At 50.8% G+C, this 71,081-nt stretch overlaps 1 protein-coding gene and 1 pseudogene across 1 annotated transcript in view; one reads left to right on the forward strand and one right to left on the reverse strand.

Moving 5' to 3' along the window:
- Positions 1-565: 565 nt before the first annotated feature.
- LOC122702036 lies at positions 566-40,612 on the reverse strand (annotated as a pseudogene).
- A 25,740-nt stretch (positions 40,613-66,352) lies between these two features.
- Positions 66,353-71,081, forward strand: part of KPNA7 (karyopherin subunit alpha 7) — a 21,848-nt gene continuing 17,119 nt past the window's right edge. The window contains exons 1-4 of the mRNA XM_043915552.1: positions 66,353-66,385; positions 66,626-66,751; positions 70,506-70,588; positions 71,010-71,081. The exon at positions 71,010-71,081 is cut by the window's right edge and continues 197 nt beyond it. Coding sequence (XP_043771487.1) covers positions 66,353-66,385; positions 66,626-66,751; positions 70,506-70,588; positions 71,010-71,081 — 314 coding nt within the window. The remainder of the gene's footprint in view (positions 66,386-66,625; positions 66,752-70,505; positions 70,589-71,009) is intronic.

Here is a 71,081-nt window from a genome sequence, read left to right on the forward strand (position 1 = left end):
CCCTAAGCAAACAGTAAGAAAAGACTTATCCTGAATCCAAGAGAAGTCAGAAAGAGCAAAGTAGAGCAGGTGAACTTGGAGCGTGGAGTCCACACCTACCAGCTATGTGCCCCTCACTCCTTGTTCTGGTTAAATGTGCATTGTTTTTGCTTGTACCCAGACATCCTAAGAGTCCAGTCATTCTGTAAGGCTCATTAGGAGACACAGCAGTCCTGGGTCAGGGGCACGCTCCAGGTCACCACAGACACCCACCTTCAGTGCTTTGAAGGTTTTGGGCTTTGACGTCCATGTTTCTAAATGAAATGTGCTCTGTGTGGTTTTAGGCATTAGCTCTTGGTGCCCTGCTGTGGAAGCTGTGACTTGGGCACTTTCTCTGGGCCCTGTCCCTCATTTCCCATCCCCTCATCTTCCCAGTGGAGCCATAGTGTCATTTTAAGTAGAACCATATTTCCTGTAAGCCTGACCTTCAGTGAGGCTTTTGGGAAGGGTGGCGGGTGCCCGGGTGCCTGACGGAGTCAGCGTGGTGGGCCCAGAACGGGCAGTGAATGGCAGCAGAGCCAAACCTCTACGTCCAAACCTCTATGTCCTGAGGGGCCGGGGACTTGCCGCCCTGCTCCTCCTCCAGCTGCTCCTCCAGCAGGTCCAGGTCACGCTTGGTGTTGGCGAGACTCACCACGGCCACGCTGCGGGCCTGTGGGGGCCACCAGCCTGTCAGAGCCCCCTGGTCTCTGTGGCACCTGGGGCCAACTCTTAAAGACGTGATGTTGATCAACAGTACTGCAAGAGGCGAAGACATAGGAGTCTACAACCCAAACCGCCGAGGTTTAATTTTCCTTGATTTCTCCCCATTGCCGTCCACAAGGATACATAATTTCTTTCATTTAATTAGCCTCGTGCACCCGCAGGCATGCTCTAGCTTTGTAGTTAACTTTTTTACTCGCTGTGGAATCAGATAATTTTCACTTTCCTTCTGCATCTTCATAACACACGACTTTCTTCAAGGAGGCAGTGTCGCCCCCAACCTCACCGCTAAGCCAACCTCAGACTCTTCATCCAGCTACCGCTTGTAATCGTCCACCTGCGATGTCAGAGATGTCTTTATCCACAGGATCTGGTTGAGCCAGCTCTGGGATTCTTCGTACTCCCAGGTCAGCTCACCGTTTTCAGTGGGTGAGAAGGGAACAGAAGTGTGGAGCCAGATCCTAAGCCTGGCTCTCAAAGAACCTATCAATATGGCAGCTTGTCCAGCAGAGCTGGGATGGGGAGCATGGTGACCCCCACCTCAGCTGCCCAAATTAAGTGGGCCCAGGAGGGGCGCAATTGCCCAAGGGTCCCCACCGTCCAGGTGATGTGCGTGGGATAAGTGGCTTCAGATAATGAGGCTCCCAGGCCCTGGCAGGGGATACACAAAGAAGTTTGGAGACAACAGTGAGGTCAAGAATGTTTACGTTGAAAAATCCATTCGTCTCAGCCCCTGAACCCACACTCCTGTCATCTGAGGACTGATTTCCAGAGCCAGAGGCCAGGAGGGGGTGCGTGCACCAGAGGACCAGCGAGGGTTTCCAGCTCTGCCCTATTTGTCTTAAGTTTTGTGACCAAGTCACCCCAACCTCACTGTTCCACTCTTCTTATCCATCCAGTGGGGAAATTGATTTTAAAAAGTATTGAGGATGCGGGCAGTAAGGCCAAATGATGCCTCGGGTTCTCTGGTGTCTGCGCTCCAGAGCCGTGTCTCACTGGCACGCCTGAGGAGTGTGAACCTCTCCAGGGAACTACACTTTTGCTTGACCCAACTGTTAACCCCTGTCTAGGGCCCAGACTCTGTGAAGTTAGATGTTAACTTGCATATGGATGAGTCGCAAATCGTTTTTGACCTAGAGATGTAAAGAATTTCTTCTGGTAGAAAAAAAAACAAATCAAACCCAGAGGTTGCAGTGTTATTGCCCTGTTGGACAGGAACCAGTTTTGTACCTAACTTGTCAGAGTTACTGAAGCATTCCTTTCCTAAACCTTGGCCTCTCGGATGCTTTTCAAAGGTGGCTCTAACATCTTTCCCGTTCCCTCATTAGTGACCCATGTTTGCTTTACGTTTGTAGGCAGATCATGTTTTAAAATGCTTGAAAATTGTGTTATGTAAGTAGTACTGCTCCTCCTGCTGATCTCACAGAGAGATGGAGAGAACCGACAAGAATATGTTTTGGGTAGTGTTCCCTGTTTTACGCTGTAAAGATGTTACTTTGATTAGTCCCTCAGCGGGTGGAAGAAAATCTCCTTGTCTCATCACAGGGGATGTGGGTTTTCCAAGGTCAGGGAGGCTTCGGGAGGGGACCCAGGTCCTCTTTCAGATTCCTTGAGGATCCCCATTCTGTCCTCAGGAAGCTGTGGGGAGGGGCGAGCTCACCCTGGAGGCAGCTCCGACTGGCGTTGATTTCCACCTGGTTCCGCTCCAGCTCGGCCACCTTCGCGTCAGCCTCTGCCAGGTTGTCCTCCAGCTTTCAGATGTGGGCCTCAGCGTTCATCTGCTCAGCGAGAATGGACCCAGTGGGGGAATGAGCAGGCCCAGGCCAGGCCCACCCTGCTTCCCAGCTGGGCTGCCCTCTTGCAGCCTCCCAGGCCACCTGCCTCATCCTTTTAGAACACCCTCATCTCAGCAGCTCACCATTTTCCATCAACATAAACCCAGAGCCTTTGGGTTGGCACACAGCCCCTCACTTGTGAGCCCGGCTCACACAGTAAGAAAATGCTGCATTAGAGCAGGAGTCTCAGGTAAGACAGGCACTACAGTGGTTCCTCGGGAGTGTCTGCAGTTTGGAGAAACCTGTTGGCTGGGACCTGGGCCCCCGAAGCCTCTTCCCTGCTCACCTCTGGAGCCCCCCACTTCCCTGGAGCCCCTCACTTCCCTCACGTCACACAAAGACTCTTCCTGTGGCAGGCACTGGGTAAATGCATGTTGAGTGACTGACTTCATTTTCTTTCCTGCCATGCATCACTTTTTCAGCATGGTTGTGACTGCACTTGTCTCTCCTATGTCTCCAGCTCCTCGAGGATACAGTCCTCCTAATGTCATGGTGATCCTAGTAGCTCATGTTTGCGGAGCTTTTCCTTATGTGCCAGGGACTGTTGTAGCCCTAGTGAGCACTGTGAGATGGGGATTATCTTTATCCCCGTTTTATGGATGGGGAAGCCGAGGCACGGTTGGGTGTTGGCCAAGGTTATATCCCCAGCGTGTGGGGTCTGTGATGGGTCTGTCTCGGTTCCCTTCACAGCATCTAGATTGTGCCTCAGGCCTGTCAGGGGGCTCGGGGGATATTATTTGAGAAGGCTCTGCGGGGATCCCCCTCACCTTGGACTTCTGCGTGGTCTCCACACTGGCGTTGATCTCGGCCTTCATGCCCTGCTTGTCCTTCTCCAGCTTGGACATCACCCTCTGCAGGTTCTCCACGTGCTCGATTAGCTCGGCCATGGAGTCCGTGTGCTTCCTGTGCAGTCTGGAGGGCGCCGCGGCACTCTGCAGGGCCGCCGCCTCCGGCCCCCCTGAGGCGTTCAGTCTCAGCTCTGCTTGTACCCACTGAACTGAGCAGCCCAGAGCAAAGTGGATGGAACCAGCCCCCTCTTGCCTGTTCTCTATCAATTGGTTTCTCCTCTAGGTAGCCCCGGGAATTCAGCAAGAACTAACCAGTCTTTCTCCCCTTGCTCATCGTCCAGTAGGCAAGCGGGAACAGGGGTCCTGGGGCCCCTGAGGATGGTACCTGAGCAGAGGTGGCTCCCCTAGCCTCTTCCAGCCTGTCACTTAAGCCTTCCAGGTCTCGGGACAGGTTGCTGTGTTGTTTCTCCACCCGGGGGAGGTGAACGACGCTGACCCTGATTGTCCAAGAGCCCCTCTTTCCTCTAGTAAAGACTGGGATGACCCAGTGGCATCTGTGAGGCCAGGGGCCTGCGCTTGCAGGGGGTCTTTCCTCTGCCCCCCGCCCCCACCCTCAGCAAAGGGAGCTGTCTGGGGCACCTTAGTGCCCATCCTGCCCCCCAGTCCCACCGGGCTGAAGCTGGAGTGTGTGTGTTTGGGTTCATCTCCCTGCAGGATCCCTCCCCACAAGCCTCCCTGCACTCCTGGCTCTCCCCTCCACACCTCTACCTGCGCATGCAGGTGTTATCTGATCCCCTTTGCCTGGAACCTCCTCCCTGCCTTGGCCAGTTGAATTCAGTCTTCAGGCGCCCAGGCTACTGCTGCCGCCTCCGCTTGGACCGCAGCACAGAGCATCCGTGGGTCTTTTGTCGTCATCAGTATGCACGTGTAGCACGTGCCGGGCACACAGGAGGCGCTCAAGAAACTAACAAGGCCCTTCCAGCTGCAACCCTGTCCTCCTCCTGTTGGCTTCCCGAGGAGTTTCTGCACCCGGTTGGACTGTGGCTTCCCTGGGTCTTTTGACTCCAGGAAGGGTGGGCGTGTTTCACTCACCTTGGCTCATCGCCCTCTCAGCCTCCAGCTCTTCTTGCTCCAGCTCCTCGATTCATGCCTAGCAGGCAAATAAGCAGACAGAGCAATTTCTCTCTCCTGCCTGAGGTTAGAGACCTACCAATCGGCCTTGTGGGATGGAAATGAGAGAAGGCAGCTTAAGCCCATGCGGGATGCTGTCAAAAGCAGAAGGAAGCAGGGCGCAGACAGTGTGCGATGACCCTGAGGCAGGAGGGAGGCTGGGGTGTGCACAACCGCGCCAGGGGCCCGGCCTGGCTGGCCTGGACAGAGTGGTGGGGGACGGTGGGGGACGAGCTAGGGAGGGAGCAGCGCTAGATCGTGGAGCGCCCTGCGGCCACCGTGAGGACTTGGAACTGAAGCCGGCGTGAGGCGGCCTTGAGTCCGTCTCCGAAGACTCTGTGGCAGCAGCCGGTCAGCAGCCAGGGGCCGAGGCCCAGGCCAGTGAATTTCAGGAGGGGAGCCGGGTCTCCTCCACCCCGGACAGACCTGGCGTTCCTTTAGTTTCTGCTGCAATGTGGAATTCAGAGACTGCTAGTCCTCATGCTTAGAGTTGACAGAATTGATTTCCATTTCCCTCCTGCTGGAGGAGGTTTGCCCTCCTGAGGAAAAGCTCTGAGGCTGGGCTAGTGAGCTGGCGTGGGAGTGGAGCTGGGGGAGACCTTGACCCTGCTGAGACCCCCTCACCCCGATTCCTGGCCTTCTCACCCTATAGATGAGTCACCCCACCGAGCCCTAGACTCTGTCCCACTGGCTTCTCACCCACCCACCCATTCATTCACTCACTCGTGCATTTATTATTTTGCCTCTTACTTATTGAGTCCCTCCTGGTGCCAGACATCGCCTGGGATTCCAGGGACTCTTCAGTGAACAAAACGGACAGAAGTCACTGCTCTGGTGCAGCTTATAGTCTGCAGACCCCAGAATCGCACAAAACACTTGTCGTTTTTAGGGAAAACATTCCTCCAAAAACTTGCCACCAAAGGCTGTCTCCTCCTGATACATGAGTCCCACGTGTCAGGAGCCACGTGTGAGAACTAAGGCCAGAGACCAAGCAGCTGGATGGGGAAGATGGGCCAGGGTCCCACCTGCACCTTCTGGGTGTGCCTCCAGAGAGGCTGAGAGGATTTGGCTGCGCACGCCCTCTGAGCAGCCAGTGGTGCTCAGTAGACCTGCCTTAGGCAGAATGTGCTTCAAGGACACAATGCAGCTTCTGCCCCACAGCGGCCCTCCTTACCTGCCTCCTCCTCTCCCTTCTCCCTGGCCTCTGACTCGGTTCTGGTTTCTGCTTGGACTGTTGCAGTAGCCTCCCAGTTGTCTTCCTGCTGCCAGCTTTTCTCACCCCACCTGTCCTCCGCGTTATCCCCAGGATGACACTGATAACATACCCCCTCCTCTCCTCGTGATCTTGGACAGCTCGGATTGTAGGCTTCTGTGCAGACTCCCTCCCTCCGGGGTGGCCGCTTTGCTCACTATCAGCTTCTTGTCCAGCGTCCATGGCCCTGTGTGCGGCTGGGAGCTCCTTGAGCACAGGGAGCACCTACTCCTGCCTCCTTGATCCTCCGTGCCGGGCACCGTGCCTGGCACGGAGTGGGTGCTGGGGAAGTGCGTTTAGTACACAAGGCCCTGAGCACCGCACTGTCCAGGAAGTGCTCGGCGTTGCTGACACTGCTGTGGGCGAAAGGAAAGACTGCGTGCTTTCCCACCACCTCCTGGAGGTGGATAGCTCCATCTCATGGAGGTGGTCGGTGGTAATCTGCAGGTCACTCTCAGCTTTTCGGCGAGCCTTTTCCTCTTCCGCCCAAATTATCTTTTCCTGTTTCCAGTTATCCTGCAGCTGCGGAGACAAAAAATACAAGAGAAAGTAGAGCTGTGTGTGTGGTGGGGGAGGGGGATGTCTGAGGCCAGAATGCAATAAAGAACCAGACTGGGCCAGGTTCCTTAGCTGTGGCATCAGAAAGACCCTCACTTCCTGGTTCCCAGAATGGACAGACCTGGCCATCAGGGTGTAGAATCAGGCCCAGGGACGGGGCATTACCTTGTGGATCTGGGGGGTGAGCTTGCTGTTGGTCTTGGTCAGGTGGTTCACCTTGTACTCCTCAGCTTGCAGGTCACCAAGGATTTCCTGGAAAGACACACGCATGTGTCCCATGAGGCGGGTGGGAGCAACTGAACAGAGCTAGTTCTCTGCCATCGCTTCCGGGCCGAGTTGATGATGTCAGTGATCAGTTACAGAGCACATGCTCCTGAGTGATGCGTGAGGCCAGGGCACACTGATCTCCCGTCAGCCGCACGTGGACCCCAGGGGCAGCTGGGAGCTCTGGTTCTCCAAGGGGCATATAGGAAGTCTGCAGGGGTGTGGCTTCTGGTTGTCTTAATGTTTGGGGTCCTCACTATGTGGGTGAGGTTTTGCTGAATGTCTGGTTTTGCTCTGGACCATGGGTCATGAAGAATAATTCTGCAGTCCAGCCAGGCATTCAGGTAAGTAAACAACTATTTATGCCCTTCTGAACCTAGAACTCAGCACCTCTTCACGTTTAACTCAAAATTTTTCTTTCATTTAGTATACACTACATTTTAAAAGAATGATCTACCATGAAAACTGAGAGAGGATTTTACTTGTTATTGAAACTTCCCTGAGAATTATTCTCTGTTCTGTAAAATCTCATCACTGGCGGCACCCACACTTGGCTACCTGAGTCACCAAACCCCCTCCAGTGCCCATCTGCAGCCGTCAGAGACGGGCTCGGGCAGGCTGCACTCTCAGATCCGCCTGAGCTTTCGCACTTTGACAGCCTCATTATTTATTATGAATTAATGTCACTCATTTCTCCATTTATATGGAAGGGCACCCAATTGATTTTCCTGAAGATATGTATTAGTTACATTATCGTTGTCTTCAATTCAGGATAGTAAGAGGGCCTTCCAAAATACAGTTGATCCTCATTGTCTGTGAGTTATCTATTTGCCAATTGACCTACTCGCTAAAGTTTATTTGTAATCCCCAGATCAATACTCATGGTGCTTTTGTGGGTCATTCGCAGACACGCCGAGCAGCGAAAATGTCAAGCCGCCTGAGGAGCACATTCCCAGCTGAGGTTGGATAAATGATGCTCTATCATCTCGGTTCAGCTCCTACTGCAAACAAGTGTCCTTTTCCTGCTCTGTTTAGTGCCTCTTTTTTTACATCGGTGCTTCTATTTTGGTGATTTCACTGCTTACGATGCCACCAAGCTGCCTGGTGTTCCTGACACAAGAAGGCTCTGCAGTGCTTTGCAGAGAAAGTCTGTGTCAGATGAGCTTTGTTCAGGCCTGAGATACGGTGACGGTTGCCCGTGAGTTCAATGTCAAGGAATCAACAATATGTACTAAACACTGTGTGTTTTTCAACAGAAACACACATAAAACAGGATAATGTATTCATTGAAATCATATGTATGATGTATTAATGGGTTGAGAAAAACGCTGACCAAAGGTTTGCAGGAAACTAACCCTGTATTTCCCTGAGAGCAGAGGTTCAGGCTTTGCTAATTCAGTGACTTCACCACCTTGAATAATGAGAACTGAGTGTGTTTGTTATAAAAGGGGGCCCTGGGTTTGATATGATGGAGAGTCAGAGTCTAAGGGGAGGTGTTGCCGGAGGCAGCAGAGAGAGGCGCTCTGGGGACACAGTTAGATCCATGATGTCAGCAAACACAGGGATGCGGGTCCGCTGAGTCTGGTTCGGGGCCTCAACTTGCTCTTGGAGCCTTTGTCTGGGCTCGGAGGTGTTCCGTGCCACCGCTGGCACTGACGGGTGGTCAGAGCTGGCTCCGCAGTCAGAGCCCTGTGAGCTCAAGAGCTCACATCTGTGTTGCTGCGATGAATCGAGGTTTGCTGGTGCTTTAGAGCTCCAGGGCACTTCCATGGGCCCACTTTGTCCTTACAATGCTAGGAGCATCCCTCCCTGGTGCCTGGACCATTCTGACCCACACCTGCTGCCCCCTTTCACTCTGAACCTGTTCTAGTTTGGGTGATAAATGCCACGATCACCCCACCACAGCAAACCTGGAAGGGAGGCTGCCAGTGCCCGTGCCTGCTTGATGGACGAAGGCACTGTGATTCAGGGAGACTCAGTGACTTCCCAGGGCCCCCAGCTGAGGGGTGGCAAAGCTGGGATTTGAACAGGGGTCTCCTGTCTCCGAGCTCCACCTGCTCCTTCAAGGGGAGAGGCAGGTAGTAGCCACCTGATGCAGCTCCTGCAGCGCCCTCTTCTCCTTCTGGAGCTTGGCGATGGAGGCTTCTCGAAGGGAGAGGTCCCCAATCAGCGAACGGACTTTGTGATCCAGGGCCGGGAGGTGGGGTGGGGGACTTTAAGGCTGGGAAGATCCTTGGGGGCAGAGGGGCGGGGGCACATGCTTCGAGAGGAGGTCCTCAGCATGGCTGCACCCCAGGGTCACTTGGGGGCCCGGGAGATGCCAATGCCCAGCCAAGTCAGGATCTCGGGGTGAGGGGGCAGTGAGGACACCATCAGGCCTCGGCTCCTCAACGGCTGGTGCTCGGACAGCAGCCACAGCATCGCCGGGACTGTTGGGAACACAGCCCCTCAGCCACACCAGACCTGCCGGCCCAGAGTCTGCATCTTATCGAGGTCCTGGTGGTTCGTGTGCACCTCAGCGCTGGAGATACCCCGGTCCACCTTCCCTTGCTGGGGGGTCCCATCCATGTGAGATTGGAAGGGGGCCTGGGGCTAAGGGCCAGCCAGGCAGTACCAGGAGCCGGGGAGCTGCTTGCCGGGGAAACAACTGCTTGATTGGGCAGAAACTGAGCAACTAAAGGTGACTCCGCCTTACAACAGGGTTGCTTCTTCTGGGAAGGGGGGTTGCAGATATGGTTCGTGGTGCAGAGGGATGTTCTGTGAAGGGCTCCAGGGATGCTGAGGCTGAGTGGGCAGTGGGCCAGGCAGACACCCGGGAACCCAGGCACAAGGAGACCCAGCCAGGCCCAGGTGTCCCCATGAGGGGGATGTCTGTCTGACATCGTAGCACGGGCTGTGCGTGGCTACTGAGCCCTCGAAATGCAGCCAGGTTGACCGAGGAGCCGCCTTTGAAATTGTGCTGAGTTAAGTTAAAATAGCTGCATCTGGCTGGCGGCTCGGGTCCCAGGCAGCACTGCTGGGGGGCTCTGGGTGTGGCTCCTGCAGGGTGAGTGGACTAGGAGTTCCCTGGCCCTGGGAGGACTAGAATCAGGCCTGGGGCCTCCCCGCCTGCTTCTCCTTCTCCGTCTTGGCCAGCATGGTCTCCCCGGCCCTCCAGGTCCCGCCTGAGGTCGCTCAGCTCCCCCTCCAGCTTGCGCTTGTCGGCGCTTAACGGGGCTGACAGGCCTTCCTGCTCCTCCAGCTGCTCTCGCGTTTGGAGATCAGGCTCTCCAGCCCTATCTTGGCCTTCATCATTGGGGTCAGGCGCTCCTCCACATCCAGCAGGTTCTCTTGCTCCTGGTGGAGGAAAGAGCGTTGGTCAAAGGCAGGGTCCCAGCACCTGCAGGGGACAATGACTGCAAACTGGCCTGGGGCTGGTGGGCCCCAAGCAAACGTGTCCTGGGGGTTGGACGGGGGCTAGGCCATCTCCAAGTTCCTTGACAGTGTGCGGGACCAGGGGTCATCCAGGACCATGATCCCCAGACCAGCAGCAGCAGCATCACCAGGAAGCCGATTAGGATGCGACATCTGAGGCCGCACCTATGACCTGTTCACCTGAATCTGCATCTTAACGAGATCCCAGGTGATCAGATGCACCTCGAGGTGTTAGGAGAGTGGTCGAGGAGAAGTCCAGGCTCTGCCATCTGGTCCGCTGACCCCGGGTATGACTGTGCTTCCATCCACCCATGGGGAGGGGCCTCTCCACCCAAATAACTCCCAGCATTGGTTTAGCACTTTTGTGTTAACAATCCGGTTCCATAGTCCACAGTTCATCCTTAGAACAATGCTGAGAAGCAAGCCAGGCAGGTGTTGAGAGAACCGACATGCAGAGAGGGGTGGAGTTGTCAGAAGGCACACAGGCAGTAAGTAGGGGTGTCCCCTGGGGTCTCCCTGAGATGAGGTCAGTAGCCATGTAGGTAGAAGACCAGACCAGCCAGATGACTTTCAGTTTGTGGCATAAATTTATGGAAATTCAATTCTTTGCAAAATAAGGGAAAGGGTCATCATGAAGGTGCTTCTATAAGTGGATTATCCTTTTATCCCTGTGGTCTCACTTGGTCTTAGCCTCCCAAACACCAAATGAGGGTCCCAGCCAGAGCAACTTCTCCGGACTGTGGAGGGGCTGTGGAGGAACGATGTTAGAGACAGCTTAGGGAAGGTGGGTGGACGATGCAAGTGCTGACACCATGCTGGCCAAGGAGACATGGCCATGACAGCAGGGAGGGTCGAGATGGCACTGGGCCCCTCCCGGTCACGGGTCAAGGGTCTTCTACTGATAGCCTTGAGACCGTGATCTAGTCTCCAAAGTTCAGTCAAGTGGACTTCTCTACCCTGAAGATACACGTGAGAACTGGGTGTCTTAAGAGGTGGTTGTGACGGTCAAATCAGAGAAGGACCTCTGTACACTAGCAGGGTCATGGCAGGGAACCCACTCATCGTGTTGGGAGTCCGGCTTCCCACGGAAACTAGGTCATTTGTTCTCCCTACTGTGTTTGCACTTGATGGGGGAGGAAAAGGAGTCAGAGAAAAGAGGGCAAGGTCCCAAGGTCCTCAGGGGAGCCAGGGGTGCTCCTCCCACCATCTTGTGACCGCCCCCCCCCCCCAATGTCTGGAGAATACCCCAGACCCAGCATGTGCTGTATGTGTGTGTGCCCAGCCTGCTGCTGTGGGCAAACAGGAATGTGATGGAGATTTTTGGTAGTTGGGTCAGGGTGACGTGGCAATGAAGGAAAGGTAAGACTGGGAATTCCCCGTGGCCTGGATGGACAAGGCTTCTTGGAAGGTGACCCTCCTTTCCCTTTCTGGGTCTGACTCGTGCCAAGGCCCCCAGCTCGTGCCACTTTGCCCAAGGCCCCACGTACTGCCTGCAGCTGGCCGGTGAGGTCGTACTCCCAGTTGAGCATGGCCGTCTTCTCCTCCAGTTCCGCGACCTTGCCTAGCAGCTCCTGCTGCGCCTTGGCCATGGCACTCCTCAGCTCCTCCTCCTTGACCTTCATCTCCTCCTCTTGCCGGGCCATGTTCAGGAGTGGCTTTATCTGGGCAGTGAGCAACACCATAGAGGGTTAGGGGGTGGGCTTTGCCAGGTGGCATGGGGGCTCTGCCTCCGATGGGCCCTCATACCCGCTCTGGCGTGGAAAGAAGCTCTCGCTGCAGCTGTGCATCCCTGATCACCCACCACAGGTCCATCCTTGCTCAGGACCCGCCCTCAGGTCGCTCTGGGAGCCGAGAGACACATTTAGGCGCAGTCTTGCCGTGCCCTGTGGTTATGTCTGATCTCTAAGTGCTCAGGAGCGCTGGCTGAATTTACAGCTCAGGTTTCCCTTGTCTTTCTGCCTACTCAGAGTCCTCTGTCACTCTCTTGCACTCTGTCTTTCTCTGTGTCTGTCTTTCTGTCTCTCTCACTCTCTCTCTTTTGCATCTTTCATCTTCTCCCCAGCATGACGGTCCAATTCCCCAAGTGCCGTTCCAGGTCTCCCACGATGTAGCTGGCTCACTCCTGCTCCCACTCAGCTGGCGTGTTCTGCCTCTGGCCTCTACCCCCCTCCCTCCCATCGCCCTGTGGCTGGGCCTACTTTGCCTTCGTCCGGAAGCAGCGGCTCCTGTACGGTCTGGACCTCTCTGTGGTTTGGACACATTCCTCGAGAGGGCCTGGGCCCATCCGCTCCTCTGCCGGACTAGACAAGGATCCCCGCCAGACCAGGAGCCCCGCCCCGCCCCTTCCCAGGTCCATCCTGCCCTCAGAGCACCAAGCAGAGTAGGCGGGATAGGCCCTCGGGGATAGTTCCTGATCAGTGGATACAGTTTTCTGGAGGGCAAACACCAGGATAGATTAGGAAATGGAAATGGATTAGGGTGGAGGCATTGCCTCATTTTGAGGATTTCAGATAAACTTGTCCTCACCAGCCTGGTCTGTGGGAATCTGGGAATCCTGCTGTGCATAACAAGTTTGCATAACAAGGTGATGGTAAGCATCACTTGCAACTAAGTAACACTTTTTATCCCAGCAAAAGCTCCCCCAGAGTGCTGCTTTTTCCACTGAATCATCCTATCCGGCTTAGTTAAATCAGATTAGAGTTTAGTTAACATACTAAGAATGAAGGATTTTGAGTTAATTTTACATTTTTACTCCTTGGAACAGGAACTTGCTCTGCTATGTTTAATTAGTGAGTTTCCCTTCCTGGTAAAGAGGCAGAAAAGTTTTCAGGCTCTGTCCCCTTGTCATCTGTGGTCACGTATGTCTAGCTTGGAAGGAATCTTAAAGGTTGTTGGTCTGGGGCTTCCCGAAGGGTAATTCATAAATTGAGCGGGGCGGGCGAGATGGATTCCACCATCGCATGGTAACCTTTGGGTTTTCACTGGGGGAGACCAGGGTAGGGAAGGGGGGTGGGAGGTGGGGGAAGAAGGAATGAATTGGGAGATGGGAATTGACATATATAAACCATTGATACTATGTATGAAGTAGCTAATTAATGAGGACCTACTGTATAGCACAGGGAACTCTTCAGTGCTCTGTGCTGACTTGAACAGCAGGAAATCCAAAAAAGAGTGGATACATGTGTACATGTAGCTGATTCACTTGGCTCTGTAGCAGACACTAACACAACATGGTAAATGAGCTACAATAAAAATTTTTTAAGGTTTGAAAAGTAATGGTTTAATAAATGATTTTGAAAAAAAAATTTTTTTTTGAACATGGAAAAGAACTTGTTAAATCTACAGGGTTTTTGTTTTGTTTTGTTTTGTTGTTTTAGGCCATGCATGATCTTAGCTCCTCGAAAAAAGATTGAACCCATGCCCCCTGCATTGGGAGCATGGAGATTTTAACCACTGGACCACCAGGGAAGTCCTAAATCTTCAGTTTTTATGGATAACTTGCTGGGGATGAGACAGGTAAGGATGCGAAGTTTCCTTTTAAAATAAAAATTTCAAAGTAAAACAGGGAGTTGATTTAAGGAAAGAAGGTCAGACATAGAGCAGGCGGGGAGAGTACCATGATGTCCAAATTTGAGAAATTCTTACTTAGCTCCCTTTGCAATCTCAAGCCCTCCAGCAGGCTGGCCTGTGCAGGGCTTCCTCTGGCCATGCAGAATTTACTATCCGCGCCCCTCACCACCACCCAACCTTTCTACTTGTGGTCAGCACCAATTGTTAGAAAGTCCTTTCCTACAGGAGGGGAAAGAAGCTTCTGCGTGAGCTGTGGGGGGCTCCGGGCCCCCAGAGATGACCTGTGGCCTATCCAGCCCTCCTCGTAGCTGCCCTGAACACCTCACCCCTCAAGACAACCCCGTCTTCCGGCCTCCACACAGCAGCCCTGCCCCCGGTGTCCAGTGGCGTGCTTCCTCATAACGGGGTCCCCGGGCGGGATGCCAGGCCCCAAGATGACCCGACCCGCATGGAGTAGGTGGCTCGTGGACTCCTGCATTGGTTGAGAGTGGCCTGGTTGCTTGGGCACCTGCAGCCCCACCACCGGGCTGACTCACTCACCCTCACTGCCTCAGAACAGCCTGGGAAAGGAGAGACGGGATCCCATGGTTTCCTAAAGCTGAGAACTTCACTGAAGGAGTTGAAGGGGCTTCAGCATGCCCAGAGGTGAGGCACTGAGCGCCAGGCCCACATTTCAGCGGGGGGCGGGGTGTGCGCTCTGCATCCTCAGAGGGCTTTATTTTGAGGGATAAGTTGAAAGTTGGGAGGACACACCGTCATTTTTCTCAGGGGGAGTCAACCCCTGTCTGAAAGGAGGCTGCACTCTTCCTCCAAGGCGCCCTCATTTCCAGGCTGTCCCTGCAGCCTCCCTAGTCCCTAAGAGGCCTCCCACCCCCAAGAGGCCCCTGTGTCCGGAACGACCGAGGCCCCGAGGCCCGCACCTTGTTGTGGAGCTTCCACCAGCCCCAGAAACGCAGCTGCGGGAACTTGCGTGTGTTCCTCTGGATGACCTTCAGGCCTATTCTGCAAAAAAGAATCCAGGGTCGCAGTGGTTAAAATGCAGGTATGGGGGGAGGGTGATAGGGGACCGGGCTCCCCAGTGGAACCAGCTCCTTTCAGACATTTCCTCCTGTATTGCCCCTCCTTCCACTCCCTCACCGGAATGGTCCATTCAGCCTTCAGATCCCATCGTCTGCAGCCTCTGGAATCAGCCCTCCTGGCCCCTAACAGCTTCTTTCAGCTGTCATCCAGTGGGGGGCTCCTGGACACTGAGTCCCACCACTTAGCCCCTGACTTATGTCCCTGCCTTTGCCCGGATCACAGGGGGCCTGCTGGTGGCTTTCTGGACTTCACTACTGTTATTACTTCTTCACTACTGTTTTAATTACTTATACTGTGACCACAGAGGGCCAGAGTCCACCACAGGGCCTCCAGAGCTTTTTTTCCGATTCCCATTTTAGGGAGATGGCTGAAAAACACAATTCTGAGGGCAGGCATTTGGAATGAAGACTTCTGGGTTCTGATCGTGACTCTCTCTGGCCCAGTACCTTAACCACCCTCTTGATCTCAGTTTCCACATCTGTAAAATGGGGTTGCTGGCCCCACCACACCCCTCTCTCAGCATCATCATCTGGATCAAGTAAGAAGACTGTGAGTGACTTGTCGATTGTAAAGAGAAAGGTTTGTGTTAGGTGGTCCCTGTCAGGAGTTGAGCTGTGTCCCCTCCTAAAAGATATGCTGGAGTCCTGCCTCCCAGAACCTGTGACTGTGACCGTATTCGGAAATAGAGTCTTTGAGGATGAAATTACTGAGGTTAAGATGAGGTCAGACTGGAGAGTGTGTGTCTGTGTGTGCTAAGTCACTTCAGTCGTGTCCGACTCTGTGTGACCCCATGGACTCCAGGCTCCTCTGTCCATGGGATTCTCCAGGCAAGAATACTGGAGTGGGTTGTCATTTCCTCCTCCAGGGGATTTTCCCGACTCAGGGATCGAAACTGCGTCTCTTACATCTCTTGCTTTGGCAGGCAGGGTCTTTACCACTAGTGCCACCTGGGAAGCCCCCATCCTGGAGTGCGGGGGTGGCTGACCTCAGATGACTGGTGTCCTTATAGAAAGAAGGGAGACCATGTGAGGACAGAGGCAGAGACTGGAGTGGGGCAGCCACAGGCCAAGGAGGGCCTGGCCCACCAGGACTGCAAGAGGCAGGAGAGGCTCCTCTGCAGGCCTTGGAGGGAGCCTGCCTGCCAAAACCTTAATTTCAGACTCCTGGGTTCCAGAACTGTGGGAAAATAAATTCCTGCTGAGGGTCCTTCGGGCCGGCAGAGACGCTGTCAGCCTCCCTCCACACTGCCCACTGTCACTGGTGGAGCTGACCGCCGTGTGTGTGGAGGGGTTCCCAGCTGCTCCATGTGAATGGTGAGGCTTCAGTGGGTGAGGCTTCAAGCCCACCCCCTTGGTGCTACCTTCGTTCCAGCATCTTCTTGAATTCGACCCTCACGAGGAAACCGCGGAGCCGCCACTGCAGCATGGTCATGGTCTTGGCAGGGCATTCATCCCTCATGTCCTCGAGCCTGGCAGGATGCCAGCTCGGAAGAACACCTGGGGGAAAGACACGGTGATCTGGGAATAGCCCGGCTCACCAATGGCAGATGCTTCGGAGTGGGGGTGGGGGTGGCAGTTCAAAAGCAAAGAGCAGTATTTCAGAGGGGTCCTTCAGCGTTTGGAGACCCTGGTGCCGACGTCTGAGGCCCCCGGGAAACTGCTGGTGTCGGCCTGGACACCTGCCCGGCAGAGCACCCCAGTCCCGGCGTCTGTCTCCTCTTGCTTCTTGTGGACCTTCCTGTGGCCTCCAGCCTGGCCTGGCGCTTACTAGCTGGGTCACCTCGGACATATCTTCTCACATCTCAGGGCCTCAGTGCCTCATCTGGGAAATGGTGGTGTCGATCCCTCCCCTAGAGGGTTACTATAAAAATGAAATAATGGGAGGGAAGTGATTCTGCAGACTGTGAAGCTCTGAGTAAACTGTGACAGATTATCAGGATCCTCACTGCTATATAAGGTGACTGCTCGGCAGCAGGATGCCAAGGGGCCTTCCTTCTTTGTTGTTCAGTCGCTCAGTCGTGTCTGACTGTTTGCCACCTCATGGACTGCAGCACGCCAGGTGATGGGAGTCTATCACCAACTCCCGGAGCTTGCTCAGACTCATATCTATCGAGTCGGTAATGCCATCCAACCACCTCAGCTTCTCTCGTCCCCTTTTCCTCCCGCCTTCGATCTTCCCAGTATCACGGTCTTTTCCAATGAGTCGGCTCTAAGCATCAGGTGGCCAAAGTATTGGAGCTTTAGCATCCGTCCTTCCAATGAATATTCAGGACTGATTTCCTTTAGGATGGACTGGTTTTATCTTGCTGTCCAGGGGACTCTCAAGAGTCTTCTCCAGCCCCAAACTCAAAAGCATCAATTCTTCCTTCTTTACTACCTCACAAAGCAGGCTTGGGACAGTCATGGTCCCACGGATATGGGGTTGGAACCCCCTCAGATGAATCCTCTATGTGGTTGACTGAGAGGAAAAAGGTGGAAAAGGATGCTTCTTCCCCCTGCCCTCTTTCCACCAAAACCCCAAAGAGTAGCCGTCATGGGGTAGAGACATTGGGCTTGATATTTCCAAGTTGCATGTGGTTGAGGTTTGGTCTCTGAGGAGCAGTGAGGCGAGCATGTGGCTGGTGGGGCAGAGCCCACGTGCGTCACAGGCGGGGACACTGCATACAGGCAGAGTCATTCTGTCCCTTGTTCTGCCCCTGCCGCCAGAGCCTGCCTGGCCCCCAGGGAGCGGAGCTGTCCCCAGCAGCCCCGGGCCTTTACCTGGACCTGAGGTGCCCAATACAACCCTTGGACTAAGCAAGGTGCAGTCTGCCTGCCCAGAGACAGCTGTGTCAGATACAGGCGATGTCAGCCCCGGCCTCCCTGATCACAGGACTACGGCCGGGGAGCCCTGAGGCCTGATCTGTCCCACCTAGTTCTGTGAAATTGGGCATGTGACTTCTACACCTTCTCCAGGCTTTCCTAAGTTTCCCACCCATCAAAGGTGGGGTAGGAGAAGGAGCTAGACTCAGAGGTTCTTTCTGGCTCAGGTATTCATCAGTTCTGTGACCAAGTTCCCATAAGTCAATTTAGCTCAATGGTGCAGGAGGCCAAAGCTAATGGTGCTGGCAGATTTGAGAGTGGTGTTGGAATCCCGCTAACACCGCTGGCTACAGAGCAAGCTGCAGGAAGTTAGGGACTCTGTTCTGTCCACCTGCATATCCCTAAGCCTGGAACCATGCCTGGCACACAGGAGGTGCTCCGTCGGTGTTGGAGGCACATGCAACCTGGAACTTCCCCGGGCTTCCAGCCACCCCAGGCCAGCGGAGAAGCTGCGCCTGCCTGGGCCCCCACGAGACCTGGCCGGGCAGGCGACCCACTCAGGGCTGCTTGGTGGCCCGCGCTGAGCCTGATGCAAAGCCAGTGCCCTTCCCACATCGCCCTGGCTGTCACGTCGGGGTGCAGGCTGGTTGGGCAGCTGTCGAGGGACACCTCCCACCCTCAGCCTTGCCCTTCCAATCCCGACAGGATTCTGCAGGGCCAGGAAGTGGCGCAGACACAGGCCCTGTGAGTCAGGGCCGGGCATTCGCTCAGTCTGAGTCAACCCCAACTCACCTGCCAGCTCAGGGCCAGAGCTCGCAGTGTGGGTGGGCTGGGCTTGGGCACTTCACCCCCAGAGCTCGCTGTACACGTACCATGGTGCTCTGGTCCAATCCAGGATCTTGATTCAGGTCGTCTCCTTTTATTCTTAGAAATCTGGGGCCCATGCAGTCCTAAGAAAAGTTCTCCTGTTCAGTGAACAGCACTCTGTCTGAACTGAGTTCTCACGCACGCTAATCTTAGTCCTCTGGCTTTATCAGCCCCAATTTTTCTGAAGAGGAAACAGAGGCTCTCAGCATCTTGACCCAACTGGTCCACAGCTGAACTGGAATTCACATGTTGACACCCACCTTCCTGGGACAAGGCTGAGGGAGAAGACCCTACCTTGGTGTGTCCGATCTTGTATTCATTGACATCCAGGTTGATGGACCCCTGAAGCAGCTCTGAGGCCTTCTTGCTTATGAACCCCTGAGGAATCACACCGGGGTTCAGCGCTTGGTACCTGTTGGGAGAGACAATGACAGTCCCCATCACCCCCAAGCTGGCAGCCCAGAAAGTCTGCCTGCACGGTCACCATCCATCCGTGAGATGGCCTTTGAGTCAGGTGTTAGACTTGATTTGCAGAGGCCCATGGCAGGCAGAAGGAGGGGGCTTACAGGAAGACACCAAATCTTTCCTTCCTGATTTTTCCTCCAGGCATGGCAGAACCAGTCCTTTTCCTGACCTGCCAGCAGCCCCTTTAGTCGTTCCTCAGTTAGGGACTTCAGAGGGCTTGGACAGGATGACCTCTACTGACCCTTCCTGCTCCATCATCTGTGACCATGTGTTCTAGCAGTTAGGGAGGGGGGTCAAAGTAAAAGAACCCCTAAGATGGAGGTCTCAGTTTGGGCTCCCCAGAAACAGAACTTGAGACCAGGATTCAAGTGCAAGTAGTTTATCTGAGAGGTGGCAGAGTTGGGGAGTGGGGCAGGGAAGCCAGCAAAAAGCATGTTATCGAGTCAGTTATCATCACAGGCATCTGGGGCTTCATGCTACTGGGGGACCCTGGTGTGCGGGACCCACTCCCCCTAGCTCACAAGAGCCTCTGTGCGTCTCTTACCAACCCCGCATACAATGATGTCACATTAGTAGCTTGAAATTACCACATGGTGGGAGTATTTATACCATGGAAATCAGTAGATACCACAAATCAGGGCTTTTTTTTTTTTTTCTTTTAAATTTTAACTTGGAGCCCCGTTGTTAAACATTTACCAACACACAGCTGTCTGACAGCCAGTATAGAAGATGCCTCAGAGTTAGCCCATCACCAGGGTTGGGGAGCTGAAGTATTTCTATGCCAACTGTCCTTAGTCCTATCGGTTGAGGGCTGCTGCTGGGCCGGGGTGGGGGTCGTTAATTGCTGATCATTTCAGCCTGCCAAGAGCAAAGCAGACTTTTGCAGCCAGAGAGAGCCCACAGGCAAAGAAGCGCAGGTGCTGGCCTCCAAAAGTCGCGTCATTGTGTACAGAAGTGGTGACAATGAGACAGTGTCCATCAGGTGCCCACAGTGCCTCTCCAATGGGACTGTGTTTGTCAAGAGCCAACCGCGGACACCGAGAACTGTGCTTGAGGTATCAGGAAGACTGCCGCTCACCTCTGTGTGAACTCTGGGTACCGCAGCCTGTTTGGGAAGCCCTTCCCACAAATCCGGAGGCCTTCCAAGATTCCGTTGCAAGCCAGCTGGTGCACGATCAGGTGGGCGTCCTTCACGCCTGCCAAAAGGGAGGAACAGGACAGGGAGTTACTACCCTGGGGTATCCGAGGCCACTGCTTGTCCCTCAAGGACGCTGACCTGCATATCCATGTCCTCATCTCCTCTTGTCACTGCCCAGGCGGGGTTCCAGATCCCCCACAATTCAGCCAAGGACCAAAGGCACTCCTGAGTGTGACTCTGGCTAGACCAGCCCACTCTGCTGTACAAAGTAGCAGCTAGAACGTGATCTTCGGATGATCCATTGTTGGAGGTTCTTTCAATGCCCGGTTCTGCCCCAGTCAACCTGTGATTACAAGTGGACTTAATGTGGAGCGAACCCCAACTTCACACATCCTGAAAGCTTCCAACTGGGAGGCATGTTCCTATGAGGTACCTGATTGCTTAAACTCATGGGGGATGATACAGCAGACAAAATGGAGGGAGGTGCCGTGCAGGGTGGTCATCAGCTTGTTCCACTGCTCCTGGGGTTGGAGGGAAAGGAAGCATTAGCTCGGTGGTGGTGTGGCAGGACACCTGTGCTCAGGAGAGGTATTTGTTTAGAGTTTAATTAATTTAACTATGACTACAATTCAGTTCTCTGGTCACACCAGCCACTTCTCAGGTACACACGAGCTATGCGTGGTTGGTGGCTATCGTACCGGACAGCATATTGGGCAGTGGCAGCCGTATTGGACAGAAGAGAACATTCCACCACTGCAGAAAGTTCTGTTAGATAGCAATGCTCTCAGAGGTCCAGGGACTTGCCCAGAGTGACAGGTTTTACAAGAAGAGGGATCCTCTGAATTCAGTGCCGGCTCACTGTAGAATCTTGCTTCTAGAAGGAATCGTAATGCCTGTATGGACAAATCCCTCCCTATTTTAAACCTCCCTACTGAACCCTCCTCTTCCAGTTGGGATACGGTGGGGTGGCCTACTCTGCCTTAGGAAAGCTAGATCCTTGTGAAGTACTGAAATCATTCTATGTGCAACATCTCCCCCATTGGCTGCATTTCTGCACTTTGAAACATGTTTCCAGTAATGCCCAAACTTTGTGGAAGTTGTGACCAGCCCAGAAGACCCACTGGCACAAGACCTGAGGCATTGATATTTCCACTTGTTATGTTGGCCAAGTCCCATCATCCCCTGGGTTTTCAGTCTGAAACAGTGCAGTTGGACTGGACCATCTCTAAGGGACTTTCCTGCCCTGCGGTCTGTGGTTCTGTGCCCTCTGCAGAAGGAAACGGACCCCTTGAATGAAAGAGGCGACCAAAGGCATAGAAATGGACTCCAGAGGAACTGCATGTTGGTGGCAAGCACATCTTCGAGCCCAGGAATATTTGCAGTTCTTGTCCCTCTGAGTGGTGGCCCTGTTGGGTGTTCCCCTGGGGCTGGCCACAGGACCTCAGCAGGGTAGGAGGCAGGGCTGGGCTTGACATTTGGCTCAGACAGGAGAGCGGGAAGCAGAAAATAAGCACAATGCATTTGGGTGTCCGCTCCTCCGAAGCAATATTGCTCTCCTTAGAGGTGGTATGGGCCCCGTGATTGTGTCGGCTGATGGAAGCTCCCAGGATGCTTCTGCATCTCTTTATTGCACTGGCATCCATAGACGATCTCAAGCAACTTGTTATTTATTCATTCATTCAACAATAGTTGAATACGAGAGTTTGGTTTTCTTCTTTCTTCTCCTGGTCACTAAAGGGCGTCAGCACAGAGAGACTGGACACATGAGGGGGCAGCCATGCCCGGAGCCTCCTCTTCCTTGAAGAGAAGGGCCAGGATCCCCAGGCTCGACTTTTGGAACGAGCCCACCACTGACTCGTTCAGGGGGTCTTTGTTCTTCTCTATCCAGCCCGTGATGTTGTAACCCTCCTGGAGGGGAGCAGATGCCATTGGTTACATTTCAGCCCCAGGGCCACCTTTCAGACCTCACAGCCAGATCCCCGGCCCAGTCTCCCAGGGCTCCAGTTCTCGTCCTGATGACTTGCCTGGAGTCCTGTGATGTCCCAGAAGCCCCACGTCTTGGGCATTTGCAGAGTGCCTGTGTAGGGCACCCTATCTCTGAGCTGTGCCCACATACAAGGACTCCCCAGTTACTCTCTGCCAGGTGTGACCTTCTCTTGCATGTCTGGCTTTGCTGGTCACCCTGAGCCTCCCTGACTCATCCTTCTACCCAGGATGGCTGATCTTACTTCAGGCTCAGCAATTGGCCTTGACCCGTGGAATCCCATGCCACGTGAAGAACTCCCTACAAGAGCATCTGTTCTCTCCTTGCTGGGAAGCTGAGAAGCACAGCTCCCTCCCCCACCACCACCTTGCCTGGTGGGAGCGGGGCTCCATCCATCCAGCGCCATGGGCCCAAGTCATTGGCCACACACTACTGTCTGGTTCCCATTTTTCCAGGTGGCCCCAGCTGGAGAGGCAAAGAGGAAGGCATCTTTCAGCTCTTCCCCCTGAGCACGGAGAATCTAGGGATGCAAATGAGAAGCCAGCACCTTTGGGCTCTCCTTCTGCTATGTGGTGTACGACGTTCGTCACCTCCAGGCCCCATCTTAGAGCCTTCTTGGAAGTGCACAGGCCCCCCCTTGACTTGGGATGTCCCATTGCTACAAACACGGAGCCCTCTTCATTTCATCTTAGGGGGTGAAGTGGAGCACTGCACTTCAGCCCCAAGTCCGCTCTGGGCAGTGGCACAGTCCCTTTGGCCAGTAACGGGCATCATCATGGTTGTGGAGATCATAAAAGCTCAGCTCTGATGCCCAGTCAAACAGCAGCTTTCCTGACAGCTCGGTCCTAAGCCCGTCGTTTCCCCAAAGCTAAACCCACAGAGGTTCAACAAATGCCGTGGTAACCGGAGGCACTGGCATTGACCGCAACACTGCTTGCCTCCCGCGTCAATTATTCAAATACACCTGAGTCCTGGCTGCACTTAACTTCCCTCTTCCCCTAGGACTAGGTTTGTCATGAGTGCAAAAGCCACTCTATCAACGTCACCTTGCTAGTTCAGGGGCCATGAACTGTCAGCGGGATGAGTCAATCAACTGGGGAATAATTGATTGGGCTGATGGATTTTTTTCCTTCTTTTTGCAAGTGTTATTTATTTATTTATTTATTTACTTTGGCCATGCTGCGAGGCACGTGGGATCTTAGTTCCTCAACCAGGGATTGAACTGATGCCCCCTGCAAAGGAAGTTCAGTTCAGTTCAGTCACTCAGTCATGTCTGATTCTTTGTGACCCCATGGACTGCAGCATGCCAGGCCTCCCTGTCCATCACCATCTCCCGGAGTTTACTCAAACTCATGCCCATTGAGGTGGTGATGCCATCCAACCATCTCATCCTCTGTCGTCCCCTTCTCCTCCTGCCTTCAATCTTTCCCAGCATCAAGGTCTTTTCAAAATTGGAGTTTCAGCTTCAACATCAGTCCTTCCAATGAATATTCAAGACTGATTTCCTTTAGGATGGACTGGTTGGATCTCCTTGCAGTCCAAGGGACTCTCAAGAGTCTTCTCCAACACCACAGTTCAAAAGCATCAATTATTCAGTGCTCAGCTTTCTTTATAGTCCGGTTCTCACATCTGTACATGACTACTGGAAAAACCATAGCCTTGACTAGATGGACCTTTGTTGGCAAAGTAATGTCTCTGCTTTTTAATATGCTGTCTAGGTTGGTCATAATTTTTCTTCCAGGGAGTAGGCGTCTTTTAATTTCATGGCTGCAATCACCATCTGCAGTGATTTTGGAGCCCCAAAAAATAAAGTCTGCCACTGTTTCCCCATCTATTTGCCATGAAGTGATGGGACTGGATGCCATGATCTTAGTTTTCTGAATGTTGACCTTTAAGCCAACTTTTTCACTCTCCTCTTTCACTTTCATCAAGAAGCTCTTTAGTTCTTCTTCACTTTCAGCCATAAGGGTAGTGTCATCTGCACATCTTAGTGATATTTCTCCTGGCAATCTTGATTCCAGCTTGTGCTTCCTCCAGCCTAGTGTTTCTCATGATGTACTCTGCATATGAGTTAAATAAGCACAGTGACAATATACAGCCTTGATGTACTCCTTTCCCAATTTGGAACCAGTCTGTTGTTCCATGTCCAGTTCTAACTATTGCTTCCTGACCTGCATACAGGTTTCTCAAGAGGCAAGTCAGGTGGTCTGGTATTCCCATCTCTTTCAGAACTTTCCACAGTTTATTGGAAGGGCAGAGTCCTAATCCTCTGCAAGTGTTACCATTTCTGGCCAAGATCAAACAACACATATTCTTTTTTTATTTTCTTTTCCAGTTAAAAAATTTATTTTGCTGAAGTATAGTTGATTTACAATGTTGTGTTTTTTCTGCTGTACGGCAGAGTGATTAGTTACACGTATGTAGACATATTCTTTTTCATGTTCTTTTCCACTATGGTTTATCACAGGATATTGACGATAGTTCCCTGTGCTCTACATTAGGACCTTGTTGTTATCCACTCTATATAAAATAGTTTGCATCTACTAATCTTATATATTCTCCAGTGAGGGCCATTTGCTAAAACATTCCCTATGGTATGATTACACGGGAGGCTATTAGACGGTTAAAACCTGACTCTGCCTTTCATAGGATGGATGACCATGGACAAGTAACTTCATTTTTTGGTGCCTCAGCGTTCCCATCTATGAAATGGTTATAATAAATTACCCCCTGCACACAGGAGCTTATGATGATCCAGTGAGTGAAGGCCTAATACAGCCGAGCTAACAGTGGCCATTGCAGTGGATGTTGTGCTGTTTTAGAGAGGGAGCTTGAGGTCAGGTAAACCAGAGCCGTCAGCTGTGTTGCTGATTCCCCCAAAAGCACTGGTCCCTGTGAAATCCCCTCCTGAGACGTGCCCCACTCAGGGTCCCGACCTCTCTCCAAGCCCCTCCTTTGAGAAGCGGGGTCCCTTTTCCAGGAGGTCGATGCAGACCTACAGGTCAAGGCCAAAGTCTATGAAGACTCATTGAATGCCCTCCCTCTTGCACTCCTTCTGCTCCAGCGTGAACATGTGGTGGTGGAAGAACTGCTGCAGCTTCTCCTTGGTGAAGCTGATGCACAGCTGCTCGAAGCTGCTGAACTGTGGGGTGAAGATAGAAAGAGGGGGTCAGCCCATATGCAGACAGAGCTGACCCCGGGAGGGGCGGAGGGCTGGGTCGCCAGCAGAGCTAAAGCTGGCCAGTGTGTGGCACGGCCGCAGATGCCTTAACACCAACTACCCAGTCGGTGCTCCCAGGCCCCGTGAGAAGTGCCTCTTGGCCCCCCTCCCCGGGAAGGCTCGGAGCACCTCGACCACGGGGCCTGCCTGAGCCTCCCACTGCTGCTGCAGCACCCAAAACTCAAACTCCAGCCTCATGCGGTGCATGAGCACCAACGTGGAAAGAATCATTTCCTTTCTAGGCAGAGAAATCCTTTGAGATGCTTTGTGGGTCTGACTACCCCCCACCCCGTGTGCCTTTGGATAGGTCTCTCTGTCTAGTTTTTCTCATCCTCATCTGGAGGATGAAGGGGTTTGAGGGATTTGCAAGCCTTTTTTATTCATTTTTTAAAAACCAGATACTGCTTTCTCTTCATGAAAGCCTACACGGAAGGGTCTTACAAAAAACAGGTCAGAGGAGAGGGGCCGTTGTGATCACAGAGCCACCTGCATCGAGCATGTACATGTGTCAGACGCTGGCTAAGCTGCATCTGCAAGAATGATCGGTGACCCCATTAAAGATGGGGACCTGGGGGTGCACGATGGCGTGAAAGTGGCGGGGCTGGGAGTCTAGCCCTGTTTGTCTACTGCACATGCCCCACTGTTGGCGCAGGCGTTTTCCTCCCTTCCCAGCCCCACCTGGCTGGCCATCAGCAGCTGCCCAGGACTCCAGGCAGTACAGTTTGAGACTCTGCTAAGGCCCTTTCCACCTATGGAATTAAATGGTTCTATTGTAGACAGCAGCCAAATTAGCCTCCTAGATCCTGAGAGAAATTGAAAGTGAAAGTCGCTGGGTCACGTCTGACTCTTTGCAACCCCATGGACTATACAGACCATGGAATTCTCCAGGTCAGAATACTGGAGTGGGTAGCCTTTCCCTTCTCCAGGGGATCTTCCCAACCCAGGGATCGAACCCAGGTCTCCCGCATTGCAAGCGTATTCTTTACCAGCTGATCTACCAGGGAAGCCCAAGAATACTGGAGTGTGTAGCTGTTCCCTTCTCCAGGTGATCTTCCTGACCCAGGAATGGAACTGGGGTCTCCTGCATCGCCGGTGAATTCTTTACCAGCTGAACCACTAGGGAAGCCTGATAGAAATGTAGCTAAATTATTTTTTTTAAACCCCAGCTGTGGCTAACAGAAGTCCTGGAATGATAGGAGAGCAGAGCTGGAGTGCACCTTAGCGGTCATCACCTCCAGCCGGCTCATTTTAGAGTTGAGACAGCTGAGGCTCAGAGAGGGATAGCCACTGTCCAAAGGCCACACAGCTGGTTGGTGGCCAACCCGAGTCCAGAACCAGGTCTCCTGACTCCTAATCACGAAGGTCAAATCTTCCTGACCCACAGCACCCATCTTGTGATGAGGCCTGAGTCTCATTTGTCTGGGCAAGAAACGGGGACCACCAGTGCTGTGCTGATAAATCAGCTCTCTCTCTCAAAAAAAAGCTCCTGGTTTGTAGTGTTGGCCAGTCTCCATGGTGTAAATGCACCATGAACATGTTATCTACAGGGTTTTGACCAGCTCTCAAGAATTCTTGAAAATTCCCCCAATCAGCTCTGGTGAGCCGGGACAGGCTGGCTCCAGCCAGCGCACCACTCATTCTGTCTGTTGTGACTTGGCGCCAATACATGAAAGATGGGACATTCTGGAGGCCAGAAGCCGGAGAGCCAGAAGCAGACTGAGACTGGCCAGCCCCAGGTCGAAGGTGAGAAGCGAGAGAACCTTGATGAAAAGGCTCTTATCAAAGGAGGGTGGCTATGCCAAAGTGAGGCCAGACACGCCTCCAAGATCTTGAAGCCAGCGATGTCCAGCACCCCAGTGAAGAACTGCCTCTGCATCTTGGTGTCCAAGATCTTGTTGATCCTGACCACCAGCCACTTGAACATCTTGTCATACACAGCCTTGCCCAGGGCCCCGAGGGATTTCTGGCACTGCTCCACGTTCTGGCCCTTCTGCACCAGCTCATTACCTCCTTTGACCCGCAGCCTGGTGATGCCCTTCTGGAGCTCCCTGAAGTTGAGACCCATGAGGTGGGCAACTTTGTCGGCCACTGAGCAGGGACAGATAAAGCAGGAGAGAACCCGCCCTGGAGAACCCCAGGCCCCGTCTGTTGTATTTAGAGAAGGGGTTGTGGGGAGAGAGGAGGAGACCCCCCCCCGCCATGTTGCCATCGAGAAAACAGGGGTCTGAAGCTGTGCCATAGATATACAATGGAATACTATGCAGCCATGAAAAAGAACGAAATTTCACCATCTGCATCAGTGTGGCAGGACTGGAAGGTCATTATGGTCAGTGCAATAAGTCAGACAGCTAAAGACCACTTGTATGTGGAATCTAATATAACAAACTAGTGAATATAACCTAAAAGAAGCAGACTCACAGATACAGAGAACAAACTGGTGGCTACCAGTGTGGAGAGGGAAGCGGGGAGGGGCAGGATGGAGTAGAGGAATAAGAGGTACAAACTATTAGGTAGAAAATAAGCTACAAGGATCTGTTGTACAGCATGGGGAATATAGCCAATATTTTATAATAACTATAAATGGAGTATAACCTATGTTGTACACTTGTAACATAATATTGTACATCAACTATACTTTGATTTAAAAAATTTAGAAATATTGGGGAAGAAAAGAAAACAGAAGTCTGATAACGGTTTCTGTACTCGTTCGCTCCAGGTCAAGCGGCAAAGTGATATAGAAACCACAATTATGTCTCTTACTCTGTCGTGCCTTTTCGTGGCTCTCAGCATCTGGTATTAAAGGAACATCCTTGGTTTACCGGGTGTCTCTGACATGCGCAGGAAGCCCTGGAGAGCCCCAAGCCCCCCTGCCCCCGCTGCTGGCCGCCCGCTCCCCGCACAGCCCCCGCCCCACGCCTGCCCTCTGTGGTGTCCACCTTGGCCTGCCGCTCTCTGGGTTTCTGCCTGAGCTTCACGTTCCCAAAGTGCGTGATGCCCCCCAGTCAGCTTATACACGTTGGTCTTCTCAGCGCTGAAACCCAGCATATCAAAGGCTTCCTGCAAGGCCACCGGGGGAAGAACACCAAGGAGCTCCTGGCTTCCTGTTTCTTGGAGTGGAGGTCACCATCAGGGGGCACCAATGGGCCATGGCGGCTCGGTCTGGACGCTGGAGGTCAGACAGACCCTGACCGGGGTGAGTCTTTGCTCCCAGGAGCCCAGGCCAGATGCTCTGCAAGGTAGTCCTTGTATTCATTTAACCTTCCGGCCTCAGTGTAGTCTCTGCAAAATGGGGCCTGTAGGTGGTCATAAAGATAGACCAGAGTGATAGGAACAAATGGGAAGTAGTGTTATAATCCCCACCATTATTGTACAGGCTCCTTGCTAGGTCCTGAGAGAAGGGGAAGGCGAAGATGCATCAGGATTTGATTCTTTTGTCAAAAAAAGAGAGAGTTACACAGCATTCTAACGGAAGTCCCAGGTGCTCAGCATCACAGAGGAGGAGAGAGAGGTGCCTTGGGAACTGGAGGGACTAGAGGGTGATGTCTCGCTGGGCTGGGGAGGAGGAGGAGTTATGTGGAGTAGACCACCCCGCAAGTCCCTGTCGAGTAACAGCTCAACTCTGCAGAGAGAAACTCTGCTCACTACGACAGGCTTGGGGAAAATGCCGGCTGCAACCCCAGAAATCTCCACGGGACAATCCAGGCTGCTGCCTGGCAACTCTGCGTGTGGCCTCCGGCCCCACCCCTCCCAGTTCAGATGGCAGGGCCTGCAGGCCGCAGAGTCTTTCGCCGGCCATGCCCGACCACCCGCGTCTGTGATCTGCAGCTCTTCCCCGTCGTGCATGTTACCCACCACGGTGACGCCCTGTCTCACCCAGGGGCACTTCTTCGGGTTGGGGACCAGCAGCAGCCTTTCTGCAAGAAAGCAGGTTAGCGGGCTGGTGACGCGTGGTTTCCTTCTTTTTTGGTTTTTTAAAAAGATTTTTTTTTGACGTGGACCAGTTTTCAGTCCTTTGTTGAATTTGTCACAATATTGCTTCTGTTTTATGTTTTGTCTTTTTGGCCCTGAGGCATACAGGATCTTAGCTCCCTGACCACAGGGATTGAACTCACACCCCCTGCTTTGGGAGGCGAAGTCTTAACCACTGGAATGCCAGAGAAGTCCCTTCTTTTTCATTTTTAAGCTCTATCTCTAAATGCCTCCCCGTGCCATGTATGATGGTGGTATCGTGGTGGTTACAGAGCTGAATACAATGTGCTCCGTGCCCCTTGAGGTCACCTGGACTTAGGGAGGGACTTGAATGAGGCACGTAAGGAACTCTGGAGTCACAGGAGGGTCTCAGGAATGGCTGTGCCCTTTGTCACTTGGCCCAGGACCTGGCACCTAGTAGACAATTAGTAGATGTTTCTGGAATAAATGAATGCACATCTTTCTATTCTCTCTCCTGTAAAAAGCAGGTCATGCTCAAAGGCAGAAGTAAACCAAAGATTGCAGCAGGTGGTAATAATCACTTGCATATAATATGCCTGGGATGTTGTCACGTTTACAAAGAAACACACTCACTTCTATTTTTCTTCAAATATGTGCCCCTCTTGTTCTGTCTTTTTCACTTCTGGAAGAGACATGGATGCAAGAAATACTGTCCTTTCCTTTTCTCTCTACTGTTGAGAGAAACTACAGCCTGAGAAGGAACATAAATGGTGCCTGCCACTCTGCTCCAGGGTCAGGAAGGCAGTAGGGCTTGGTGGGGAGTGTGGTAGACAGGAGAACTTGAGCTCCATCCAGAGGGCCCACTAACACTCAACTTCCCTGACACGTGCCGCATGCCTCTCTCTCTCTGGACCTTAGCTTCTGAGCAGGTCTGCCATGGACAGTTGAGCAGGTTGTTGGCTGCACCAGGGCATCCAGCTGAGGGCATGAATGCAGTCCGCTTGCTGAACTGTGCCCAGGGTGGACTGTGTCCACATGCAGTGGTCCTGGGCTGACCTCTCTGCTGCTGTCTGAGCAAGACACGGAAGGCGTGCCCGCATGCCCAGTTGCTCAGTCGTGTCTGACTCTTTGCGACCCTGTGGACTGTAGCCTGTCAGGCTCCTCTGTCCATGGGATTTTCCAGGCAAACATACTGGAGTGGGCTGGCCATTTGCTTTTCCAGGGGATCTTCCCAACCCAGGGATCGAACCTATGTTTTCTGCCTCTCCTGAATTGGCAGGCAGATTCTTCACCACTGAGTCACTTGGGAAACCCAGACAAGGAGTCAGGGGAGGAGGCAGGTGGATCTAAAGCCCTGCACCCCAGGTCCATGTCTCAACCATGGCATCTCAAAGCCCCATCTGTGAAATGGGCCAGCAATGGTGTGAAGCCTCATAGGCTATTGTGAAGGTGGGTGTGAATCGAGCTTTGAGAAACTTCCCTGTAACCTCTTCACATAATTCTCAACTAAAGAGATTTGTGTAGAACCACAGAACCCCTCCACGCACAGGAAATTCTTTCATTATTGGAAATAGTGGAAAATCAGTTAAGGGATAATGAGAGAGATGTGAAGATCTTTACCGACAAGCTCAGGCTTCCTGTTGGAGAGAATCTGGTAGAAAATGTGGTAGCTCCTCTCGGCTGCTTGCCGTGAGATGACACGAGAGTTCTCCAAGAGATCCGGGAAAGAAGAAGCCAACGTGCCCGTGAGTTCAGCCCATTCTCCCTGGAGTGCAGGGCTCCCCTCCGCATAGAGCCCAGTGCCATGTCCAGGCATGGGCCCTCTTCCCTGTCCCCCAGACCCATGGCCGGGGCAGGGGGCTGGCTCCTGAGGGAGGGGGCCCGGGAGTAGGGCTGACCTCCCGCGTGTGAGCCAGGCTCTGCTCAGCCGGGCCCCGCGCTTGAGTCCCTCTGCTGCTATGTGGAAATTCTCAGTACGTTTGGAACAAGGGGCCCATGCTTTCACTGTGCGCTGTACCCCATAATGGTAGCTGGTCCTGCCCCCCAAGAACCCTCTGAAAGGCCTGACTCACAGCTCTCGATGTCCACTCCCGCCAACTTGCCCGTAGCTCCGAAGTGGATCCAGATGAACTTGCCCGGGGCAGGGAGGGTCATGAGGGAGCACGTGTGGCACTCCAGACCAAGCTTGTCACCTGGTCACTCACTGGCTGTGGTCGCTCATTGACCGCCCCACCATGCCGCGTCCCCCACCATGCCGCGTCCCCCACCCCCGAATTCTAAGGGTACTGAAGGAAGGTGACTGGGCCAGAGGTGGCTGTATGTGGAGTTCTGGATTTCCCACTCGGACAGGCAGAGAACGACGTGGGTAGGTCTTGGAGCTAAACCTATGGTCTGGGGGTAGCCTGCAGCTTTGGGGCATCTTATGGAGCAGAGGAGTGCCCTGCTAGGACCCTCTGGAATTCCACCCTAGGCAGGCGTACTGGGAATTATCAGTCCTGAATATTCATTGGAAAGACTGATGCTGAAGCTGAAACTCCAATACTTTGGCCACCTGATGAAAAGAACTGACTCATTAGAACAGACCCTGATCCTGGGAAAGATTGAAGATGGGAGGAGCAGGGGACGACAGAGGATGAGATTGTTGGATGGCATCACTGACTCAACGGGTATGAGTTTGAGTAAGCTCCGGGGGTTGGCAATGGACAGGGTGGGAGGCCTGGCATGCTGCAGTCCATGGGGTCACAGAGTCGGACACGACTGAGCGACTGAACTGACAGACACATAGAGGGCGCTATTCCAAGTCTCCTTAAAGAGAGACACCGAATCAGCCAAGGACAAACTCTCCTGGAAATCGGAGTCTCAACGTCTCCATCACCTTTTGCCCTCACCTCCTCCCCGCCCAGCCCTCTTCTCCAGGCAGTGAGAGGCCCTGCTGACCCCAGCAGGAGATACGGGGTCAGCAGGGAAAGGCAGGGCACCACTGAGCTCCGTCCATGACCCAGCTCCCGCCAGACAGGCTTCAGGGCCACCAGGGCCCTGGGGACAGCGCCTCTCCCGCATCCCGCTGCCGTGGGGCCCCTGGGTGGGGGTGGGGGGATCAGCCTCCAGCCGCTGCGATCTCTGGGTTCCTGTTCTGACTTCTTAGTCCTTCCATCACCTTGTGCCCACTTCTCTGCACTAAAGGCCCCTGGATTTAAATACTGAATTGGACTCTTTTTGTTTGTTTTTTAAAAGCATTATTTATTATAAACCATTTTGTTTTTATTTATTAATATTTTTTGGCCGCGCTGCACGACTTGTGGGCGGGGGGGTCTTAGCTCCCCAACCAGGGATTGATCCTGTGTCCCCTGGGTTGGCAGTGTGGAGTCTTAACCACTGGACCGCCAGGGAAGTTCCTGACTGATAACAATCTCTGGGAAGGAGATGCTGGGACTTGTGTCATCCCACTGGTGAGTGTCAGTCAGCCCTGACTTCCTCCCTTGGGACGGGGTGATAAAAGCCTTTCCCACCACCCTGGGGTCACCCCTGCCACCGTCACACTGATGAAGCTGGAGGAGGTGTTGTTTCTGGTGGTCTTGGCGTTCCTGAATGCTTCTAGTACAGGGTTTGCCTGGATGACTTGCTCCTCCAGGGACCCCTGACCCAGAGAGAAACACAAGGTGGGCTGGCCTGTCGGCTGCTGCCTGGGCACCCAGGGCTTTCAAATGACAGTGGTGTATGTGCCAGGAGCCCAGGAGAGGCACGGCCTTGGGGAGGCGGGGAGAGAAGGACTGAGGGGACGTGGGAGGAGGGCCACCACCTGAGGACTGTCCCCCTGCAGCCCCTGCCATCGGAGCCCCCCTGCCAGACGACAGGCCTTGATTCTTAGCTGCTGTTTCTTTCCTTTGCTCTTGGTGGAGAGACTCCTATGTGAACCTTAAAACCATTCCCTGGGCATCCCTGGTGCTCCTCCAAAGTCTTCCTTTCCTCTCTGTTGGCTTTTTACAGTTGCCGCTGGCCCAGCTAGTGCTCCCTGGGCCCTGGGGCTCCCAGGCCTGCAGAAGCAGCTTAGCCAGGAGCTGGCGGTCCCTTCTCTCCCCTGCCAAGCACACGGGGCTCTGGCACGGCACTTCTAGGGGCAGATGTGGCCTGGGGCATCAGAGTCTGTCCAGTCGGTCAGTCACATCCGGATCTGCAGCCATCTTCTCCTCACGGGACTCCACCCAAGTCGCTTATCTCCAAGCGACCATCTCCTCATCTGTAAAGTGGCCCTAACCCAGAGAGCAGCTGTGAGGGTCACAGGGCTCTGCTGTGTGGACCCAGAGACCCCAAGTGTCCCCAGACGGCCCTCCCTTCCCATCCGAGGACTGTTTGCCAGTTCCTCCGCTGTTGCCAAAGTACAAGACGACTTTCTTCGTGTTCTCAGTCTTGCCGGCACCAGATTCTCCCCTGCAGATGGAGAGCAGGAGCAGACAAGTGAAGGGCAGAGTGGGGAGTGGCTGCAGAGAGGCAAAGAGATGCAAGGTCCAGGCTGGGCGTCTTCACATCCCAGCCATCCGGGCAGACAGGGTGGGGCGGGAGGGGACTTGGGCCCAGAAACCCCTCACCCCAACTCCGTTGAGCAGATGCAGCCTTACCCTGCTAGGCCCACTTGTTCGCAGCCTGCAGATTTCCATACAAAGTCCCCCCAATTAATTCTAAGAAGGCTTAATTACATGTGTAAGACACAGACCTAATTACATGTCTATAGACTGGGAGGCAGAAGGGACACTTAAGTGATTAGCGTAGACTGGATTTCACACTTTGTAGGGAGGAAAGTCAACAGGAAGATGTAATTAGAAAACACTTAGAAACTCAACATTTGGCATCACCCTAGCCATGCCGCCTGCATCTCCCTGCATCCCGCCCAGCTTGGAGCGTAGCTGCAGTGGCCAGCGGACGAAGAAGAGCTAGGATCCCGTGGGGTCTGAGGCGACAGGCCTGCCACTGCAGTCCACATCCTTGCCGAAGGGCCCAAGAATTTACCAGCCACTCCATTTCTACCAGCCCCATCCCAGAAAACTGCCTAGTCATAAGCAACATAAATAGTAACATTAATAAAAATCACTTTGCACTGCATGGCAAAGATGGCCCAGGGAATGGTTAAGCGTTGACTTGAGTTCTGGACATTATTTAGCTCGTTATCCCATGTTTTTGTGATGTTTAAATGAGATGGGGTGTGAGGTAGGGCTGGTACTTAGCAAGTGCACTCACCAAGCAATATTAAAAAAAAAAATCTTCAGTGGGTGATGAGGGATCAAGGTTGGGACTGGGTAGCACGGGGGTCTTATGCATTTGGAGCCCTAGCAGCAAAGGGATTTTTCTTGCCCCGCCATGACAGACCCGGCAGCCCCCTCCTATCCCCACCCCCACACACACCCATGAGCCTGTCGTGGTAGGTGCTGTCCTAGATGGAGAAGGGGTGGGGTGACATCTCTGTGCATGCTTCTTGCCTTTGTACATGTTGGCCACGCGGGCCCCGTGGATGGGCAGCCACCGGTAGGGGCTGACTGTCACACAGAGCAAGGCTGAGTAGGTCTGGTGGGAGGAAAGGAAGAGGATTAGCTGGCCCTTCTCCCGACACCCTCTTCCCTCTGGACCCCGGCCCGTTGCAGAGCATCCTGGCTGGAGCATCCTGCCAGCCTGGAAAGATTCCGTGATGCTCTCTCTGAGAGCAGAATCTATGTCTGACTCTTTATCCAGTAGGCAAAACCAGGCTTCTCTTTAATATGTATCTGTTTCATTTTCTTTTGGTCTAATTATTGGGTTGGCCAAAATTTCACTAGGGTTTTTTTTTTTCTTTTTTTTTTTTTCACTAGGGTTTTTTTTGTAACATCTTACGGGAAAACCAGAACGATCTTTTTGGCCAACCCCAGTATCTGCTTTGATAATGTAATCGTTTCTACGGACAAATATGCAGCAAAACGTCCCCCAGCTGCGAAGTGCCCGCCCCCTCCTCCCAGAAGGAAGCACTGTGTTGGTTTCTAATATCCTTTTCTCGTACTATACAAACAAACCCCAGAGATAACGTTCTTATCCCCTCACCTTGTTCTTAAAGCAAACAATCGTCTTCTAGGACACTGATTATTTTTTATTTTTTTAATGGAAAAAAATTTTTTTGAAGCACGGTTGATTTACAATGTTGTGTTCATTTCTGCTGTATGGCAAGGTGATTCAGTTATACGTGTATATTCTTTTTTCATCATCTTTTCCATTATGGTTATCACAGAATCTTGAATATAGCTACCTGTAGTGTCCAGTAGGACCATGTTGTTTCCCCCTCCTGTAGATAAAAGCTTGCATGTGCTAATCCCCGAGTCCTACTCCTTCCCCGTCCCACCCCGTACCCATCCCCTTTGGCAACTACCAGCCTGTTCTCAGTGTCTCTGGGTCTGTTTCTGTTCCGTAGACGTTCATTTCTGTCCTGTTTTAGATTTCACATACATAATACTGTTTCGTATCTTGATTTTTGGATTTATTTCATGGGGGAGGTTTTCCCTGACAGTTTAGGGAGTTCTTACTTTGTGGACTCAATCCGCCAACTGGTGGGCAATATGGATTGGTCTACTCTTAAGAAGATATTATTTTACCGTATGGCAATTTTTTCAGGAAATCATCCCATTTAAAGAAAAAAAATCAGAAAAACCAATGAAGTAGTGAAAGAAATTACTTGAGGGCAGAAAATGGCCACATCCGTGGGTCCCAAACTTCTCCTGCTGGACGTTCACACTGACCTCTCTTGCCTCCACTCTCTGCCTCTCTTCACGTCAATTCGAAAACTTTCCATTTTGGTCCAAGCCGGGTACACACCCCCAGCTTCTCCTTAGCAGAGCTGCATTATATTGCGTTTTAAAAAGGAACTTTATTAAATAGAAAGCGACCCAAAGAAAGAGGAGCAAAGAGGAGGCAGAGAGCCCAAGTGAAGATGTAAGAGGATGATGCACTGTGTCTCAGCTGGGATCCAGCCACTGAGTCGCTCTTTCCCTCCAGCCCTGTCCTGGGGGTTGGGGTGGGGCAGAGAGAGCAGACCAGAAGCGAGTCCTGTCCGTGTCTGGGCCAGAAGGAAAAGGAGAGGCCCCCACCGCCCTTGCAGGGGGGCACGAGAGGGCGGCTGCCCTGCCGACCCCGGTATTTCAGTCAGTGGTTAACCGAGGTGTTTGGATTCAAGAGCAGACTCCTGCCCTCTCCACAGACTGCAAGCCACTCTCCACAGAGCCTGCAGTCCCTTCGCCCAGAGTCGTGGTGTGGCCAGCCTTGGGAGCAAGCGCTCAGCTGCAGAGGGGCTCTGAGCAAGCCCAGGCCCTGAGCTTGACCTTGAGCCCACACGGACATTCTCCGCCCAAGCTCAAGGCGCAGCCAGGCTGCAGACGTGGCTCTTCCCAGACTGAAATCCAGTGATGCCCCCACTAGCCTACGGGCCCAGCAAATGACCCCAAGAGTTTTCCAGAGACCCTCCAGCGCTGCCTGTAGCTCTGGTGCTGCCGAAGGTCTGAATCTGGAACTGAAGCAGCATTGAAGTAGGGCAAGGGGAAGAAGCCAGCAGCAGCTCTCTTGTCACCAAAGCCCAGGGAAGGGAAGTCCCCTGACCTTGAAGCTGGGCCCCAGCTCACCCAGCCCTACCAGATTGCCTCTTTCCTTTCTAGTAAAGACATCTAGTTAGGCAGACACGTAAACTTCCTGATATCCCAGTCTTGAGTTTAGCCTCCAGCACCTTTGGGAAGTCTTAGGATTTCTAAGACAGTTAAGGGACTGATGGTAACTCACTGTGCTGATCCTAGCAAAGTACTTGTTGAGTGAATGAATGCTTGAATGGATGGATAGAAGGAAGGGAGAAATGAAAGATGGAAGAATGGTAGGAAAGGAAAGGTGAATGGATGGATGGAGGATGGATGGGCAGACAGGGAAAGACATTTAATGAAGCCGTGTGATATCACTGGGTGGAAATGATGTTTTGATTGGAGGGTTTGCTGGGATGGGTCAGGAGGAGCACTTGTGGATGACAGCCTCAGTAAAGGGTGTATCAGCTGCCCACAGAGATCGTACCATCACTGAGGTGCCAAAGCCTCGGGGTGGAAATTCTGATCTGTCAAAAGCATGGTCCCTCTGCCTTTGTCCCAGACATAACATGCATGGGTTGTTGGGGAGGGGATTGTGCCCTCCCTGTCAGGAGAGGGGCCGAAGAACTGAAGCCACCCCCTCCTCCCCACCCTGGCCCTGGCACTCATATAGATCCTCATGTTGATGTAGCATTGACGCAGATTGTCCAGGACGCTGGCCTCGTTCAGGAAAGTCACATCAGCCATGTCGCTGGCTTGGTTGAATTTGGAAGGGTTCATCTTTCTTGACGATGAGCGTCTGGGGGTCAAAACACAGCACACGCATGAGGACACAGTATGGTCTCACCACCACGGCGGCATCGGGCAGAGTACCACCCGCTCTCTGGCATCGTGCAAAAAACTGGATCAGTGGGTCCAACTCCTGGTGCAGCCCTGTCCCATTGAGTTTGGACAAGGAGGAACATCCACGGCCCTCTGAGCTCTAGGTGCCTCCCCTCTGAAGTAGGGATGACAGTGGCTTCCTTGGCTGGTTGCTGGGAGGATTATATGAACTGAAGTGGCATCAAGTAAAAAGACCTTGATGTTCCCTCCCTGTGTTCAGAATACCTCCAACAAGTGCTTCTCTTTCAGCCAAGTCCATTCTGGTAGCTGAACTTGCTCATTGATCCCAGGGACCCTGTGCAGAGATGCGACTCTTGGCCCTCTGCCTTGAGAATTAGCAGTGGTTTCTAAATAGCAATGAACTTTTCCATTAAAAAAAGTCATTCCCCCTGCTCCCACTAAACCACCTTGAAGGATAAAATTGAAAGCAAGCTAGCAAACAAGACCAAAAAGAAAAAAAGACAACAATGATGAACAGTAGATATTTTAGGGTAAAAATAATACAACCAATTCCCGTTCCCACTCTGCACCCCAGCTTTTCCTCTGTAAATGAAAACTAGCACCAGCTCTTGTGGCAGCATCTGGGACCAGAGCTCAAGGCATGTGATCGAGAAAACAAATATCTTTCTGCTGCCTGAAGCCTGAGATGTGAGGCTCAAACACCTACTGGGATTTCTGGGACTTTTAATAATTTATGAGTTCAACAGGCAAATAATTTGAAATCTTGACGGCTCTGAAAAATCCACCCAGTAATGGTCACCACGCCCACAGTAAATCCAGCTAGGTTTCATTCAGGGTCCATTTCTTGTAATTTCCTGATCTCTGGGCCTCACCCACAGGCAAACACTTGTCTTTCAGCCCCAGCAGAGAAATAGAATTCTGCGCCTTTATCATTAAGAGCCAGACGAGTCGGTCTTTTCCGTCCCAAACCCTGCCGTATGCGTGTCTACTGCAGACGCTCCCAGAAGTTGTGTTGTCTTTAAATTGTACCCAGACTGGGGCCTCTGGCGCTTCGCTCTCATCATCCATCATTCCTGGCAACACTGCAGTGCCCTGCCCTTCTGAGAAGGATGCTTCTCCCGCAAGTTAATCTTGACTTTCATATTCAAACCCACTGGACCCCAGCGGCAGCCTCCTTTTTCCTGTGGCCACTCCTCTCAAAGAGGGGCGAGGCACAGAGTAAAGCTTAGATATTGCCAAGTTCTGATCATGGAAGGTCTCTGTGCCCTTATTCCTGAAATTACCCAAGGGTTGATCACATGCACCACCCCCACCCCCACCCCCCGCAGCCCACGTGGAAGATGAGGAGACACTGTAGAAGGGGCATGGACGTTGGAGCCAGACACAGTAAGCTTTGGGGTTTTGTTTTTCCAAATTTGTCAGATTTATTTTTTTTAACTTCTAATTTTATATTGGAGTATAGCCAATTAACAATATTGTGATAGCTTCAAGTGGACAGCAAAAGGACTCAGCCATACATATACACCTATCCATTCTTCCCTAAACTCCCCTCCCATCCGGGCCACCACATAACATTGAGCAGAGTTCCCTGTGCTGTATAGTAGGACCTACCTTGTTGGCCATCCATTTTAACTATAGCAGAGTGTACATGCCGACCCCAAACTCCCTATCTTTTCCCCCTACTCTCGCACCTGGCAACCCTAAGTTTGTTCTCTGTGAGTCCAGATGCAGCAAGCTTTGAATCTGAATTCATCATTCACTGTCTTTGTGGCTGTAGGCAAGTTCCCTAAAATCTCTTTAATCTTCTGCAAAATAGGGTTCATTCATCCTACTACCATAAGGTTATTAAAAGGATTAAGCAAAAGATCCAGTGCCTCCCCGGGAGTCTGCCCCAGGTGAGGGGTCTCCTAAACCAGATTTTCTAGCCACTCTCTGAAGTCCGTCCTTGTAGCTGGACACAGTGTGGATCAACAGAGAGGGCTGTGCTAGTAAACCAGCTATACGGGGGGGAAAAAAAAATCCATGATTTGTAGCTTTTGTCAATTCCACCATGGCTGACACCAGGACGCCAAAGGTTTAACGACCACCTGCAAAGCCCCTGAATGTTTAGGGTTGGATCCTTTCAAGCCAGGATAAGGCAGCCCCAGCTCAGCACCACCACGCAGCAAGGGGCTCGGTGCCACTGTCTGTAGCTCATGACACTGGAGAGCTCAGCGGGGTTGCCCAGGGCATTCCAGGTCCCGTCTCACAGTCCTCACGCCATCGTGGGCACATCACACAATTCCTGATGGATGGGATGCTCCTTCTCACCCTTAGAAAATTGATTCCACATGAGAGCTGTCTGGGGCTTTAAAGATAAGTAACTCTCATGATGGGCTTCCTAGGTGGCTCAAGTGGTAAAAAGTCTGCCTGCCAATGCAGGAGCTGCAGGGGATGCAAGTTTGATCTCTGGGCCAGGAAGATCCCCTGGAGGAGGACATGGCAACCCACTTCCGTATTCTTGCCTGGAGAATCCCACAGACAGAGGAGCCTGGCAGGCTGCAGTCCATAGGGTCGCAAGGAGTCAGTCGGATATGCCTGAAACAACTGAGCGCGCGCACACGCAACTCTCGTTATGATCTCTTCCACACATTCACTGTTTTACAGAGCATACAAAGTACTTCCATGTCCTATCACATTCGAATCTCTACTGTAAGAAAACCAAAGGTCAGAGAGGGTAAGTGTTTTGCTCAGGGCCCCACAGGCTGAGTGTCATTGAGTCTGCACTTGAACCCAGCACAGGGGACTCAGAGGCATCTGCTCTTCTTACCACTCTGCCTCTTGAATCCTGGGGTTTCAGCACTCCTAAAGCTGTTTCATCCTGGGGATCATTTCCCACCCACCTGGTTGGTGATCGTCTTCACGGTGACTTGGTCACCCTGTTCAGACTGGTTCTCCCCAGCAACAAAGCCCCCCTTCTCATTCTTTTTTTTTTTTTTCCCTTCTCATTCTTGACCCCGCCGGACCTCTTGATGTCATAGGGCTTGTTCATGGCTTCGATCCTCCCCTTATCGGGAGGTGCCAGGAAGGGCATCTGGTCCACATTAGCCCCGCATTCACCTTTGTATGCACCGGGCATCGTGGCTCAGCTGAGGGAGGAGCAGAAAGGAACCACTGGTGGGAGCCAGGGCTTCCCTGGGTGCTAGAGGAAAAAGAGAGGATGGTTTACAAAACTGTTGTACAGGCTGGGGCTGCTTCTCACGTCACTTTCATTGTCTTGGTGCTATTAGGTCTTAATAACCAAGAATAATGGCTTCCCAGGTGGTGCTAGTGGTAAAGAATCTACCTGCCAATGCAGGAGATGCAAGAGGCGAGGATTCGATCCCTGGCTCTGGAAGAACCCCTGGAGTAGGAAGTGGCCACCCACTCCAGTAGTCTTGCTGGGAAAATCCCATGAACAGAGGGGCCTGGTGGGCTACAGTCCACTGGGTTGCAAAGAGTCCAACACGATTGAGTGACTAAGCACACACATACCACTGAGAATAACAAATAGACTGATAACTCCTCAGAGTTGTGTACCCCCAGCCACCGCACAACGCTTCTGCGTCTGTGGTCCCATATGCCCCCACACTAAGGCTGTGAGGTAGGGATCAGGGATTTGATGTTATGGAGGAGAAGATGATGACCAAGAGAGATTAAAGCATGGACTTTTAACCAAGAAATGGGATGAGAAAACAATTACCATTTGGTTTTCATTTTCCCGTAAGGTCTGAGCAGAGGCCACAAGCCACCACAGTCCTGCTCTGCTGTGGCCTGTCCCCAACAGAAATCACAGCTATTCTCCTTTCACAGTAGCATGGCTGCAGGCATCTCTAAGCATGACTTACACTCATCTCAACTTTGAAATGATGGTCTCATGAGAACCTCAGGTAGAAGTTATTTAAATCTACTAACAGTAAAGTCTACTTTGAAATGCTATATCACAAACTGATTTTTAAAAATATTTTGATAACTGAATTTTAATACCCCTGGTTTCCTTTGTGACCCTACAGAGTTTATTTTGTGCATTTAAAAACACTAACCTGAGCAGAGGTCTGCAGGCTTTACCAGATGCTAAGTGAGTCCCTGGTGCTGAATAATTGTCCCGGCTCAGTGATTATCTCTCTTAAGATGAGGCCAGCCCGGAGTCGAGGCTGGGCCTCTTGGTTTCCAAATGCAGACAGTCTCTGAGGAAGGCAGAGGACTGGGGACTTTCAGTAGCAGAGAGAAGTCAGGGGCATCCCAGTCTGTCTTGAGGGTGAAGGACCTCCCTGGAGGTTTGGGGAGCAGGTGGTTCTGAGCCCCTTTGCCAGCAGCGCTGTTCCCAAGCCAAGGGGACAGCCTTCACCTTTAAGCTGGAGATGGAGGCTCTCACAATGGTGTTCCTGGACCCCTACTGCACTGAGGCGTCCTTGGGGGAGCTCCAGCATTCCCTGCCAGGTTTTCCAAAAGAGGCCGAGTTGAGATAGGAAAGTGATGGAGGCAAAGCCAGACGCTTTCTCCTCTTCTCATCTCGGTGTGGTGTCCAGGTTAGAGAGTTCTAACTGAAGCCTGGGTTCCCCAACCCTTAAGCTGGTCCATTCCACAGAAAATGAGGATGAGAGAAGGGCTATCAGGGGTCCTGTGCCTTTGTGGACCACTGACCTCTTTGTCCATCTGGTGATGTCTGTGCTCTCATTGGACAAAGCTTTAAATTCAGGTGAATAAAATGAGTAAGATCACCAAGGAAACAAATGACATGGAAATGTAATGAGCACAGTATTAAATATGCATGATACGGCAGTACACGCACTTCTTTACAAAGGTATCAGATAACACGACCTAACAGTGAAGGAGGACACAGAACAGGCTCTATCTTGAAAGCAGGACTCCATCTTGGGCCGGACTGTGGACTTTGAGCTCTACGCCCAGTATCTATGGAAACAACATACCAACTGGAAAATCAGGCCCCCCCCCCCCCGGAAGCCCGTTGCCTAAAAGAATACCCTAATTATCTGTGTAGCAGAATAGAATCATACATTCTATTATGTTTATTGGGGTATGACCACAGGCCTATTGGCAATTGTCCACTGTTAACTACCTAGGCTTAAGGCATATGATCACGGGTTAACTTTGATTGTATCTTTCTTTTTCCTTTGTTCAGACTAGTTTCAGGGAAACTTATACACTTAGGGTATATAAGGTTTTCACAAAAACTGCTCGGGGTCCTTGGCTAAGAGGAGACTCTGCCTTGGGCCCGCCGGTGTAATAAACTGCACTCCACCATCTGCACTGTCCTTCTGAGTGAGTTTGTTTCCCGGAATGTGTGGCTACAACCACAGCAGGTTTAGTAACTTTTGTTTTAAAGCAGCCATGAGAATTAACAATCTTTTGAGCTCTCTGCAAATAACTGTGATATAATATGAAAATAGTGGTGATTTCTATTGCTGACAAAGTCACAGGTACTGCTAACACGACTGTGATTTGTCACCTCTGTTAAAAAGGGGGAGGAAATGATACGTTTCAGGTAAAGGTAGTGAACATCAGGATGCTGTTGTTTTCCTACTGAAGACCCCCATCTCTGGTGGGGAGCATGGGGCTGGGAGGTCCCCAGTAGCTTTGGACAGTCTTCGTCCAGCATCTAGGAGACCAGGCTCTCAGCTCTGCCACAGTCACCCTGGGCAGCTCAGTGGCCTCGCTGGGCGTCCCCCCACCCCCTTTCTGGAAGATATGCTGTCTCGACATAAACTTCCTTTTGTCATTTGCTTTCCCTGGCAGCACGATCGCACTGCCTTTCTGCGGTCTCATTTTAGTGGTTCTGATTGACATAGATGGAAGTCACCAGGGAGACGAGACCAAAATCCACATGAAAAGAAAATGCGAGTACCCGCAAGGTCAGATTTTTAAAAATGCATTCGATTTGTCTTGAAAACAGAACAACTACTCCTGTCTCTGTGCTGGGTTCCTTTTCAATTGTCCTAATTGGGGAGGAGAGGCCAGAAATTCTCCTTTATTCCAATTAAGTTGCTTGTATTTTTTTTTTTATGGTGGTTTTGCCACAAACCACAGGCTAAGGTGTGCTGGCCGTTGTCCTGGCCTGGTGGCCTGGGGCACAGATCCCCGGGACCAGGAACCCTGAGGGCCGTGCAGGCCTCTGACACCAGGAACCACCCCTCTCAGTGGGCACCAGCCTCCTGCTCAGTTGTGACCGCATCTTCCAGGGCCCCCTGCATCTAAACAACTCCTGCTCCCTGCCCCCCAGACAACTGCTTTTCCCAGGCATCTTTGATAACAAGACCCATTTTTCAAAACCACAAACCACAAAACAGAGAAAAAATTCAGTGCATGGGATGCAAATGCTTAAAGTGTCTTAAGAGGAGGAGAGATGCATTGCAGAGTGTGGGAAGTGGGTGGCGGGGATTGAACCCAGCTTGAATCCCACATCCCCTCCATCCCCTGGGTTGTGCAGTGGAGTGGGGCTGATCCCAGTTCAAACCCCTCTGCTCCTGTCTCGCTGTGGAATGAGGCAGCTCTCTCCTGTCCCCTAGGTCCAGAGCCCTGGGAGCATTGAGTGACGTGCCCACTCTGCAGCCCCTCAAGAAATGCCTCCTCCCCGCTCCCCCTTGCGAATCTCTCATTGTTACATCTCCTCTCCTTGGGCGGCTTCTCCACGGCACCCCCTCCCCGTTCCCCACCTCCCCCAGTCCCCTCTGTGGTACTCACCTGAGACCACACTGGAAGAGATTGGGCGCCCCAGAGGCTGGCCTTTCCCTTTGATACCTGCCCAGCAGGTCTGAGCCAGCAAAACTTAAAAAAGAAGAAAAGAACCCCTCCAGGGCTCCAGCGGGCTCAGCAGGGCTCCCCTTCCAGGGCTTGACTGGACGCTCCTGGGTCCCTCCGCGGGGATCAGTGAATGCCCTGCTGCTAGGACATTTGCCTTCCTCCCATTGCCTTTGTGGGGAAACTGATGACCTCAGCCCGGGGGTGCAGGCGGTGGGCAGGAATAGAAGAGCTAGCTAATGAGTTTTCCTCTGAAAACTGTAATTGCACCGTGCAGGGGGCTTACGCTCAAGGAAGAAGACGTGGGTGGGCTCATACAAGGCCTTGGGCATGGATAAGCCTGGATAACAGCTGGTTGATGACTCTGTCCCTTTCATATGCTCAGGCCAGAAGTGTGAGCTTGGACTTCCCCCATCTGATCATGGCCATGGGTCCCCTCCAGCCCACAATGGCCAGCAGAGCCCATGGGACACCATGGTACAATGCCAACTTTGAGTTCTGAATCTTTACCTCTAATTCTTCTGTGGTTTTCCTTGCTCTCCGGGCCCTGTCCTCTTAGGGCTTGTCTGTTCCATCCTTAAAGGGGGATGGAAGGACCTTAAGAATCCTTCCCTGGTGGCTCAGATGGTAAAGAATCCACCCGCAATGCAGGAGACCTAAGTTTGATCCCTGGGTTGGGAAGATCCCCTGGAGGAGGGCATGGCAACCCACTCCAATATTCTCGCCTGGAGAATCCCCATGGACAGAGGAGTCTGGTGGGCTGCAGTCCATGGGGTCGCAAAGAGTCAGAGTGACAAGCACAGCAAGAATCCTTTGTGATTTTCTCAAGCCCAGAGACAGCCTCTGGGTCTGGAGGGAGAAACTTCCCCAGGGAACTTCCTTCTTGGCATCTGCAATCACCCCATCTCTACCCTCTGATCCCTAATTCACTATTCTTTTAATTGATACAAAACTAACAAAACATAAAATTAACCATTTTAAGTAACTAACTCAGTGGCATTTAGTATATTCTCAATATCCTGTAGCTGCTTACCACCTCCATCTATTAACAGTTTGAAAACATTTTCATCAGCTCAAAAGGAAATCTACAAACCATCAAACAGTTTCTCACCCAGCCCAGGCAGTCACCAGTCAGCTCTCTGTCTTTACGGTTTTACCTCTTCTAGGAATTTCAGGAGTAGAACCATACAATGGCATACAATGGCATACAATGACTTTTGTGCCCGGCTTCTTTCATTTAGCATAATGGTTTCAACGTTCATCTACATTGTAGAATGTATTAGCACTTCACTCCTTCTTAGGGCTGAATAATCATCCTTTGCACCCATTGCATGACGGACCACAGTTTCTTTATCCACTTATCCACTGATGGACATCTGGGTTGTTCCCACCTTTTTTTTTCTTTAAATTTTTTTATTTGGTCGTGTCAGGTCTTTTTGGGGCACATGGGATCCTTGTTGCATCACGTGGGATCTTCCACTGTGGCTCACAGGCTCTCTGGTTGTGGCGTGTGGGCTCAGCTGCCCCGCCGCATGGGAGATCTTAGTTCCCCGACCAGGGATTGAACTCATGTCCCCTGCATTGCAAAGCAGATTCTTAACCCCTGGACTACCAGGGAAGTCCCTCGTTTCCACCTTTTGACTGCTGTGAGTTGTGCTGCTATAAACAAACGTGTACCTGTATTTGTTTTCAGTTCTTTCGGATATTTACCTGGGAATGGGATTGCTGGGCCATTTGGTAATTCTATTGTTATAGCCACGCTTTCCGGGAAACAGACTCACTCAGAAGGACAATGCAGATAGTGGAGTGCAGTTTATTACGCCGGCGGGCCCAAGGCAGAGTCTCCTCTTAGCCAAGGACCCCGTCCAGCATTTGTGAAAATCTTTTATACCCCATGTGTACGTGTCTAAACCCACCACCTGCCCCATGTGTACGTGTCTTAAACAGTCAATAGTCAATAAGCCCGCAGTTACATTCCAACCAGTTAATAATCGATAAGCCTGTGATTACATCTTGACAGATACGAAAAAAGTTTATGACCTGTCCGGAGACAGGTGTGATTACGGTATGCTTCCTCTTGGGCAATGAGTAGCCTGGATGTGATCTTCAGGATTCCTCTGTCTGGAGGGGGTCTTATCCTTCCATTGTCGTCCTCACAGGCACTAAGCAGAGAGTTCAGAGTCCACTGGAGAGGCAGTCCAGCACAGCCAGCAAGGACAGGCCTGAGATGGAGTTCAGGCCCTATGAATTCCTTCTTCACTATGTTTAGGTTTTTGAGGAATCACCAAACTATTTCCACAGGAGGCTGAATCATTTCACCTTCTCACCAGCAATTCACAAGGGTTCCAACTTCTCCACATCCTCCCTGACATTTGGGCTTCCCCGGTGGCTCAGGTGGTAAAGAATTTGCCTGCAGTGCAGGAGACCCGGGTTCCATCCCTGGGTCAGGAAGATCCCCTGGAGAAGGAAATGGCAACCCACTCCAGTACTCTTGCCTGGAGAATTGCAAGGACAGAGGAGCCTGGTGGGCTATAGTCAATGGGGTCACAGAGAGTCAGACACGACTGAGCAGCTAATACACATACATCACTAACATTTGTTATTTTCCTTAAAAACAAAAACTATGGACATCCTAGTGGGTGGGAAGTGGTGTCTCATTATGGCTTTTATTTAGATTTCCCTGATGCCTGATGATGTTGAGCATCTTTTCATATGCTCGTTGGTCACTTGCGTATCTTTGGAAAAATGTCAAGTCCTTTGCCCATTTTTTAATTGGTTTGTCTTTCTGTTGTTGAGCTGGAAGAGTTCTTTATATATTTTAGATACTAGACCGTTATCATATATATGATTTACAAATATTTTCTCCCATTCTGTGGGTTTTTTCAGTTTTCTGATAATGTCCTTTGATGCACAAAAGTTAATTTTATTTATTTCTTCTTATTTATCTATTTTAATTTTTTTGCAGTGTAGTTGATTTACACCCTTGTGTTCATTTCTGCTGTCCAGCAAAATGACTCAGTTATACGTATATACTCATTTTCATGTTCTTTTTCATTATGGTTTATCACAGGATATTGAATATAGTTCACTATGCTATACAGTGAGTGAAGTAAAAGTCGCTCACTTGTGTCTGACTCTTTGCAACCCCATGGACCATACAGTCCATGGAATTCTCCAGGCCAGAATACTGAGTGGGTAGCCTTTCCCTTCTCCAGGGGATCTTCCCAATCCAGGGATTGAACCCACGTCTCCCGCATTGCGGGCAGATTCTTTACCAGTTGAGCCACGAGGGAAGCCCAAGAATACAGGAGTGGGTAACCTATCACTTTTCAAGCAGATCTTCCCGACCCAGGAATTGAACTGGGGTCTCTTGCATTGCAGGCAGATTCTTTACTAACTGAGCTATCTGGGAAGCTCTATACAATAGGATCTTGTGGTTTATCAATCCTATTAATATATTTACTAGTTTGCATCTGTTAATCCCAAACTCCCAATCTTTCCTTCCCCCACCCCCCAAAAAGTTATTTTAATGAAGCCCAATTTATCTATTTTGTTTTTTTATTTTGCCACCTGTGCTTTTGGTTTCATATTTAAGAACCCACTATCAAATTCAAGGTCATGAAGATTTGTCCAGCATTTTCTTCTAAGAGTGGTATGGTTTTAACTTTTACATTTAGGTTTGATGCCTCAATTCACATTTATTTATTTACTTTTTGGCCACACCATGTGTGGCATGTACGATCTTAGTTCCCCAACCAGGGACTGAACCTGGGCCCCCTACAGTGGAAGCACAGAGTCTTCACCTCTGGACCACCAGGGAAATCCCTGAATTCACTCCTAAAGGAAAAAGGAACCCCCTTAAGACAGAGCTAATTTCCCTGTTTTCTCTCTAGGTTTGGACCTGGGAACTAACTACTTAAGACCCAAAGAACTTTTCGTTTAGCACATAGTAATGTCTTGCATATGTTTTCTATTATCATCTGATCCCTAGAGCATGTCACTGTATTCTGAAAACTGGAATCCATCAATGAAGAATCATATTGGCAAGCGATCCTTTACCAGCACTCACTCAGCCTGAATACTTCACACCTGAGGATGAACCTCACTTCTCCTGAGCAGGGCCCCAGTTTCCCCAAAGGTAAAAATCAGATCTTGGCTGAGACTCCTCCCAGCATGGCTGTTCCCTCCCACCTGCTGCTCTTCAGAGTCTGTTCACCCGATGGGGTTGTTTTTCATCTCTTCAGCAGCAGGGCTTCTAAAGAGCAGAACTTTATGCAAATGTCTGGGTTGTGAAAGATGAAAGTGGAGCTTCTCTGGGTACAGCAAGGAGGAGGCCTTTGAGGACAGCGCCCAGACATCCAGGAGAGGAAGCGGAGGGGGCCCCTCCTCCCCTCCCCGGCAGCCAGAGCCTGGAGTCCATCCTGAGTGCAACACCCCACCCAGAGCCCGGGGCGCTTCCAGCTTCTTCCCCGGTGATTCTCATCTGGCTAACGAGTGGGAGGCCAGTGAGAAGAGCCTGGACCCTGTCCCGCCAAGATTCTGGGAAGGGATATTTCCCAACAGGAGGTTCTTCAGCCTGGGGGAGCCCAGCAAGAAAGAGCACACTGCTGTAGGGTCACTGCCTAGAGTTTGATGAGAGACAACACGCTAATTGGGGGAGTGTTACGGGAAACCATGGAGGATGGTGAGGGGCCGCCCCATCCCTAGAGAGGTGACTGGAAAGCCACCCCAGCTGGATACAGCTGTAGAAAAGTGCGGCCCTTAGGGACTGACACAGCTACTGCCCAGCCAGACCCAGTGGGAGCGCAGGGACCTGGGAGGCCAGGGGGGGCCAGCCTCCTGGGACACCGGACAGGGTGGTGACGGGTGGCAAACTGTTGTTGCCGTTGTTCAGTTGCTCGGTTGTGTCAGACTCTTTGCGACCTCATGGACTGCAGCACACCAGGCCTCCCTGTCCATCACCCACCCCCGGCGTTTACTCAAATTCGTGTCCATCGAGTCGGACACAGTGTCCATGCCATTCAACAGATAGAGGATGCCATTCATCCTCTGTCGCCCCCTTCTCCTCCTGCCCTCAATCTTTCCCAGCATTAGGGTCTTTTCCAATGAGTCAGCTCTTAGCATCAGGTGGCCCACAGGTGACAAACAGAACTGAAGCAAACCTAGGGCATCCAGCATCTGCCCCCATGGTCTCCCGTGGTTTGAGTTTCTCATGGGGAAGGTTTGTTTTTTAAAATTTTTAATTTACAAAAACATCTTTTTTTTTCATTTTATTTATTTATTTATTTGGCCCCGCCGTGCAGCACGCGGGACCTTAGTTCCCTGACCAGGGATCAAACCTGTGCCCCCTGCATTGGGATTGTGGAGCCTTAACCACTGGACCGCTAGGGACGTCTCCATGGGGGAGTTTTTAATGGTCAGCATGCCAGAAAGTTCCATTTCAATAAGTGTGCTTGGTCTGGGGAAGGCCCCCAAGGTAACCAAGAGTAGGTGAGCGCATGCACTGTTCTCTGCCTATAAAAATACATTAAGAATCGCACTGGGCTTGGAGTCATCTGGCTCCTAAAGGTATCTGCGGGAAGTCTAGTGATGTCTTTCTGTAGGAGGTAAGCTGACCCGAATCCCCTGGGGGAGAATTTCCTGGAGTCAGGGGTTGGTGTTGATTCAGCCATGAAAACAAAGGGCTCCTTTGTCCATGAGCTCATTTTGATCCTTCAGCAATCTGGGCAGGTGGGTCGGGTGGATGAGTAAATGACCTGCTTTTAGCAGATGAGAAAACCAGGGCTCAGGAATATGAAGCAATTTGCAAGAAAGCACACACAAGTCAGCCTCTGAGATATGACTTTGTTTTTCTTCCTGGCACTTATCACTATCCAACAATGCATTATAGATCTGCTAGGTGACTTGGGGGTCTTGTCCTCATAGAACATGAGCGTGGTGATGACAGGGGCTTGATCTCTCTACTGGGAGGTACTGCAGGGTGGTGGTCAAGAACTTGGACTCATGGGACTTCCCTGGTGGTCCAGTGGTTGGGACTCCCCACTTCCACTATAGGGGGCACCGGTTCCACCCTTGGTCAAGGAACTAAGGTCTTGCACACCCCAAGGGATGGGCAAAATAAATTAATAAAAGACAGCTGTTATTTTTTTTTTAATACAAGAACTAGAATCAGAAACCAGATTCCAACAGGTTTGCCTCTTGCTGCTCTCCCTGCCTCAATTTTCTTGCCTATGAAATGAGGATAGCAGTGGTTACCAATTAGGCTTCTTGTTGTTCAGTCGCTAGGTCATGTCTGACTCTTTGTGATCCCAGGGACTGCAGCATGCCTGAGGACTGCAGACTCCTCTGTCCTCCACTATCTCCTGGAGTTTGCTCAAATTCATGTTCATTGAGTTGGTGATACTATCTAACCATCTCATCCTCTGTCCCCCCTTCTCCTCCTGCCTTCAATCTTTCCCAGTGTCAGGGTCTTTTCCTGTGAATTGTCTCTTTGCATCAGGTGGCCAAAGTATTGGAGCTTCAGCTTCAGCATCAGTCCTTCCAATGAATATTCAGGACCGATTTCCTTTAGGATGGACTGGTTTGATCTCCTTACAGTTCAAGGAACACTGAAGAGTCTTCTCCAACACCACAGTTCAAAAGTGTTATGCCCGATGTCCGAATCCCCGAGCGGGAAGAGAGAGAAGGCTTCCAAGACAATGCAACTCGCAAAAAAGGGAAGTTTATTACTGTCTCGAGCCAGGGCTTTCTGCCACAAACATCACAGTGGTGCAGGGTCAGAAAGCACCGAGCTCAAGCTTGTTACACAAATTTATAAGATATGCAAAAGTGGTTAGTAGCTGGCTTAAGCGGATTGGTTACATGTTTGCAAAGCAATTCTATTGGTACAGACTTTCACGGGCTTTTTTTCAAACCTGGGCGTTCGCGGGCTTTTCAGCTCTCCCTTTGTTCTTACTGGGCGCATATTGATTGGCTGGCTCCAGGTTACCTGATGGGGGTAGGGAATCTTACCATTTCGGGGAAGCTAAAACCTAGGTCCAGGCCGCCCGTCATGGTATTAACCCTGGCAGCCTCACAAAAAGCATCAATTCTTTGGTGCTCAGCCTTCTTTATGGTCCAGCTCTCTCATCTGTACATGACTACTGGAAAAACCATAGCTTTGACTAGATGGACCTTTGTTGGCAAAGTGATGTCTCTGCTTTTTAATACACTGTCTAGGATTGTCATAGATTTCCTTCCAAGGAGCAAACCTCTTTTAATTTTGTAGCTGCAACCATGAAATTAAATAGGTTGTTGGGAGAATTGAGTTCATCCCTGTTAAGTGCCTGGCATCTAGTAGATGATCAATAAAATATTTGTTGACTGAATGAAAGCTGGAGCCCTTTGATGGGAACAGTGACTCCAAGCGCAACACTCCATTCAGGGAGATGGAAGTTGTTCTTGGTGTCTACATCTGGAAGCCCCCGGGCTCAGCATAGACAGAGGGCTGGGACAGGGAAGTCCCTCCTCCTCTCTTTTTTTCCGGCTCTCTCTCCCTCTCTCCTTCTTGCAGGCATCTCTGAGCTAGCTTTCCATAGACGGGAGCAGAAGGGAAAATTCTGCAGGAGACTGCTAGTGGGATGTTCTTGTGCGGACGAAAAGCAGAAAACAACTACATGTCCATTCATAGGGGATTCGTTCATAATCTAATTATGAACTATAAATCAAGAGAGATAAAGGCACAATGGATGGTTTTCAAACTGACGATGTAAGTTCACATTCATCGGCATGGAGCAAGGCTGACAGCGGACTGTTGGTTTTTGTTTTTTTAAGAAAGGCTGTAGAACAGCTCAAGCCCGTTTTTGCAAAATGGCACCTTTGTAAACAGAGGCCCCAAGAGCTTATCTGAAAGGATTGTCAACCAGGTGGTCGGACCCATTAGCTCTGGGTGGTGGGATTTCAGGTGATTTTTTCCTTAAACCCTCTTTAAACTTATCAGTGTTGCCTAAAGCTTTCTATTTTTCAATGAGAAGGATGGTTTTTAGGATTGGAAATTATTCTTTAGTGTAAAAAAATGTAACGGATGTTCATCAGAAGTGTCTCAGGAGTTTCCCTTTGGCTTTTTCGCCCCTGGGTGGTGGTTGGAGGGTCCTTCCTGGCACCTCCAGAAGCTGCATTCCCAGTTTCTGTTTGGTTCCTTGGAGGAGGAGCAGTGCCCTCCCAGGAGGGTTGCTGGATGAGGCCTCCGCAGGTGCAGTAAAGTTCACAGTGTGCTCCTTGAAGGCCAAATACACATACAGAGTCTGGGCCCAGAAATAGCTCCTCGCTCCAGAGACCCCTTGGAATCCTGGAGTGTCAACTCAGGAGGGGAGAGCCTGAGCAGGCTACTGCTGGACCCGTCCTCGTCCTTGCAGGCTCTGAAATGGAAGATGAGGCCCAAGACCGGCTCCTCTAACACAGCGCTCTGCATCAGGGCAGATGCAGGCTGGACCTGGGCAAGGAGTTCTCCAAAACCAGCCCAGCTTGAAAACCCTCTGATTCCAAGCCAACTGGAGAATTCCTAATTAGTTGTGAAGTCCGTGGAATCCCAGAAATATCGTGGTCACGGCTGCTGCGCAGAGGTTTCTCCAGCTGCGTTTCTTTCTTTTTCATCCTGCGTTTAGACCTGTACCTCGGTTTGGTTTCATTTGGCACTATTGTGCCATTTTCATTTTATTGTCTCAACACATCTAAAAGTCTTTTTTGCTGTTTATCTGTCTGGCATCATTCCTCTTTGTCAAGAAGTGTTTATTCTTAGTTTTCCAAAGGAGAGAATCTCTGCTTTCTGTGACTCTCCCACTGGGTCAAGCACAGCCCAGTGTCTGAAAAACTGGTGGGTTCAAAGCTCAGTTTAGGTGAATAATCTCTCATCTATCCATCCAACCATCTATCTGTCTGTTTGTCCATCTATTATCACCATCCATCCTCCATCTATTCACTCATTCATCCATGTGCCCATCCATAATCCATTCATCCATTCACCCACTCATCAATCTATCTATCCATCATCATCATCACCATCCATCCATCCATCATCACCATCCATCCATCCATTCATCATCACCATCCGTTCATCCATTCACTCACTCATCCATCCATTCATCCATTCACCCACTCATCCATCCATCCATCCATCATCACCATCCATCCATCCATTCACTCACTCATCCATCCATCCATTCAACATGTATTTATGTCACTCCCTCTGGGGCCACAGACTGGGCTGGTGTGAACCTTGTCCGTATTCTCCTGTACTCTTTGGGGACAGCATTTCTGCCTCGGAGCTGTCAGGGGAGTGTAATCTCCTTGGTTCTGTCTTATCAGAACAAAAATTTGAAGCGACAGACGTTAAAGCCCTCAGCCTGTCACAGCTGTCAGACAGACGGTGTTATAGCTCTCGGCTCTCGGACAGACCATGTTATAGCTCTCAGACAGATCAGTGTTAAAGCTCCGTGTTACAGCTCAGTTTTATTTAGAGAATAAAAGGAAAATACATCCTCGAGATGTGAGGGCATGCCGACCCAAAAGACAAGAAGAGAAGAGAGAGAGTCCCGGCCTTTTGGCTCCTCTTTTTATATATTTTTCCTCCCCCTGGGCCTGCCCTGTGTAAATTGGGCTAGCGAGGAATGCCGTTGTTCTACCTGAGGTCCTCGCTCGGTCCTCTGACCTTCTTCTGTTCTATTTTCGTGGGCTTTTCCCTTCCTCCTCCCTTCCTTGTCTTTTAGCCACCTCCATTCTAACTACCTACCAGAGCCATCACAGGGAGCTGGAGCAGCGTGCTGGACACACACTACTGTCTTTGAATTCCTACCTCACTCCCTTCTCTGAGCTGGTGCGCATGTCATCTCACTCAGCTGTCACGCCAGGGGTGGTAATGGTCGACCAAAGGTCCTATGTGATCGTTGCAACCTGGGTGTTTGAGCAATGGCAGCTGGGAGTTCTCAGTTCCCCAGCAGCAGGGAACCTGCTGGGTTCACACCCGCAGCTCACGGAGGCCAGCACAGAGCAGGCTCCCAGAGGAGGAGGAGCTTTGGCTCCCAGGAGCTGCTCCCAAAGGAGGCTTATCCATGGCCCAGCTCCTGAGGTCATGTGGTGTCAGAAGAAAGGCACCAGGACCCTGGACTCTGGGCATAGTTTGTGCTTCTGCTATTCATAGGCCTCAGTGAGGAGAAAACTCACCCCAGGAAAGCAAATTCTTAGGACAATCAGGTGGATGAGAAACTTGGGAGGGACGGTGCTGAACAGCCCAGAAAACAGAACGTGCTTTTAGGAAATAAATACTGCATAGAGGCGACTTTACCGGCGAACCTCAGACCTGATAAACAGACTGGTTTCCTTTTTCTGTCTTCCTGCCCCACCAGTTTTGTTTCCTTAATATCCCCAGTCTTTCTCATCTCCTGGTTCTGGGTCAGATCGCCTCTCCCAGGAATCTGAAATGAGCCATTCTGGGTCAGCATCCTTAGGATGCTGAAGTCCCTCTAGGACCTTAAGACTTCCTGATACATGTGTGCACACACACAGACACAGCCCCAAAGATACACACACACACACACACACAGACACGGACACGGAGACATAGATACATGCACACACAGACACACACAGACATACACAGACACCCACAGACACACACAGAGACACATACACACACACAGAGACACACAAGACATACACAGACACACAGGCTCACACTCTCAGAAGCCAAGGAGGGTGACTGCTGCATTCATCAGGAGCCGCGGATTCCCAAAGACTGACCTCAAGGACAAAACCTTCCTTGTATCCCCTGAGGAACGCTGACATCAATTCTCCAATTCTGGGTTTTCTTAAAACCCTTTAAACGTTAGTAATATACCTGAACAGGCATTTATAAATAACCAGTGATGTACAGAGTTGGGGGGATGGTGTAGCAGGTGGCTGAGGATGTGGGTAATAAGCGGGAAGGACCCTGACCATAGAGGATTTAAAGACAAAAATGAAAACCGACTGGAAATCCCTCTGCATTTACTACTGCCCTGTGTTGGCCATTATAAACACAGTCAATGGTAAATACTGCCCCCCTCTTCCCCCACCACTGGGAGGCTACTATAAATAACAGTGTCAATGATGCTACAAAACCATGAAAAATGTGTTCTTGTTTTAAAGGAAGAAATCAGAAGGAAGGAAATTCTGACCTCTGCTACAGTACGGACAGACCTCGAGGACATCACGCCGAGTGAAATAAGCCAGTCCCAGGAAGACAAGCATTGTGCGATTCCACTTATATGAGGTCCCCAGAAGGGTTACACAGACGGACAGAAGGTAGAAGGGTGGGGCCAGGGACTGGGGAGAGGATGGGGGGGCAGGTGTTCAGAGGGGACAGAGTTTGTGTTTGGGAAGATGCAAAGAGTTCTGGTGACGATGGTGGGGACGGATGCACAAGAATGTGAATGTACTTAAAGCCACTCTGTAAGCTCAAAAATGGTTAAAATGATCAATTTTATGTTATGGTATTTTACAACCATAAGAAAACAGGGGAAGGGAAGGAGGAAGGAAGGAAGGGAGGGAGGGAGGGAGGGATGAAAAGAAATGAAAGGAAAGGAAATAAAAGAAGGGGGAGTCAGGTGTGACTCCAGCATGGGGGCAAAGGTGGGACCACACAGACCCTGTCTTCCTATCGTGTGACCTCAGGTCATTCACGTCGACATCGGCAGCCTCAGCCTCCTGCTCTGTGAAATGGGATTGGTAATCCCTCCATTAGCGGCATCAAGGCAGGTTAAACCAACAGGTCAACAAACCCATCCAGGCAGGAGTTTGCTGGGAAGGTGTTGTAGGAAACTGCTTCCAGACCAGTGGGCAGCTGGCCCCTGGGGGTCAGCCCCGAGCAGAGGTCAGGAGGGTCTAAGAGCGGGCCTCAGTGGAGGGTGGGGCTGTGGAGGAAGGGGGTGGAAGGGGAGGCTGAGGTCAGGCCCCCAGCCTGGGTGGACGGTGTGGCCCTTCCCCACGATTGGGGCAATAGGAGTCGGAGAGGATGGAGCAGCCTCCACTGGAGGACTCACTTCCGTCCGAAGTGATCTTCCTGATGCTTTTCCAGCCCTCTGGGTGGCGACTGTGGGCTCTGTGTGGTAAGGCAATGAGATTTATTCAGAGGACGCCGGCTCAACGCTTGGCTGGGGAAGGATACTGAGTGCGCCCCATGGTACACCAGGGTACATCCTGGGTGATGGAGGGGGCACCCAGAGCCCCACGGGGCAGGGGGAGAGCCTGGCTCTGAAGCCAGCACGCCCGCTTAGGCATTCAGCAGATACAACCAGCAATGACGCTTCCTGGCCGTGGGGATGAAGCAAACAAACAACACTCCTGCCCTTGTAGAGCTTTTGTTCCGTTTCAGGGGTGGGGATGGAAAATAAGTAAGGGAACATATAGTATTTCAGATGTTAGCAAGTGCTACCCGGGAGACGCACAGGATGAAGTAAGTCTGATATGGATACAGGATTAGTGAGGAGGCTCATTCAGAAAACTAAGATCACAGCATCCAGTCCCATCACTTCATGGCAAATAGATGGGGAAACAGTGGAAACAGTGACAGACTTTATTTTGGGGGGCTCCAAAATCATTGTAGATGGTGACTGCAGCCATGAAATTAAAAGACTCTTGATCCTTGGAAGAAAATCTATGACCAACCTAGACAGCATGTGAAAAAGCAGAGGCATTACTTTGCCAACAAAGGTCCGTCTAGTCAAAGTTATGGTTTTTCCAGTAGTCATGTATTATGTGAGAGTTGGACTATAAAGAAAGCTGAATGCTGAAAAATTGATGCTTTTGAACTGTGGTGTTGGAGAAGACTCTTCAGTGTCCCTTGGACTGCAAGGAGATCCAACCAGTCCATCCTAAAGGAAATCAGTCTTGAATATTCATTGGAAGGACGGATGCTGAAGCTGAAACTCCAATACTTTGGCCACCTGATGCGAAGAACTGACTCATTTGAAAAGACCCTGATGCTGGGAAAGATTGAAGGCGGGAGGAGAAGGGGACGACAGAGGATGAGATGGTTGGATGACATCACCGACTCAATGGACAGGAGTTTGAGTAAACTCCGGGAGTTGGTGATGGACAGGGAGGCTTGGCTTGCTGCAGTCCATGGGGTTGCAAAGAGTCAGACATGCCTGAGTGACTGAACTGGACTGAACTTGATTTTAGATAGGGTGACCAGGAGTGGTCTCTGAAAGCTGAGACCTGAAGGAAGTGAGGGAGGCCCAGGGAACAGCAAGCACAAAGGCCCTGAGGCTGGCGTGGTCTTGATGTGTTTGCAGGGCCAGGAGGAGGCCAGGGTGTCTGGAGCAGAGCGCAGAGGCAGTGAAACCAGAAGGATGGGGAGAGGGGGCGAGACAGAGCCTGAAGGGCCTCACAGGCAATTGGAGGGATGCTGGGGAGCACTGGAATGTTTGAGCAGCAAGGTGATGTAACTTGACTTCAATGTTTAAAGGATCTGTCAGCTGTGTGTGTGTGTAAAAGCCTGAAGGGGCACAGGCCAAGGTGGGGATGGCTGTGATGAAGTGAGAAGGTCACCACCAGGCCTGGGTCCACGTGCAGGTGGACAGAGGTGGGTTGTCTCAAATGCCTTGGGCAGAACAGGGAGGCCTTGGATCCTTAGATCCCGTGGGGGGTCAGGCCTCCTGTAAGTCATCCCAAACCCTTCTTTTCTGACACCATCCCTCACCAGCCACCTCGGTTTGAAACCACAGTTTTTTTGTTTTTTTTTTTTTCCAAACTTTAAACTTTTTATTTTGTGTTGGGGCATAGCCGATTAACAATATTGTGATAGTTTCAGGTGAACAGTGAAGCAATTCAGCCATGCTTATACATGTATCCATTCTCTCCCAAATTCCCCTCCCATCCAGGCTGGCACATAATACTGGGTACAGTTCCATGTGCTGTATAGTAGGTCCTTGTCGGTTATCCATTTTTAATATTTTGAATATAGCGGTGGAAACCACAATTTTAACTGCTATCTCTGTCACTGTCAGCCACCACTGCCTCTGATGGCTCACCAAGTCCCGTCCCAGCTCTGAGCCGACTGGCTTTTCCTGCACCCTACCTCACGGTTCTCCAGGAATCTGGGTGTGTGGGTCCAAACCTGAATTCCCTGCTTCACCCACTCAGAACCTTGCCTTCCCTCTCCTGCCGAAACCCCGGGGTCCTGAGGTCAAACACCTCCTTTTTCCAGCCCCTCCTGGATTAAGAGTCCCCCTCTTACTCCTCGCCCCCAAGGCTAGCCTAAATGTTCTAAACTGACCCTCGAAGAATGACAGTTGCTTTTGGTAGGTATGATCGTGATATTCTGGTTTTAGCTCTTAAGTCTGTCTGTCAGAGATTCAGAGATTCATTCTGAATATTTACAGGTGAAATGACATGATGTCTGATGATTTCCTTTAAAACACACCAACCAAAATCAATAAATACATAATAAAAAAGGTTGGGGGAGAGGAAAGAAGATGGCATTGGTGATTATAGGGCCTGGGTGTCCCCGAGGATCCATTTGCACCCTTCTCTCCACATTTACAAATTTGGAACTTTTCATAATTAAAAAAAAAAAAAGTAAAAATCAGTCAAAGAACACAGCCCTGCTGGTGCCTTCAGGGGCTGCCTGCTGCTCTCGGGATGAAATCCAAACACCTTCAGAGAGTGAGTAACAAGGTAGGCACAGTCCACAGACACTGTTTGGAATTCCTGGCTCAAAAAGCAAACAGACGTAAATGATTTTATCATTGATTTTAAATCCCGTACAGATAGTACAAGGGCTTCCCTGGTGGCTCAGTGGTGGTGAATAACCTGCCTGCCAATGCAGGAGACATGGATTTGATCTCTGGGTCGGGAAGATCTCCTGGAGGAGGGCATGGCAACCCACTTCAGTATTCTTGCCTGGACAATTCCATGGACGGAGGAGCCTGGGGGTCTACAGTCCCTGGAGTTGCAAAAGAATCGGACACAACTTAAAAGAGAATAAACAACAGACAGTGCAACCCCCTCTTGCCTGGACCAGAGAGGACAGCTCCCTCTGCCCCTCCCCTGAACACCAGGCCATCTTTGACCTGGCACCTGACCCCAGTGTCCCTCTAGCAACCCCAAATGACCTCTGTTCCCAAGGGAACCATGACCAGTTTTCTTGCCTCAGTGCCTTGTTCGATGCTCTTCCCTCTGCCTGGAGGATTTTTTTTCACAGTTTTTTTTAACCTACTAACTTCTTTTCCTGAAGACTTGGCTCGAGCATCACCTCTTCCAGGAAGCCCTCCCTGACTGCCCCTACCCCAATTGCTGTCCTATTCCCACTCTACTGGGAGCGCCCATCTCTGCTCCTGCTGGAAGGCTGGGGACCAGGTCATCTTGTTCACTGTTGCAAGCTAGGCCTGGCACACAGTTGTTTAGTCACTCAGTCGTTTTGGACTCTTTGTGACCCCATAGACTGTAGCCCGCCAGGTTCCTCTGTCCATGGTATTTTCCAGGCAAGACTACTGGAGTGGGTTGCCATTTTCTTCCAAGTGGGGACTCAATAAATATTTGTTGAAGAAATACATAAAATTTTGTTCCTATTTCCATTTCAGTATGAATCAGACCCGTTCTCACCACCTCCCAATCTTCTTGCCTGCCTTGGAAAGAAACATTCGTTAACTGTTCAACAGCAGCTTTAAACCTAATCCTCCAATTGCAGGAAGAGGCCACTCAATCTAGCCAGATCCTAGAAGCCTCAAACACCCAGAATGCAAACCCTTTCCTGGGGGGAGATGTCCCTGCCCCTCGCCTCTTGATCGGCCGTCTGAGGGTCTTCCAGGCTGTAGCACCTGAAGGTACGGGGCGCCTCTGAGGCTCCCTCCCACCTGTAGGTCGTTGGGACGTGAGAATCACCTGGAGATGCAAACCTCCCTCCTTGACCAGCTCAGTCAGTGCCTGGGGCGGGGCCCTGGCGACTGGGCGGTGCAAAGTGCCCCACGTGATTCCAAGAGCCGTCAGCATTGGTCAGGAACCAGCCGTGGGGCGGGACCAGACAACCCCCAAACATGTGCCGCCTGCTGAGGGCATTTAAGGCCGACCAGCAGGCTGGAGACTGCGGCTCCCTACCAGGTGAGTGATGGGTGACTGGAGGGTTGTCTCTGGGCGTGAGGGCACGCGGACCCTAGAGGCAGTTTGGGGGCCCCTGGAGAGGCTGCTGCGTTTTGCCCTCTGCCACGCCGGTGGTTTGCCCCGAGGAGTGGCTCCCAGGAGGCCCAGGCGGGGCCTTTCTCTGTCATACTTCAGCCTTGGTTGGCAGACGCTGTGCCGAGTGGCTCTTGGCTTGTTTTCAGAGGGGGTGGGAGGGGGTGGTGACTGTTGGGGGCTGCTCACCCTGCAGAGCTCGGGCGGTGGGGGGTGGCAGGGTGCCTGGGGCTGCATCAACCACACAGTAGCTTGCAGACCTGTATTCGAGCGTTCCTCTCCTGGAAATACCCCTGGGAAGTTTTCACCTGAGGAACAAAGCCTTCTGCAGCCTTGGAGGTGGGTCATGGGAAGAAGCCTGGTCACCTGCCTCCTTCTTGCTTTGACACATGCCTCCCATCTTGGTCAGGGTGGGCCCTGGAGGGAAGCCTGGCTGTATGGCTCCCTGCCTCCAGCCTGGAGTGAATGCGGGGGAGGGGGGGGGTGGTCCCTGGAACTGGAGACCCTCCCTCCCCCAGGGACCCCACTCCAGCCCCAGAGGTGCCCGTTTGCTGACCTTGGAGCCAAGGTCACTCACTCCAACCAAATGCATGGTTTTCACTTAAATCCCAATTTGTTTGAAGAAGCAGCTGTTCGTGATGTAGATCTGAACACATCAAAAGATGTCCCCAGTACAGACGAAGTGGAGAAATGAACGTGTCTCTAACCGTGTCTGTAATCAGCTCCCCTCCTGTGATCAGCACCCTGGGGCTCGTGCAGAGTGGCTAGGATGCGTAGAGGGTGGTGGTATGGGTTTTTAAAGATTAATTTGGGGGAGGAGTGGGGTTATTGTGAGTTAATGCTTTTTGTGCTTCTGAAGTATTTCATTTTCTGAAGCTGTGAACATGCGTTAATTTAGAATCAGAAAAATTGTACTTGCAGAAGCCAAGCCTGGGGTGATGAGACATATCTTAATTTAAAATGGTTCTGGGTTCACGAAAGATGCTCAACGGCAAAGCTTGACTAGATCTAGGAAAGGATAGAAAAAACCAAGTGGCCTGTAATGTCCCAATCAAAGAAAGTAACTCAGTGACATTAATTAAAAATGGCCCAGGAGGGTCCCTTGGGTGGGCTTTTGCCACCTGACATCCAGGGAAAGGGTCTCATACTATGTGGAAAGCAGCAGTGCTGGCCTAAGGTTAGGGGAGGGGTATCAGCCCCCCCAAATGGATGATGTTTGCCTAAGTAACCAGTTTGGCTTTCTCTGGATCTCAAACTTAGACACTGGGTGAAGAAAGGTACTGACTTTGACTTTGGTGCCTAACTCAAAGCCTCCAGCTTGGTGTTCTCATCCTACTGGCGAAGGATGATGGGGTGGCCAGCGCTCCTGGTGCTACAAATAGCCATGGGGAGGGGAAGGAAGCGCGTTTGAGCTGTGAGGAGAGAAGCTTGTGAAACCAGGAGCATTGGCTCTGCAAGTGGCATTGCAGAATGTCCCCAGATGAGGTGGCATGGCCACATCTGTGACTTTCAAACTGCTTTGGGGAGAGGGGAGGACTCTGATCTGAAGTTGAGCTTTATCTCCTTATGCCATCTGATGCTGGCCTTCCACTCGATTTTTGTTTTCTTTCTTTCTGTTTTGGCTGCAGCACACAACTTTCAGGATCCTAGCTCCTCCACCAGGGATTGAACCCACAGCAGTGAAACTGCAGAGTCCTAACCCCTGGCCTGCCAGGGAATCCCCACTGACAGTTAATTTGAAGGAAAGCGGTGACCATCTTAAACCCACTACTTCCCGGGGTGCCTTACGGCCATACCTTCTGGGACGTGGCAGAAGGATGCGTGGTTCCCATGGCAACAGTCCTAGAATGAGGCCCTGCCTCGGGTTTCCCCAGAAGCAAAAGCATTTCATCCCCGTGTACCAAACCAGCCTCTGGTGCACATCCAGATGGTCTCACAAACTGAAGCTGGTGGGGCTCAGTTAACAGCGAGATGCAGCAATGAGGTGGCAACCCAGAGTGTTTCAGAAGTGGCCTCTGCTATTTCCATTGCCTAAAATGTGCGCTTTCCTGTTTTCCAATATCTCCGCCATGTGTTAGGTGCCTTGGCGTGTTAGGAGACTTGCTGTTTCCTAATCTGACTTTGTTACAGATTATGGGCTGCAAAGTTTAGTGAACGAAAACATGACTTAGGAGTCAGACCTAGGCCGATTCCCGGCTCTGAGGCTTAACGGCTGTGAGACCTTTGGCAAGTGGTGCCTGGGATGATTTCCCCACTTGCTAAAGAGGGCTCGCGCTCTCCCTTACTGTTAATGTTACTTCATTAAAGTGTTTTTTGTTGTCATACACTTGATTCACAGTGTTGTTTCAGATATACAGCAAAGAGACTCAGTTGTATATGTGTGTGTGTGCGTTCAGTCTCTAGGTTGTGTCTGATTCCTCGCGACCCCACGGACTGCAGCACAACAGGCTTCCTTGTTCTTCACTGTCTCCTGGAGTTGCTCAAATTCATGTTCATTGAGTCAGTGATGCGATCTAACCATCTCATCCTCTGCCACCCCCTTCTCCTTTTGCCTTCAATCTTTCCCAGCATTCAGGTCTTTCCTAATGGGTTGGCTCTTTGCCTCAGGTGGCCAAAGTATTTCGGCTTCAGTTTCAGCATCAGTCCTTCCAGTGAATATTCAGGGTTGATTTTCTTTAGGATGGACTGGTTTGATCTCCTTGCTGTCCAAGAGACTCTCGAGAATCTTCTCCAACACCACAGTTCAGTTCTTCCTTCTTCACTGCCATGCAGAGCAGCCCTCATTCTCTTGGACCCTAATGCTGGTGTCACCAAGACTCAATTCTTGCTCAGTTCTCACTCAGAATTCCTCTTCCCTCTCCTTGGCTCTCTCCTCACAGAATTCTCCAAGTTGTCTACACCATCCCATCCAAGTTGATATGTCTAAATTAGTTGTTCCCACCAGAATTATTCCCAGCTGTTCTCTTCTCAAGAAGAGTCTGTTAGTTGTCTGCATCCAGTTTTCTCTTTGTATCATGTAGTCCAGCCCATCCTGTATAGATGGGCTTAGATGGATATTCATTGCACACTTGTAAGAAAGGTCATTCCATACTGCCCTGTAGAAAGTCCAATCTTGGCTCAATTTGAATAACCTCCTCTAATGGAGGGCCAACTCCTTTTGTGAGCTTATTGCTCACCGCTCTCATCCAACAAGTATTACTACATGCCATGCGTTGTGAAGGGGCTGAGGAATCGTAGCTAAGACGCTCACGGTCCTATTGTCCTTGGGAGTTTGGAGGGGAAGATGCACAAATGAGAAAATACTGGGTGATGGTAAAAGCTGTGGAGAAAATGAAACAGACTGACTGAGAAGATACTTAGCTTCTTAAATAGGAAAGCATTGTTGGGGCAAGGAGGCTGAGGCCAGCTTGTGAAGGGTGGGTATCTTGGTGAATCTGAGTTTTCTTCTAAGATCAATGGGCATCCAGTTGAGGGTGGGGGGGGAAAGTGGGGGAAATCACATGGTCAGTTTCTTTTTAAAAGATTGCATGGCTTTGTGTCGAGAACAGATTGGAACACAGCAGAAGTAGAAGCAGGGAGAAGAGTGTGGAGGCAGTTGCCAGGGTGTGGGTGAAAGATGACCATGGGCTGGACCTGGTGGAGGAAGCCTTCCAAAGGATTAGGAGTAGGTCATGCTTAATAAAGTCCTAAATTAACGTGCCTGTATGTAAGGAGAAGACCGTCTTCATGTCATAGCCTGCTTGGGCTCCTCCACATCCTGCACATATACTCTGTACAGAAGTCCTTGGACCCCACCGCGTGGAAGGGTTCTGTGCTTTCCTTCCAGCCTACCCTAACTGTCAAAATATAGTTCAAACCAAAGTGTCCCCCAAAGCAGTACATTTCCCTTACCCCTGCAACCCTGGGCTGGTCCCCTCTGAACTCCCATGATGCTCACTGCCTACTCAGCTGGTGTGTGATGCCTGTGGATGCTGACTTCCTGAGTCTGCTCCCTGTTGGCTGCGGGTCCTTTAAGGGCTTAGAGTCTGGATGGCTTTAACATAGTAACCACATACTGGGCCCTGAAAATCTCTTTGAAACTGTCCTACCTACAGGTGCTTTACTTTTTCCAGTCAACATGCCAACTTTGGATGCTCCAGAAGAGAGGCTGAGAAAATTTAAGTATCGGGGCAAAGATGCATCTGTGAGTATGAAGGAATGCCTTATTCTGTCAGGGATGAGTTCGGTGGTCCGGTGGTTAAGACTCTACGCTTCCACTATAGGGATTGCAAGTTTGATCCCTGGTTGGGGAACTAAGATCCCACATACTGCACAAACAAAAAAGAAAAGGCATATGGTTGAAATGCATTAAAAATAGAGTGAAGGGTGGGAGAAGATAGGGTAACCAAGCAAGTATTGGAGAGTGTTCATTGTGGGTAAGTGCGTGGATGTTCATTGAATAATCCTTTTAACTTTTCTGGATGTTTGAAATTTTTATAATAAAATATTGAAGGTGAGGAGGATCAAGCCTCACGGACTTTGTCGGACAACTGTAGACTCAAATTAAGGTCTCCATGTGGTCTTGAAACTATTAAACTTCAGACCATCAATTTCTTCATGTATAAAACAGGGCTGATAACCTACCTCCAGGGGTCTGGGTAGCAGCATCAAGTGCCTGGCATATAGATGCTTACCTGCAGTTCTGCATGTCAAGGGGGCTCACCAAGGAGCTGAGATGTTGGGAATACAAGTACCGGCAAGCATGCCTCGTAAAGAAATAGAACTCAGGAGTGAAAGGTCCAGACTGCTTTCTCTACTGGGCTGAGCATGAGGCCTGGGTCAGGGAGTCTGTGCTGTGTGTGAATCTAACCCTCATTCAGCTTCTCTGGTCTCCAGGTTTCCTGTCTAGCTCTATGTCCTATATCTATGTATCTTGACTGACATATCAAGTTGGCTATGACTTGGGAATCTGAAAGGCAGCTGAGGATAAGGAAAGCGCAAGGTCACAGTTGCCCAGTTAGGACACTATCAGAGCCAGTTTCCTTTTGCTTACACCCTTCCAACAAATGTGGCTTGTCTGTCTTCCAAGACCACCGCAGATTAAAGTGAACCGGTTAGAACACAGGAATGGAACCCTGTATGTGGACAGCAGGGGGAAGGGTCAGGATATGAGAAGGTAGAAGCCGAAGGTACAGAGCCCTCTTTGGGGAAGGGCCACTTAGTGATGGGACCAGCACCGCAACCGGCTCCTTAGGCCCCCAGTGTGTCCCCTCCTCTCCAGACAACACCACAGTGACCCTATTTTCTTTTCTTTTCTTTTTTTGGCCGCACCATGTGGCTTGTGGGATCTTAGCTCCCAGACCGGGGACTGAACCAGGGGCCCAGAGGTAAAATTGCTGAGTCCTAACCCCTGGACCACCAGGGAATTCCCCCTGACCCTATTTTCAAGAAAGGATTAAATAGCTTCTTTAAAGAACTGCAAGTATTTAATACACACGGACTTCCTTATAATCAATATTTTAAAGCCTTCAACCCCAAACTCATCTATCCATAATGATTAGATCATTTCCCCGGGATTCTCAATACTGTGAAGTCCGAGTTTTGCCTGATAAAAGAAGAAAAGAATTTATTTTTTGGTTGTTTTTTTTAGAATTTCCATCTTCTTTTTTTTTTTTTTTTTTTTAGAATTTCCATCTTCTTCTTCCTCTGGTGTCCAAGTAAAACTCTTGGGATTAGCCCAAGGCTTGAATGAAACACAGGCTGTTACCCAACAGCAGAAGTGGTCGAGGCAGTCTGGGGTTTCGGTGCTCCCTCCCGTCCCCTGCCCCACCTGGGTACCCACAGCTGGCAGGCCCAAACCTGCTTTTTCTGGAGCTAATTAGCACCAGTGAAGATGCACTCAGATTTGGGGCAAGGGATGCCCGGCTCAGATGTCTCTACACCTGCCAATGTGCAGGCATAATCTTCCTTCACTTTGGAAGACTGACTCTCTAGAGGTGGTGAGGAGGAGGAAGCCAAGGAGGTGAAGCGAGCTGACTGTTGCCCGGCTGTGCGATCTGAACTCTTCAGCCTGTTGCATCTGTGAATGTGAAATCAGATGCTTTGAAGTGTGTTCTGAAGACTAGTTGTGGTGGCCACCTGACCCCCACCCCCAGCTCTGAGGGTTCCCATTCCTTCTTCTCCTCACTAGGCAAGGCGGCAGCAGAGGATTGCGGTCAGCCTGGAGCTCCGGAAAGCCAAGAAGGATGAGCAGGCCTTGAAGAGGAGGAACATCACCAATGTCTCACCTGACCCTGCTGATCAGCAGACCAAAGGGGTACGTCGGGAACATGGCATTCAGAGCAGTTGGGTGTAAAAATATGTCCTTAGTAAGTTTCTGTGCCCTTAAAATGTTTGATTGAGAACTTGCAAGTTTTAACTGAGGCACTTTAAAGAAAGAAGTCGAGAGATGGTCATTAGAAGTAAACTGATGTTGTCAGAAAGCTAAGTGTCGTTATCTTTGTGGCCAAGAGTCTTGGATCTATGTTCTAACAGGAGATGGAGAAGGTGCTACTTCTCATTGAAAATTCACTTGCTTCCGTTCAGCCAGAAACAGGAAATGAGGGGTCACGAAGGTTCTGCCTCAGCAGAGGCATCTAGTTACTCAACTTGTCAAGTCTTACCTCAGACTTGAATGCTGTCATCTCTCTTTCATTCTGCATCCATCTCAGCCCCCCTCAAAGCAAATCCTAGGATGAGTTTCAGGCCCATACGGTTATTTCTTCTTTAAATGTTTGTGAAAGTTCACCAGTGAAACTTTCTGTGCCTGGGCTTCTCTTTGTGGAATTTAAAAAAATTGATAACTCAATTTCTTGTTATAGGTCTCTTCAGATTTTCTCAATCACCTTTGGGGATTTGGATTTCTTGGAATTTGTCCCTTTCATCTAGATCATTTAATTTGTTGGTGTACTCTATTTATTGAGTCTCTGCTGCTGCTGCTGCTAAGTCACTTCAGTCGTGTCCGACTCTGTGCGACCCCATAGAGAGCAGCCCACCAGGCTTCGCCGTCCCTGGGATTCTCCAGGCAAGAATACTGGAGTGGGTTGCCATTTCCTTCTCCATTGCATGAAAGTGAAAAGTGAAAGTGAAGTCGCTCAGTTGTGTCCAACTCTTAGCGACCCCATGGACTGCAGCCCACCAGGCTCCTCCGTCCATGGGATTTTCCAGGCAAGAGTACTGGAGTGGGGTGCCATTGCCTTCTCCAACTGAGTCTCTAATTTTGTTTAATTCTGTAAATTCAGTAGTTATGTCCCCAATTTTATTCCTGGTTTTAGTAACTTGAGTCTTACCTATTTTTCTCTTGGTCTATCTAGCTAAATATTTGTCATCTATATTGCTCTCTTGAGCCAACTTTTTGTTTCATTTTTTTCTATTTTCTCATTCTGTTTCATTTGTTTCCACTGTTTTTAAAAATATTTTCATTTTTTCTGATTATTTTGGGTTTTAAAAATCTTTTATTTCTCATACTTTAAAGTGTGAAAATAGGTCATGGGTTTGAGAGTTTTCTACTTTTTCAATATAATACATGCATTTATGGCTACATATTTCCCTTTAAGTTCTGCTTTACTTGCATCTCATCAGTTTGGGGTTATCATATGTTTGTTTCAGTCATCTCAAACTGTCTTCTAATTTCCCTGTGGTTTTCCATCAGTTATTTAGGAGTGTGTTGTTTAATTTTCACAAATCTATATGTCCCAAATTTCCTTCTTCTCTTAGAGTTAATGCCTTTTAAAAAATCAATTAATGCATTTATTTTTGGCCGCCCTGGGTCTTTGTGGCTGGGCTCGGACTTTCTCTAGTTGCGGCAAGTAGGGGCTACTCCTCGCGGTGGCGCGGTGACTTCTCACTGAGGCGGCATTTCCCGTTGCAGAGCACAGGCTCTAGGCATGCAGGCTTCCGTAGTTCTGGTGCAGAGGCTTAGTCGCTCCCTGGCACGTGGGATGTTCCCAGACCAGGGTTGGAACCCATGCCCCCTACCTTGGCAGGTGGATTGTTAACCACTAGACCCTGGAAGTCCCCACGTTTTCTATTATTTGTTTTTAATTTCATTGCACTGTGGCTGGAGAATATACTTTGCATGATTTCAGTCTTTTCAACTTTACTGAGACATGCTTTATGGCCTAACATATGGTCTATCATGGATAATATTCCATGTGCCCTTGAAAAAAATGTCTATATTCTGTTTATTGGTATGGGTGTCTGTCAGGTCTGATTGATCTGTAGTGATGTTTAAGTCTTCTGTTGCCTTGTTGTCAGTGAATCTGGTTGTTCCATCCATTGAGTGTGGGGTTCAAAGTCTCCAGCTGTTATTGTTGAATTCTCTATTTCTCCCTTCAATTTTGTCAGTTTTTGCTGCACATAGCTTGGGGCTCTGCTGTTAGGTGAATATGTGTTTATAACTATTATATCTTTTAATGGATGAATTGACTTTTATTATTATAAGATGTCCTTCTTTATCCTTAGTAACTTTTGTCTTAAAGGTTGTTTTGTCTCATATTAATGTACCCACTCCAGCTCAGTTTGGTTGCTATTTGCATGGTATATTGTTTTCAGTTCCTTTCCTTTCAACTCTTTTTTGCCTTTGAATCTTATGTATGTCTCTTGGAGTTTCCTGGTGGTCCAGTGGTTAGGACTCCACACTTCCACTGCAGGGGGTACCAGTTTGATCCCTGGTCAGAAAACTAAGATCCCACATGTCATGCAGCACAGCCAAAAAAAAAATGTGTGGTTAGTCTATTATTTGCCCCCAACTATTATCTAACCCCCTCTCACCCTAAGCAACTGCGAATTTGTACCACTTCCTTGAATTGTTTTTAACGAATACCTCCAGGAAAAAGACTTTTTTCTTTATGTGAGAATAAATAAAATAAAATATAGTCTTACAAATGGGATCTCCCAGGAAACCACCAGAAGGATCAAATAATAACTCTCTGGGAATGAGGTTTTAAGGGAGAACCAACCTGTTCTGCCTCCTCCAGTGCCTGCTGGGCTATTGGTTTTTAAAGCGCCCACGGAGCTGGGGGAGGAGGGGTGGGGTTAAGGCAAGGCAAAATGCTGCAGTCCTCGCTGTTCTTCCTGGGAGTTAGACAGTTTTCTTGAGTAAACCCATTTGAGCTTGAATAAAACAAATTGCTGCAAACTTTTGGTCAGTTTCCAGAGTTGTAAAAACGTTGACTCTATTTTTCAGGTTTCCCGTTGCCTTTATGGAAGAGAATTTTGAGGTCCTGACTCTGCCATTTTTGCTGACACCCTTAGCACGTCTTTCTTCTGGCTGCGCCGGGCCTTCATTGCGGCGCATGGGCTTTCTCTAGTGGCGGGGCGGGCGCTGCTCTCCCGCGGTGCACGGGCCTCTCCCAGTGGAGCATGTGCTCCAGGGCACTCGCAGGCTCCGTGGTCAGGCTGCACAGGCTTAGCTGCCCCGGGGCATGTGGGATCTTCCTGAAAGTGGAAAAAAGAGAAAAGTACAAGGGTTAGTTTGCTCAGTCATACCCTGCTCTTTGTGACCCTGTGGACTGTAGCCCACCAGGCCCCTCTGTCCATGGAATTCTCCTAGCAAGAATACTGGAGTGGGTTGCCATTCCCTTCTCCAGGGGATCTTCCCAACCCAGAAATCGAACCCAGGTCTCCTACACTGCAGGCAGATTCTTTACTGTCAGCCACCAGGGAAGCCTGGATCTTCCCATACCAGGGATCAAACCCATGTCTCCTGTCCTGGCAAGTGGCTTCTTAACCACTGGACCTCCCAGGGAAGTCCCACTAGCTTCCCACTAGCTTGTATGGGAGTAAAAGGCTCTGGGGACCCAAGTGATAATAGAAATTACCTCTCCCCCAGAGCATGGGGAGTGTCCCACGAATCCTTGAGACCTATGAGACCAACAAGAGTTCTTCCCTCTCCTAATACAGACCAGCATGCAGCTTGGGATGTACTGTTCAAGCCAGCTTCTTCTAATCAGATAGATGGCGAGACTAGATGACCTTCATGGTTCCTTTTGGCAGAGACTCTGACTTGAATCTGTGGTCTCCTTATACAGGACAGCCTCACCCTGCAAGAAATAATCGGTGGTGTCAATGCCTCGGATCCAGAACTATGTTTCCAGGCCACCCAAGCAGCCAGGTATCACCAAACAGACTTGTATCATCGACGGGTTCCTAGCCAGACTCCACTGGCCTCTTTGGTCTCTTGACAGTGGCGGAACACCCACAGGATGTAGGAAAAAGCGAGTCCATCTAAAAGTGAGATGCAATTGCTCCTCTACACTGTCCTTGAGAACAGCTTAAGATATGCAAGTGTTGTCAGAGATGAATGGCTTCATTTAAATTGGCCTCTGCAGAAATGGAGGCTCATAGATAATAACTAAAAATGCTGCTTCATCCCCGCAAAGTGCCACAGGCTGAGTGTGAGGATCCAAAAGAGCTCTGGCCCAGCTGTTTGTCTCATTGGATAGTTAGGAACGCCAAGAACATCCATAAAGGGGCTTCTCCCTTCCTGACTCACAGGATATGTTCTTGTCTTTCTTTTCTCTCACACTGCAAAGGAAAATGCTGTCCCGGGAGAAGAACCCTCCTCTGAAGCTGATTGTGGACGCAGGACTCATCCCCAGGCTGGT

The sequence above is a fragment of the Cervus elaphus genome, chromosome 10 (genome assembly GCF_910594005.1).
Source record: "Cervus elaphus chromosome 10, mCerEla1.1, whole genome shotgun sequence".
Classification (NCBI taxonomy): Eukaryota; Metazoa; Chordata; class Mammalia; order Artiodactyla; family Cervidae; genus Cervus; species Cervus elaphus.